This window comes from Arachis hypogaea, chromosome 20, assembly GCF_003086295.3.
Source record: "Arachis hypogaea cultivar Tifrunner chromosome 20, arahy.Tifrunner.gnm2.J5K5, whole genome shotgun sequence".
NCBI lineage: Eukaryota > Viridiplantae > Streptophyta > Magnoliopsida > Fabales > Fabaceae > Arachis > Arachis hypogaea.
In genome coordinates this window covers 115182575-115254663 of record NC_092055.1, presented here as the reverse complement: position 1 = coordinate 115254663, position 72089 = coordinate 115182575, and the positions used below count along the sequence as shown (strand labels likewise).

The following is a 72089-nucleotide window of genomic DNA, read 5'->3' as shown; positions in this document are numbered from 1 at the left end:
TTTTTTATCATGAGGTTGTCTAAGAAGGAGATATTATAACATGTGGAGTTTTCTTCAATCTACATATTCATGTCTTCTAAGATTTGATTTCCAACATCCAATGCAATTTCTCCAACACATACACTAAAACAAGAAAGAAGTTTCTGAAATTTATAGTAAAGTAGTTTTTAGAACAAGATAGGTTGGGTAGATTCATGTTTTATACAAAATTAGATGGAATAATATTGGTAAATTCCAAAATAATAGATAAGGATTGTTTTCACAAAATATCTCAAAAAAAAAAAAGAGTAGATATACTAACGATCTGTTTAGAAATTTTTAATAATATAAAATTAAATTGAATTTTAGTATTTAGAATGAATTAATTCTAAAATTATAGAATTGAATTCTAATATTTAGATTGAATTTCAGTAGTGTTTAGAATGTTTATCAAATGAATTAAATTTTTATAATAGATAATTTTATCCTTTATTAATATAATAGCATATTGAAATAATAAATATATTTATTTATTAAATTATATAAAATAATCAAAAAATTATATTTTAAACTAATTTTTTTAACTAAAATTTGTTCACCTCTTTATTTAAAAAAAATTAGATTAATCTAAAAATATTAAATTTTAAACATTATTATTAATTAAAAAACAAATAGTTTTTCATGGTTGATTTCAATGACAAATCAACAATAAAAAATAAATATGAACTATCAAGAACCAATTTATTGAGTAGTCTAATGAGTAGTGACATAAAAAGTTTTAAAAAAGCTGGTTATTAATGGTAAAATGATAAATTAAAACAACTAATTCATGTTATTAAATAGAACAAAATTATGCCATTTTTTGTTTGTGTCATAATTGATACAACTTCACTTGAAATGTTCAAACATTGACAAACGCTTGATGTTATTAATCTAAGTTAAATACATAAAATCTATACGTGTGGATATTTTTTTAGATATACATAGTAGGTCTTTTAAAAAAATATATATATTATATTAAGTGAGTTGAAAAAAGGAAAAGAGAAGAAAATGAAGATGGTGAAAAAAGAGAGAGTGTGTGTTGAAATATAGGAGACATTAAGAGAAAATGAGTGAAAAAAGTTTTAAAAAAAATTAGTTAGACTATAAAAATATTTTATACATTTTAAATTTTAAGTGAAATTCAATAAAATAGAATTTTAAATTAATCTATCGAAATTGATTTTGAGAGAAAATAATAAAATTTAATTAAATATATTTAAATTAATTTAAATATTTTTGTTTCAAATACAGTAAAGAATGAGATTTTTTTGTTATTGAAAAAAAAAACGATACGATGTAACAGATTCACAATATATATATATATATATATATATATATATATATATATATATATATATATATATATAAAAGATGATATAATATAATATATTAATGCTTGATGAATGAAAAAATCGTCATCACTACTTCACTATCTTTTGAAAATGACAAATATGAATGATTAAACACACTCGTTAAAATGTCAAATAGCTAGCAAAATGAATAGAATTTGACAAGGAAAAGAAATATCAATGGTCGAAATATGTGTGGATTATGTGAGCCTATGAATGAAACATTTTTATAGAGTTAAATCCAAAGTAGTTTCTGAGATTTACAAAATATATTGATTTAGTCTCTAATTTTTCAATTGTATTATTTATGTCCTCGAGATTGAAAAAAATGCATCTAGTTGATCCCTTCTCCTTTTTCCGTCCAAAATCCTTTCCGGCGGCAGTGATGTGGCCATTTTTTGCCATGCTGGATATCCCAATGGTTACATGACGTGGCTATCGAAAGTTTGTAACTCAATATGGTCCCTGAGCCCCGTTTTAACCCTAACTGCTGATGGAGTAGCGTATCACTTTTTCTTCTTGGTTGGACGTGCAAATGAGGGAGACGAGAGTTCTATTCTATTCGATCAATACTTTTACCACTTGAAGAATATACCTCAGCTGGGAATTTGAAATTGATGTCATCCAACATACTCTCCGCAGCCTCATTAGTTTTCTGGTAACCATAATATCCATCTTCCCAAGTCAACAAGTAGCAAACCAAACAAAATTTTGTTAATAATCCAAGGTTTAACCCCTTTTAAAGTAACGTTAGTCCACATAAGCAAATAACATAAGGAAATGGTGAGCCATCAACAACATGATCAATTCTTCTAGAAGCACACCACTAACTCATAATAAGTTGAAAACTGTGAACTTAACTTATTGAGAAACTACCACATAAAAAGACAACTCTACTCATTTCAGCACAAACAAACACAAAAGATAGCACAACAAATAGCCACAGAACTTACATGGTGAAACAGTGGTTAAGCTTCCAAAAAACAGCATACTTCCACTGTGTACCATCACAAAAGCCCTTCAACAACTGATGAGTCATAGAAATGGCTTCCATCTGTTCTATATTCTCTTTTTGCTAACACTTTTGAGGAAAAATGTACAAAAATCGCAGTCCAAATAACAAGTTCAATGTTCAAAGCACACAGATAAACATAAACACAAAACACCTAGCTTCCTCTGTATGAACCTCTCCCGGCTTGTTTAATCCTCAAACCAGCTCTTTTCTAGATTGGTGACCCTATTGTACCAATTAGCAAGAAAACAACCATAGCTTGTTTCCTCCAACACAAAACTATGAGAAAGTAAACGTATAGTGCCGTAATGTCACAATCAACAATCACTATAAGGGGATCAAGAGTGCACTCTTCTGTGTCATTTTCACAAACAAGTTATGTACATCCAATTTTTCTTTAGAAGAAGAATGAGCCAAAACTGGGATTCAAGCAAGAAGAACCTGCACCTGCATAACCAAAGACCAAGAAAAAGTTGGTGAAGTCAACTCATGACCTATAAGGCTATAACTAGTCAACTACAGAAACAATCACCCCCCAAAAGAATCAAAACTCATTTTTCTTTTTTTTTTCCTGCTTCAATTTTCTCAGCAGCCAAACAAACACATTTAACAACAACCAAACAAACAAGATTCTTAACACTTACCTCTACTATGACTACGAAACCAAATCATTTTCACCATGCACAAATTCATTACACTCCATGGCTATCGAAAGCTCTGGCACTCGTGAGGCTCTGCTGTGACTTGGTGTCCTTGTCGTCGATCGAATAGAACTTTCGTCTCCCTCATTTGCACGTCCAACCATCGTTCCACCCAGCACAGCAACGACGAAGAAAACGAACAGGGAAGAAGTACCCTACTCCATCAGCAGTTAACATTAAAAAGGGGCTCAGGGACTACATTGGGTTACAAACTTTCGATAGCCACGTCATGTAACCGTTGGGATATCCAGCATGGCAAAAAATTGCCATATCACTGCCGCCGGGAAGGAGTTTGGACGGAAAAGGGGGAAGGGACCAAATAGGTGCATTTTTTCCAATCTCAAGGATATAAATAGTACAATTGGAAAGTCAGGGACCAAATCGGTACATTTTGTGAATCTCAGGGATTACTTTGGGGTTTAACTCCATTTTTATACGTAAATATGAGTTTGGTGCACCGATAATAATGTCTACCATTTATTTGTTTTAAAGAAGAATTTATAATTGTTAATTGAAAATATTTTTATAATTTTATTAAATGAATTTAATATTAAACTTAAATTTAAATAATAAGAAAATTAAAATATAATTTAAAAAAGAAAATCATTGAGTTCGTGTGCTTACCTGCAGAATGAAACTAATTTAGTAGATTTTGTAGAGTTAAGCTTCATTTTGGTCTCTGAGATTGGCGAGTTGTACTGATTTGATTTTTGACTTTTCAATTCTACAATTTGATCCTCCAGATTCAAAAAAGTACACCAATATAGTCCCTCCTCAACGTCGTTAGTGAGATAGCTTAAGTCTTACCATGTTGGACATATTAAAACGAGATTTTACACGTTTTGACGCTAAAAGAGCACTAAATGATGTCATTTTAGGGTTTGAACAATATTAAAAGGGAAGGGTACAACATTTTAATATTGTTCAAACCCTCAAATGACGTCATTTAGTGCCTTCTTTAGCGCCAAAATATATACTACGTCGTTTTAATATATCTAGCGTGACAAGGCTTGAGCTACGCCAATAACGGTGTTGAGTTCCAGCGACATAAGATACACAAGGGACTACATTGGTGTACTTTTTCGAATTTGGAGGACCAAATTATCGCAATTGAAAAGTCAAAGACCAAATTAGTGTAACTCGCCAATCTTAAGGACCAAAATGGGGTTTAACTCGATTTTATAGCATATTTAATAAAAATAATGCTACACATCCAAATCTTTTTGCTAACTAAGTCTAACTAAGTTGGTTTAACGTAACAAAAATTAGTTATAGTTAGCATTATTTTAAATTTTATTATTTAATTTAGTTGGACTTGATTCATAAAAAGACTTAAATGTGTAGCATTACTCGTTTAAATAATGAGACAGTCTTCATTTTTTTTATTTTTTTTACGGGTATTAGTCTCCATTTGATTTAAAAGTTCAAGTTGTAACTGTAACAATTTAATTATTAGTACTTTAGATACTTGAAAAATTTTCAATGTAATGTTACATACTTATTAACAACTGGATTAGGAAATGATTTGTTAAAATAGTTTCACCTAGGGTCGAGTTGTTCACTTAGTTTGTGTTAGTAGGGAGGGTCAATATAAAGGATTGGCTAAGCAGATTGAGAATCTTACAACAGAATGATAATTTGTGTATTGTGTAAGAAAGATGTTGAGAATGTATAACATTTATTTGTTAGTTGTGAGTTCTCTTGGCAGGTGTGGTGTGCATAGATCTCAGCCTTTGGACAGAAGTGGACTGCATCAGGTAACTTGAAAGAGCACTTTGAGAGTTGGAGATCCATGCCAATGAGAAAGGAGCAACATAAGCGTTGGCTAGTTGGATTTTTTTCAGTGGTATGGATTATTTGACTACGACAGAATGATGTCATTTTTTAGAGCAAGACAATAGGAGTTATATACTGTGTGAATCAATCGTTTTCATGTGCTACAGAGTGGTGTGGTTAATAACTCATGTTGTTGATGGCTATGTCAGAGATGACATAAGAGTTAATTGTTTTATGTTTCTAGACTGGTTACTTTACTCCACTTGAGTGTTGAACTCTTTCTTTTCAAAAAAAAAATTATGCAAAGAAAACTTAATAAAAAAAACTTGTGACTCATGTTAAAAAAATATCATAAAATAATGGAAGTTTTTTTATACATAGTTGGAGAAATGGAGAGTAACGCAGAAGAGTTAAAATATTTTTTTTTAAAAATATTTGATAATAAAAAAAATAGCCAAAAACTACTCAAACTTTTTATTTTTTGCTTTATTAGTTTTGATTGAGTCTTTTATTTTGCTTCTCTCGTACGCATAGTTACAGTTTATTTTGATACTTTCTCTTACATTTAATGTGAACAATATTCATAAACTTTTAATGTGGTGATTTATTTATAGAATATATTATAATTATAATAAAAACATATCCCATGATTCTTACAATTTAACTGATGTCCTACAAATATAAAAGCTTATTAGTAACACATTCAGGATCTCAATTGACGTCCTACAAATATAAGTTCTAGCAACCAAGAAGAAAAAACATACCCCATTAAATTGAAAGAAAAATTTATCATCTATCTCAATTTTTGTAAGTGTTTAATTTTTATCCATGATACAATAATTTTTTTATAAGCATTGCTTTTTTTTTTTTTTATTGGTTGTTTTTTAAATCTTTGTCCTTTTATTTTTAAAAACAGTCCCTTTCAAATATCAATTATTATATTATTTTTTTACATTTTATTTTTTATTTTTTATTTATAACGATCGATAAGTAAAAATATGAGTTGTATAGTAAAATTTGTGAAAATATTTTTAACTTAATATCTATAATTTGATACATATAACATCCACAATTTTATACTTATAACATTTATAATTTTATATTTTTAAAAAATTTATATTTATTGATTTTAATTTGATCAGTTAATACTTACATTAAAAAATTTATTTCATAATTTTCTTCTTTATTTCTATTTTTTATTTTATAATATATAGTCTGTATGTAAAAATATGAGTTGTCTAGTAAAAGTTGTTAAAATATATCTAATTTAATATCAATAATTTTATATATATAATATCTATAATTTTAAACATATAACATTCATAATCAATGAATTGAAATTGGTTTGTTATTATTTAATATTTATTTTTTTATTTTGCACATCATAAACCAATAGTTTTTTATGTATCTAATTTTCATAAATGGAGACTAATCGAATTTGAAATTTTAGATTTTTTTTATAAAATATATTGTGGTAATTTAAAAATATTTTTTAGGATTAATGATATAAGAATTTAAAATTTTCATTTAGAATAAAGATTGTATAATTATGTATGTAATAAACTAATAATGAAGGAGAAATTTTTGAAATTTGATTCACATAAAATTTGAATTAATTTTTGGTATAATTAAATAAAAAATAATTATAAAAATAAATTAATTATATCATTTAATTAAAGAAAATAATTTATACTTTTTTATAAGTGAAAATATTATTAAATATATTTTTATTTATTATTTTTCATTTTTTGGTTATGTAGCAATATTTATTTTTAAAAGTGGATCGTATGTGAGAAGTTTAATTATAAAATAGATTATCTTGTGCATGATTGATTGTTTAATGAGTAAAAAATTGTAAAGTGGAGTATCTTGTGATGAAACAGCTAAACTAAATCTAATTCCTATAAATATCTTATATGAAAGAATTGTAGATAGCCAAAACCCATAATGACTCTTGTATTTGATTGGTCAGAAATGTTTCTTTAATTAGGCAACAATTTTGGAGCAACCATTTTCTTCCACAATATGACACCTATCATATATTTGTATTTTCTTATAAGGGGTTCTTCTTTTTGGGACATTTGACAAATTGGTTCTTTTATTTCTAGTTAAAAATTTTAAAATTTTTGTCAAGTTAGATTGGTTTAGTGGTTAATTTGCTAATTTGCTTAAGTAAATATTGAGAGTTTAAATTTTGTTTTGTGCATGTAATAATCCATCGATTAATGGCAAACTCTTCAATAAAATTATGATTCGTAAAAGATTAGTCTTTGACATGTCAAACTGAGAGAAAATTTAGCGACTAGAGCGGATAATTCATGCAAATGTGATTAACGTATAATTCACTTATATTGAAACATGAAACTTAGATGTGGAATTTGTAACATCCTAACTTTTTGAATCAAATCATTATTTAATAACTAATTAATTAATTAAAATGGTAGTAATTTAATATTTGAATTTAAAATTTAAATATATGAAAATACTAGTGGTAGTAAATCTCTAACCGACAATAAACAACTTTTTAAAATATAGTCATAATTAATTCTACATTTATTAGATTTGAATGATATTTAGTTATATGAAAAGATAATAATACTAGCTCTATTCCTTAAGTTCGGTATAAAATCAAATTCAAATTAAATTAGATAGATAAATCGGTTACGAGTTCAGAGTAGAAAATCGCGCTCTTATCAGCCAGCCTGATATATTAACAGTATTTCGAGAATATCTCAAGCGGTGGTTATCCAATTTACTTCATTTAAGAATCGTTTTAAAGATAATTCAATTCTCTATAAATTTGACTCTAATAACTAATTCCAAATTCCAAACGTAAAAAAGCTTATAGGGCTCACAAAGTGACGATCCAGATTGAAGATTTCACCTAAATGCCTCCTAACATAATCTGCACATACCTGAGAGCTATTTGATCCTTCCTTTCTCATTCTATTCCCTTTTTCTATACAAAATATTCTAGTATACACAAAGTCTAGTCATGAAACAAGTCTCTCTTCACTAACAAACCGCATCTATTTGTATCGGAATACCTAGCGGAACTTCACTCGAGGTAGGGATTTTGTGCTAATTTTTATATGTCATATCTTAAATATTTTTGAACATATATGTTAGTATTGCACGTCATGATATAATGTTTCTTTTCTCCATACCCATGATGCATTATAATAACAATCTTATGTGCATTAAAGAACTGAGGGAATGATCCTTCGGTAAAGGAAGGTGACCCCCAAAGACAAGATAATCGAGATGATCTTTCGGTAAGGGAAGGTGATCGAATCGAGATGATCCTTTGGTAAGGGAAGGTGATCGGTAAACTTTTGGGAACCTTCGGTAAGGGAAGGAGACTCCCATCAATTTTATAATAATATATATCTTGGTTGCAATAACTTCCTTCTTTTGTATGTCTAAATAACCTTGATTGTAAATTGAACTGAGGGAATGATCCTTCGGTAAGGGAAGGTGACCCCCAAAGACAAGATATCGAGATGATCCCTCGGTAAGGGAGGGTGATCGATCGAGATGATCCTTCGGTAAGGGAAGGTGATCGCTAAAACGTTCGGGATAAGAACCTTCAGTAAGGGAAGGGGACTCCCATTTTTATACCAGTTTGAGCTCAATACCTTCCATAAAAGCTACGAGAAAAAGTAATGAAAAGTACAATGAAAAGTATGATCATGATTGTTCTTCTTTTATCCTTTTTAATTTATGATTATGGTTGCATTTAAAGATCCTTCATTTATCCAAAGTTCCTTTTTGTATGATGTATGATATTGTTTAAGATCTCTATTTTATTTAGATCTATTCTGTTTGACTTATCTATGGCAATGTTACTATTCTTCTCTTATTTATTATTTATTTGTTCTTGCTTTATGTCCTATGAGAACATCATACCAAAATTTATGAGTTTACCTTTATATGTTTTAACGCTATAGGCATTTTGTATGCATTACACATGTCATAACATAAGTAAATGAGAAGCATCTAAAAGTGACACCACTCCGACTAATCAAGACTTTTGAAAATAATAATTGAACAACATTGCATCATCACTGTTTTTATTTTTAAAACTCGAAGTGGCTGAGGATGGATACGATGACACCATATAGATAAACTACTGAGAAACTTTTGTTTCTCACCCCTCTCTCCGTACCATCTTCAGGAACGATGCAGTACGAAGCAATACAGTTGAGGTGAAAAGACAGGTGCACTAGTGGGAGCAAGCTATCAAGGACGTAGATACAAAACATTAAACGTTTACCTTAAGAAGAAAGAATATGCGATTGTTTTAGCCATAGTTAAACAAATTAAGAGAATTAGGATTTTCTATGTGTCTTGTTTTATCCTTATTGACTGATTGCAATTGTAACTATTATGTTTCCTTTTTTTATTTGGTATGAGTAAAGCTTGTCATTGTTGTACCTTCATAGTTTAGCACACCGGTTTTTCATGTTAGTATTTTCAAATCCATTTATATTTTTCAACTAGTAACTATTCTAATAAAAACTAATTATTCAATATTTTTATCTATAAATTATTTTATATAAATATTTCACATTTATTTTAAAAGAAAAATTTCGCAAAAAGTTTTGAATATCAGCTACTAAATATAATCCAAATAAAGCTTAACTCAGTTTAAAAGTATTAGGGTGTTACATTTTGGTATCAGAGCAATTTGATCCCATAGGACACTTGCAAGATTAATTTGTTATCATTTAGTTATAAATAGTATTATATCGTAAAATCTTTTCTATGTGATGAATTTAGATTAGACATATTTGATCATCTAATAGTAAAAGTTATTGTGCTCTTGAATGTTTTGTTTGAGGCTTATTGCCGTAATTTTATGATCAAAATGTGCATGTGTTAATGTTAAAACATAGATCATCTAGGAACACCCCACTCATAGTTAAAGATATATCCAAATACACATGAGACGTTAAAAAAAAAGGGGTTAAGAAATTATGTTTTTGTCACTTTATATGCTTAGCATGTGTTTTAATTATCCTCTCATTTTCATGTTGTTGTATGATGCCTTTGTTATCATGATTATTGTTTTATATTTTATTCTTTCTTTTCTTATTTTATACTCATACATTTTAATCATTCAAATTCTTTCATGTGCAAAATCTATTATCTTTAAGTCTTTGTAATCAAGAGTACATGCATATCCTTATGTTTTTTTTTATAAATTCTATTTTTATAATTATTACTACTATCTCGCAAGCCATTTAAGCTAAGAGTACATGCATTTTTATGAACTCTATGTGATTATTTAGTATGTCCGATTATTATGAAATTCTCTTATACATGTGACCCTACACGATTTTTTTTATGTGTATGCTCTTTATGTTACTATTATTACCTCTTTGATCAGAGGAAGGAAGAGAATGTGAAGCAATTGACTTGCATGAGACTAATTATCTTTACTTTTTCGAACCCTGTTTATCATGTTTTTGCTTAGCTTGAATTGACATTAACTTCTTTGATTAGTTTTTTCTTTTCTTCCTCCTTGGTGTTTGAATTAAAAAAAATGAATGAAATTATCTATCATGTGAATCTATTTTATATAATCATATTGAACTTAAACGTTTAATTCACATTTAGTGCACTTAGTTAGTTCATGATGAGAATAGAGAATAGAACTGTTTTGTAACTTTACTTGATTTGATTGAATGTATGGATTCATTGAACTTATGTATGTTAGGAACTATCATATATTCCTATAAAAAGAAAAAAGGTAGATAAAATGTAGATAAAACCTACTAGGATAAGATGAGGTTGATTAGTATGTTCTTAGAAGACGCGAATTTTGAGGACAAAATTCTTTTTTAAGGGGGTGAGAATGTAACATCCCAACTTTTTTGAATCAAATCATTATTTAATAACTAATTAATTAATTAAAATGGTAATGATTTAATATTTGAATTTAAAATTTAAATATATGAAAACACTAGTGGTAGTAAATCTCTAACCGACAATAAACAACCTTTTAAAATATAGTCATAATTAATTCTACATTTATTAGATTTGAATGATATTTAGTTATATGAAAAGATAAGAATACTAGCTCTATTCCTTAAGTTCGGTATAAAATCAAATTCAAATTAAATTAGATAGATAAATCGGTTACGAGTTCAGAGTAGAAAATCGAGCTCTTATCAGCCAGCCGGATATATTAACAGTATTTCGAAAATATCTTAAGCGGTGGTTATCCAATTTACTTCGTTTGATATTCATTTTAAAGATAATTCAATTCTCTATAAATTTGTATCTAATAGCTAATTCCAAATTCCAAACGTAAAAAAGGTTATAGGGCTCACAAAGTGACGATCTAGATTGAAGATTTCACCAAAATGCCTCCGAACATAATCTGCACATACCTGAGAGCTATTTGATCCTTCCTTTCTCATTCTATTCCCTTTTTCTATACAAAATATTCTAGTATACACAAAGTCTAGTCATGAAACAAGTCTCTCTTCACTAACAAACCGCATCTATTTGCATCGGAATACCTAGCGGAACTTCACTCGAGGTAGGGGTTTTGTGCTAATTTTTATATGTCATGTCTTAAATATTTTTGAACATATATGTTAGCATTGCACGTCATGATATAATGTTTCTTTTCTCCATACCCATGATGCATTATAATAACAATCTTATGTGCATTAAAGAACTGAGGGAATGATCATTCGGTAAGGGAAGGTGATCGGTAAACTTTTGGGAACCTTCGGTAAGGGAAGGAGACTCCCATCAATTTTATAATAATATATATCTTGGTTGCAATAACTTCCTTCTTGTGTATGTCTAAATAACCTTGATTGTAAATTGAACTGAGGGAATGATCCTTCGGTAAGGGAAGGTGACCCCCAAAGACAAGATATCGAGATGATCCCTCGGTAAGGGAGGGTGATCGATCGAGATGATCCTTCGGTAAGGGAAGGTGATCGCCAAAACGTTCGGGATAAGAACCTTCGGTAAGGGAAGGGGACTCCCATTTTTATACCGGTTTGAGCTCAATACCTTCCATAAAAGCTACGAGAAAAAGTAATGAAAAGTACAATGGAAAGTATGATCATGATTGTTCTTCTTTTATCCTTTTTAATTTATGATTATGGTTGCATTTAAAGATCCTTCATTTATCCAAAGTTCCTTTTTGTATGATGTATGATTGTTTAAGATTTCTATTTTATTTAGATCTATTCTGTTTGACTTATCTATGGCAATGTTACTATTCTTCTCTTATTTATTATTTATTTGTTCTTGCTTTATGGCCTATGAGAACATCATACCAAAATTTATGAGTTTACCTTTATATGTTTTAACGCTATAGGCATTTTGTATGCATTACACATGTCATAACATAAGTAAATGAGAAGCATCTAAAAGTGACACCACTCCGACTAATCAAGACTTTTGAAAATAATAATTGAACAACATTGCATCATCACTGTTTTTATTTTTAAAACTCGAAGTGGCTGGGGATGGATACGATGACACCATATAGATAAACTACTGAGAAACTTTTGTTTCTCACCCCTCTCTCCGTACCATCTTCAGGAACGATGCAATACGAAGCAATACAGTTGAGGTGAAAAGACAGGTGCACTAGTGGGAGCAAGCTATCAAGGACGTAGATACAAAACATTAAACGTTTACCTTAAGAAGAAAGAATATGCGATTGTTTTAGCCATAGTTAAACAAATTAAGAGAATTAGGATTTTCTATGTGTCTTGTTTTATCCTTATTGACTGATTGCAATTGTAACTATTATGTTTCCTTTTTTTATTTGGTATGAGTAAAGCTTGTCATTGTTGTACCTTCATAGTTTAGCACACCGGTTTTTCATGTTAGTATTTTCAAATCCATTTATATTTTTCAACTAGTAACTATTCTAATAAAAACTAATTATTCAATATTTTTATCTATAAATTATTTTATATAAATATTTCACATTTATTTTAAAAGAAAAATTTCGCAAAAAGTTTTGAATATCAGCTACTAAATATAATGCAAATAAAGCTTAACTCAGTTTAAAAGTATTAGGGTGTTACATTTTGGTATCAGAGCAATTTGATCCCATAGGACACTTGCAAGATTAATTTATCATTTAGTTATAAATAGTATTATATCGTAAAATCTTTTCTATGTGATGAATTTAGATTAGAAATATTTGATCATCTAATAGTAAAAGTTATTGTGCTCTTGAATGTTTTGTTTGAGGCTTATTGTCGTAATTTTATGATCAAAATGTGCATGTGTTAATGTTAAAACATAGATCATCTAGAAACACCCCACTCATAGTTAAAGATATATCCAAATACACATGAGACGTTAAAAAAAAAGGGGTTAAGAAATTATGTTTTTGTCACTTTATATGCTTAGCATGTGTTTTATTTATCCTCTCATTTTCATGTTGTTGTATGATGCCTTTGTTATCATGATTATTTTTTTATATTTTATTCTTTCTTTTCTTATTTTATACTCATACATTTTAATCATTCAAATTCTTCCATGTGCAAAATCTATTATCTTTAAGTCTTTGTAATCGAGAGTACATGCATATCCTTATGTTTTTTTTATAAATTCTATTTTTATAATTATTACTACTATCTCGCAAGCTATTTAAGCTAAGAGTACATGCATTTTTATGAACTTTATGTGATTATTTAGTATGTCCTATTATTATGAAATTCTCTTATACATGTGACCCTACACGATTTTTTTTATGTGTATGCTCTTTATGTTACTATTATTACCTCTTTGATCAGAGGAAGGAAGAGAATGTGAAGTAATTGACTTGCATGAGACTAATTATCTTTACTTTTTCGAACCCTGTTTATCATGTTTTTGCTTAGCTTGAATTGACATTAACTTCTTTGATTAGTTTTTTCTTTTCTTCCTCTTTGGTGTTTGAATTAAAAAAAATGAATGAAATTATCTATCATGTGAATCTATTTTATATAATCATATTGAACTTAAACGTTTAATTCACATTTAGTGCACTTAGTTAGTTCATGATGAGAATAGAGAATAGAACTGTTTTGTAACTTTACTTGATTTGATTGAATGTATGGATTCATTGAACTTATGTATGTTAGGAACTATCATATATTCCTATAAAAAGAAAAAAGGTAGATAAAATGTAGATAAAACCTACTAGGATAAGACGAGGTTGATTAGTATGTTCTTAAAAGACGCGAATTTTGAGGACAAAAATCTTTTTTAAGGGGTGAGAATGTAACATCCCAACTTTTTGAATCAAATCATTATTTAATAACTAATTAATTAATTAAAATGGTAATGATTTAATATTTGAATTTAAAATTTAAATATATGAAAACACTAGTGGTAGTAAATCTCTAACCGACAATAAACAACCTTTTAAAATATAGTCATAATTAATTCTACATTTATTAGATTTGAATGATATTTAGTTATATGAAAAGATAAGAATACTAGCTCTATTCCTTAAGTTCGGTATAAAATCAAATTCAAATTAAATTAGATAGATAAATCGGTTACGAGTTCAGAGTAGAAAATCGCGCTCTTATTAGCCAGCCTGATATATTAACAGTATTTCAAAAATATCTCAAGCGGTGGTTATCCAATTTACTTCATTTAAAATTCGTTTTAAAGATAATTTAATTTTCTATAAATCTGTCTCTAATAGCTAATTCCAAATTCCAAACGTAAAAAAGGTTATAGAGCTCACAAAGTGACGATCCAGATTGAAGATTTCACCTAAATGCCTCCTAACATAATCTGCACATACCTAAGAGCTATTTGATCCTTTCTTTCTCATTCTATTCCCTTTTTCTATACAAAATATTCTAGTATACCCAAATTCTAGTCATGAAACAAGTTTCTCTTCACTAACAAACCACATCTATTTGCATCGGAATACCTAGCGGAACTTCACTCGAGGTAGGGGGTTTTGTGCTAATTTTTATATGTCATATCTTAAATGTTTTTGAACGTATATGTTAGCCTTGCACGTCATGATATAATGTTTCTTTTCTCCATACCCATGATGCATTATAATAACAATCTTATGTGCATTAAAGAACTGAGGGAATGATCCTTCGGTAAGGGAAGGTGACCCCCAAAGACAAGATAATCGAGATGATCTTTCGGTAAGGGAAGGTGATCGAATCGAGATGATCCTTCGGTAAGGGAAGGTGATCGGTAAACTTTTGAGAACCTTCGGTAAGGGAAGGAGACTCCCTTCAATTTTATAATAATATATATCTTGGTTGCAATAACTTCCTTCTTGTGTATGTCTAAATAACATTGATTGTAAATTGAACTGAGGGAATGATCCTTCGGTAAGGGAAGGTGACCCCCAAAGACAAGATATCGAGATGATCCCTCGGTAAGGGAGGGTGATCGATCGAGATGATCCTTCGGTAAGGGAAGGTGATCGCCAAAACGTTCGGGATAAGAACCTTCGGTAAGGGAAGTGGACTCCCATTTTTATACCGGTTTGAGCTCAATACCTTCCATAAAAGCTACGAGAAAAAGTAATGAAAAGTACAATGAAAAGTATGATCATGATTGTTCTTCTTTTATCCTTTTTAATTTATGATTATGGTTGCATTTAAAGATCCTTCATTTATCCAAAGTTCCTTTTTGTATGATGTATGATATTGTTTAAGATCTCTATTTTATTTAGATCTATTCTGTTTGACTTATCTATGGCAATGTTACTATTCTTCTCTTATTTATTATTTATGTGTTCTTACTTTATGGCCTATGAGAACATCATACCAAGATTTATGAGTTTACCTTTATATGTTTTAATGCTATAGGCATTTTGTATGCATTACACATGTCATAACATAAGTAAATGAGAAGCATCTAAAAGTCACACCACTCCGACTAATCAAGACTTTTGAAAATAATAATTGAACAACATTGCATCATCACTGTTTTTATTTTTAAAACTCGGAGTGGCTGGGGATGGATACGATGACACCATATAGATAAACTACTGAGAAACTTTTGTTTCTCACCCCTCTCTCCGTACCATCTTCAGGAACGATGCAGTACGAAGCAATACAGTTGAAGTGAAAAGACAGGTGCACTAGTGGGAGCAAGCTATCGAGGATGTAGATATAAAACATTAAACGTTTACCTTAAGAAGAAAGAATATGCGATTGTTTTAGCCATAGTTAAACAAATTAAGAGAATTAGGATTTTCTATGTGTCTTGTTTTATCCTTATTGACTGATTGCAATTGTAACTATTATGTTTCCTTTTTTTATTTGGTATGAGTAAAGCTTGTCATTGTTGTACCTTCATAGTTTAGCACACCGGTTTTTCTTGTTAGTATTTTCAAATCCATTTATATTTTTCAACTAGTAACTATTCTAATAAAAACTAATTATTCAATATTTTTATCTATAAATTATTTTATATAAATATTTTACATTTGTTTTAAAAGAAAAATTTCGCAAAAAGTTTTGAATATCAGCTACTAAATATAATCCAAATAAAGCTTAACTCAGTTTAAAAGTATTAGGGTGTTACAGAATTCATCATCATGTGACATGCCATTTCAAATTTCAGATGCTTGGGATGCAGGTGATCCAGTGCACCGTTGTTTGTACTACAATGCATCAATGTGGGAAGGCGAGAGACTATCAAAAAGTAGGAGAAATATTATACCAAAATTTGGATTATGTTGCATGGAAGGTAAAGTAGAACTACCAATACTAAAAATGGTACTACAAACCCTGCAGGACCTACATAGTATGAATAACGACAAAGCAAGGTACTTCCAAAAAAATATAAGAAAAATTAACTCCATGTTTTTATTTACATCAATGGCTGGAAAAGTTAATCATGCTATCAATAACGGGTCAGCACTGTCAACTTTTTCTTTGAGTGGTCAAACCTATCATTCCATTAGAAACTTAATTCTTTCTGACAATAATAGACCAATGTTTGCTCAACTGTATATATATGTCGCTGAGAATGAATTGCAAAACAGGGTAACTACCGTGAGGTAATTTCTGTTTATTGTTATAAATCTGCATCTAAAATAATTTATTATCCACACAACTTAAAATGCACTATAATTGTTCATCTCTACATGTAACACATTGTACAACATGTTTGTTCTAATTTCAGCTCTATAGAAGCATCAAATATTGTTGACTATCAAATTGTGACTGATCTTAAAGAGATGTTAGATGTGCACAATCCTCTTAAAAAGACCTTTCGGTTTGCTAGAGATAGATTTGCAGATGGTTCAAACCCAAAAATTAAATTGAAGCTAATCAAAAAGCGGGATAAAGATGGAAGAGTATATAACTTACCAACTGTGTCTGAGATTACAATTTTAGTTGTAGGGGATATTGATGACTCAATTCTTGAGAGGAATATTATAGTACAATTCATGTCAAACAAGTTGCAAAGGATTGATATTCTACATTTGTTGTACTTGGCTCTTCAATATCCGTTATTATTCCCTTACGGAGAAGATGGTTTTAGGGTTGGCATCCAGACATACGTTCGTTATGGATTTGATGCTAATAAGAAAAGGAAGACTATCAGCATAAAGGAGTTTTTTGCATACCGAATACAAATGCGATACAATGAATCACCAATACTTTTACAATCAAGGAGATTATTTCAGCAATTCTCAGTTGATGCATATACTATGATCGAGGCAGAACGACTTAGCTTCATTAGACACAATCAACCAAAACTAAGAGTTGACAAGTATAATGCACTACACTGTGTCAACTGGGCAGAGGATAATCCTTCCTAGTAGCTTCACTGAAGGACCTAGATACATGTTTAATAACTGTAAAGATGCCTTTGTAATTTGCAAGTATGCACGTAGCCCAAGTTACTTTATCACCATAACATGCAACCCTGAGTGGGATGAGATTAAGCGTCTTTTGAAAGATATCGGATTCAAAGCAGAAGATCGGCCTAACATAGTTTCAAGGATTTTTAATATCAAGCTGAGTCAATTGATTGCAGACTTCAAGCAAGGAAAGTTCTTTGGCAAAATATCTGGCTGTAAGTATAGATAATGTTATGTTTAATTACATGTTACCTCATTTTTTTTAATTGGTCACCTTATTTGCAGATGTGTGCATAGTTGAATTCCAGAAGCGTGGTTTACTGCACGCTCATATACTGTTGTTCATGCATCCTCTATTTAAACCAAAAACACCTGAGGATATAGACAAACATATATCATCAGAGATCCCTGACAAGCATAGCAGGCATAAGCTATATGCAGCAGTTGAGAAGTTCATGGCCCATGGTCTATATGGCAGGCATAACAATGCCAGCCCATGCATGTCCAATGGTCGTTGCTCTAAGTTTTTTCCAAAACAATTTAGATTAAGGACTATAATTGATGAGGCAGGCTTCCCCAAGTATAGAAGAAGAGACAATGGTAGAACAATCATGAAGAAAAACATAGTTCTCGATAACTCATACATTGTCCCGTAAAACCAATCGTTGTTGCTAAAGTACTGTTGCCACATCAACATTGAGCATACATGTCAAACATCGGCACTAAAATATCTTTTTAAATATGTTCACAAAGGAAATGATCGTGTCACTACTTCTTTCTATTAGAGCAACGAAGAAGGGCAACTTGAAAAGGTTATTGATGAGATCAGGAATTATTATGATTGTAGGTACATATCAGCCTGCGAAGCTGTTTAGAGAATATTTGGATACGACATACAACAAAAAGAACCTTTAATCATTAGATTACCTTTTCACTTGCCAAATGAACATCCGGTGGTTTTTAGAGACTATGAAAACATAGTTGACGTCATTGACAGGGTGGATGGCAAGCCTACAAAGATGCTAGCCTGGATGCTTGCAAATAGGTTGTTTCCATTTGGTCCTACTCTTACATATAGCCAGTTTCCAAATAAGTTCGTGTGGAAGGAAGACATTTCTTTGTGGATGCCAAGGAAACAAGACTTCTCAATCGGAATACTTACTCATGTTCCACGAGGAAGTGGTGAAGATTATTACTTAAGACTTCTGCTCAACATTCAAAAGGCGTGTGTAAGTTTTGTTGACATACGTACAGTTGCAGGCATTGTGTACAGCACGTTCAAGGAAGCATGTTATGCATTGGGCCTTCTGCAAGATGACAAAGAATTTGTTGATGCCATCTTAGAAGCAGGTAATTGGGCTTCTGCAAACTACATCCATGACCTTTTCGTGATGCTCTTATTGTCAAACAATATGGGTAGACTTGAAAATGTGTGGCAACAATGTTATGATGTTTTGTCTGAAGACATTCTTTACTTTCAGAGAAAATCTATGCAGTCTGTAGGTAAGTTGAATTATTACATCTTTGTTCCTGGTGCTAATTTATATTAAATTCAAGTAATTTATGTCTAATTAATATGTGCGTCGTTGTGTATCCTTGATAGACCTGCAACAATCCGAAGATCAGATAATGAATCTGACTCTTTCAAAGATAGAGGAAAAACTACAGGCTAACGGCAGATCACTCAGAGAGCTTGATGGGATGCCTTTTCCAAGCTTTGACACTATTGAAGGGTTAGATGATCGGTTAATCATGGATGAACTGAACTTTGACATTGATGTTCTACGCAATCAGTTGGATACAAACTTAACAAACATGAATGTAGATCAAAGGAAAGCATTCGATGTGGTTATCAATGCAGTAAATGGAAACTAAGGCGGCTTTTTTTTTCGTCTATGGGTATGGTGGAACCGGTAAGACATTTCTCTACAACACTCTCTCAGTGGCTAAAAGGAGCAAAGGGAAAATTGTTCTGAATGTTGCATCTAGCGGTATTGCTTCTTTGTTGCTTCCAAATGGACGCACTGCACATTCAAGGTTTAAGATACCCTTGGACTTGAATGAAGACTCGATTTGTTGCATTAAGCAAGGCACCTCATTGTCTAAACTGGTTTGCAGAGCAAAACTTATTATATGGGATGAGGCACCAATGTTAAATAAGCTGTGCTATGAAGCTCTTGACAGATGCCTAAGGGACATTGTTAGGTTTGAGCCTTACTATAATCCAGAACTACCATTTGGAGAAAAGGTTATGGTCTTAGGTGGTGACTTCAGGCAAATTCTACCTGTAATTCCAATGGGATCTCGCCAAGATATTGTCCAAGCAGCCATAAACTCAGCTTACCTATGGCAACATTGTAATGTATTAAAGCTAACAATTAACATGCGTTTAATTGTTAGAGCAACTTATACGTCACTTAGTGATGTTTCTCAATTTGCTTCATGGTTGCTAAACATAGGTGATGGTATCATTGGAGATTCCACTGATGGTGAGTCTATTGTGGTAATCCCCGATGTAATTATAATTCAAGATTTTGACCAATTGGTTGACTTTGTTTATCCCAACCTGTTGATTAATATCAACAACACATCATTCTTCAAAGATCGTTCAATCTTGTCAACGATGTTAACTCATTTATAATGCAACGTGTGGATGCCGATGTGAAAACTTATTTAAACTCAGATACTTTGTGTCTCGAAGAAGGAAACATGGAATCTGAATTGGATACACTTACAACAAATATCCTTAATGCAATTAATTACTCTGGTTTGTCGCCTCATGAATTGACTCTAAAAGTGGGTCTTCCGGTCATGCTACTGCGTAACATTGATCAGTCAAACGGGTTATGTAATGGAACAAGCTTATAGGTAAGGATATTAGGTAACCATGTAACTGAATGCATCACGCTAACAGGAGGCAAAATAGGCCAAGTCGTTCTGATAACGCAGATGAATATGATTCCTAATAACCAAGCTTTGCCATTTAGATTCCAACGCAGACAGTTTCCGATCATTGTTTCATTCGCTATGACCGTTAACAAATATCAAGGACAGACCTTAAGCACAGTTGGATTGTATTTACTTAGACCAGTATTTATACACGGTCAATTATACGTTGCATTATCAAGAGTAACGTCAAAGAGTGGCTTGCGTGTGCTAATTCAGAATACTAGATCATTGTCGTCAAACTCGACAATAAATTTGTGTATAGAGAAGTATTTCAACATATTTCATGACGATATCAGTGCAATATATAGTCTCTTTAGCATTTTTCCAAATGTATCAATCAGTGATGTATTCTAAGTATTTTGAACTCAAATTAACAACGTTGTGTTTATATTTCTATATCATATGTAACATAATTTCATTCTTTGGTGGCATACCCATGCATGGCACGGGGGAATGCACTAGTAAACATGAAAGAGAAGAGTGAGAAGACGATACTACAAAGAAATGGAGAAGAAAAAAAAAGAGAGAATTGTTTTGGATATTTTTTATTGAATCTGACGGCTAATATGATGCCACGTCATCAAAAGTGTACATATGTCATAAGGCGACGATTTTGATTAGTTTTTCTTTTCTTTTCCGCAAAAAATGTACTTTTCTTCATTTTATAAAGTTTCAAATAAATTTAAGTTTTTCTTGGGTTTACTATGTTGACTTGGGGTTTTGTTTTTTGGGTAACGTTTGGAGAAGAGATAAAGACCAAGAGACTAAGGTTGAAAGATGGAGACGGAGAGAGAGACTGAAATAAGTCTCAGTATTATATTTGGTATACAGTGAGAGATAGAGATTGAAATAAGAATAAAGTCCTAATTTAATTTACACAAAGAATAAAGTTAGAATTAATTAATTAAAATAAGAGTATTTCATTTGTGGGCACAGGTGCTGATCTAGGGCTTCCACCTCTGCCAAAAATACAAAAAATGGTGGATGGCAAAGGGAAGTTGGTTGTAAATGGTGTGCTACTCCCTGCCATCGAGGAGTCCAATGTGTACTCCAAACACTTTCAAGCCTAAGGTGTGTGCCCCAACTTAGAGCCACCCATCACCTCCAACTCTCAGATGGTGTTAGAAGGCTGTTAAGGAATTGAAGATCCGCCTTGAGTAAAAAGAAAATGAGAGAGCTGCCTTGGAGGAATTGAAGGTTACTTTAACCGCCAAGATTAGTAATATAGAAAACAAGCTGAAGGAGGCTGATAAGGAGAAGTCACAGTTAAGGGAGAAGAAAACGGCATCAAAAGGGAGAATTGAGCAGTTGGAGGCAGAGGTCAAACATTTGAAATGTTGCGTCCCTGAAGCAAAGGAGAGAGCACACAGGAACATCATGGAGCAAGTGCATCATCTGGCTCCGGGTATCGACTTTTCGCATGTTCACCATGATTATCGAGTTGTCAATGGGGAGATTGTAAATCCTAACAAGAAGGATAGTGTAAATAATCCTCCTTTATCACAGGATGTTGCTTCTCATAATGTAAATAATCCTCCTTTGCCACAACATGTTGCTTCTCAAAATGTAAATAATCCTCCTTTATGGCTTTATCACAAAAGCAGTCTCAAGATGAAGGTCACCTACCACACCCTATACAAGCTTCTCTTCAAAATTCTCAGACAATTGGAATTCAAAATTTGGGAAAAGATCCCGTTCCTAATAATGAGGAAGCCAAAACACTTAATCTGAGAAGCGAATCTCAGTATGCAAAGTTTCAGCAAATGAGTAATCAACATGTTATAGTCATGAGCAGCCAGGAGACCAAGTTAATCGTAAAAAACTAGTACCATTTGTCATGTTCCTACCTATCTTGATACCACAACTTCCCAAAGACCGAGCCATGCAGCTTGAAACTCTATTTAGTAAATTGAAGGTGGGTTTCTCCAACTAATCTCACTACTAGTCCTTTGGTAGTGGGAACCACGTGTCTTTTCTTTGCTAAAGTCAATTTTTTGTGTTGATAGGATATGATCAACTTAGGAACAGATTTCCCATGCTACTAACTTTCTGTTTTATGGGTTTATTGTTTGTGTTATAGAAAAACGAAATAGTAAAAGACAGTTTTGTGCGGCTTGTGAAAGGTATTGTAGGGACCAGATATGTAATACCCGGTCTAACTAAAATTAATTAAATAATAAGTTAAATAGGAGCGAATATGATTGGAAGATTTGGCAATTGGAATTTGATAATTTAAATATGATATTTAGATTCAGTGAATTTTTCCAAGTCGAAAAAACATAGTTTTCTGCGTAAAAGCACGCAGTAGAATTTTGACTGGCAGTACCGGCTGAGATCTATCTGGTACTACAGATGAGGAAATTGATTATGAGTAAATAAGATTAAGAAACGAGGAATTATAATTAGGGAAGGTAGAAATATCTAAAGTGCGATTTAGAGCGCTAATCTTAAAGGTTTTGGCCCAAAATTGGGCCAACAGACAAAAATAAGTGAACTGGGCCTAAGTGAGCCCAAGACCCAACATATATAAACATTAGTTATGAGCATTTCAGCTCATTTTACCCTAAAAAGAAGGGTTGGGGCGCTGAAATTGAGAAGAGAGAAGAGAAGAGAGAAAACCTAACTCTCTTTGATCTTCAAACCACCATAACTTGAGCTACAGAGCTCCGATTGACGAGCCGTTTGTGGCCACGCGTCGCTCTTCTTATCCTCTACAATTATATCTAAGTTTTGTGGTGAGTATTCTATTCATCTCTGCCCAGTTTTTGAAATTCCCCACTATTACACGTTTTTGGATAGTTAGTGTTGAAATCTTGTGATTTTGAGTGTTTAGGGATACTCTAACATGGATTCTAAGTGGGTTCTATCCCTACTTCATATGGGCTGAGGTAAGAAGTGCTCAAACCCTTGTGATTTGTCATTTTTATGAGCCCTAGGTTGATGTATGTATGTGATATTGGTTATATTAGTGTATTTGGTGATGTTGGTGCACAATTGGGAGATTGGTATTGCTTGAGGAGCTTTGGTGAGGCTTGGAGCTAAGGTTGGTGAAGACTTCCAAAGAAGAGGCTCAATTGGTTTAGCTACAAGAGGTACGGTTAAGTTTCATTTAAGTACTGTGTGTTGTAATGAGAATTCCTAGGCTAGACGCCCCTAGGATTAAGTTTGGATTGTGTAAATGGTTGGTGCTAATGTGCATAGTTGATATATACTATGAATTAATGATTGGGTTGAGAATTGTGTGGCCTTGTATGCTTGGTGTATTGAGAATTTGATGTACTGGGTAATGAGTATTGATTTGTGGTTTATGCATTTAAATTGTGAAAATTGGGTCGGAGGCCGTGAATTTTGGGTCGGAGGCCGAAAAGAGGTAAGGAAGGTAAGTCGATGTGTGCATTGTATGATGGCACAAGTGACTGGATGAATTTCAGATAATGGATATATGAATGATTAGGTTGGTTATTGAATAATAAGGTTTGAGAAGTTGAAGTGTGGGATTTGGTAATTTTGGATGAAATTATGTAGATGAGGTATGTTTGGTTCGGTTGAGATATATTATGTGATCATATATGTGATTATGATTATTCATGCCTTGATGGTATGATGATGCATTAGAGATATGTATGTTGTGATATATGCTTGGGGAATGATTAAGGTTGATTTGTGGGTGAAACCACGTGATAGTGAGTATGATATTGATTGTGTATAATGATGGTTGATTGGACATGGTATTATTGGAAATTGGGATGAGGAAGGATGTATGATATGATAATGTGTTTGTCCTTTAGCCATTTGATTGAGAAGTGTTAAAATGGTTGAATGTGGTTTTGGGAATTTTGGTAAAGTGTCAATGTGTGAGTTGAGGATGGCTTGATGTTGATTTTGGTACATTTTGATTGATTTCAAAAAGGGTTGAAATTGGCATGTTTTGGTTGATTTTGAAAATAGTCGAAAATGGCTTGTTTTGAAAATGGCACCTTATGGTTTTGTATGAAAATATGGTTTTTGGGCATATTTTGACGGGACATAACTTGGACTACGGATCTCTGTTTTGTGCCAAATTTGTTTAGAAATGAAATTGGATCCGGGATGTCCATGCCATTCGAAGAACAGGAGAAAACGATTTAAAATGAGAGAGTTATGTCCGTCGGAAGATTGGGGGTTGAATCTGTAGATTCTGCAGCTTTTAACTTAGAAAATTTTTAGCAGAACGACCCTCCGCGCGTAGGCGCACTTGGCGCGTACGCGCCGTTCTTCAAGAAAGCACCATCCACGCGTGCGCATGGTGTGCGCGGGCGCGTCGATGCGCTGCATCAAATGCCCAGCCATTTTCCCGAGAGTTGTGCCAGTTTTGTGCCTGGGGCACAAATGTATCCGCGCATACGCGTGGCTGACGCGTGCGCGTCGATTGGCTATTTTTCAACCCGCGCGTCCGCGTGCATGACGCATACGCGTCGATGAATTTTGTGGCCATCCACGCGTCGATGAATGAATGTGTTAAATGGATAATAATGAAAAATGCTTAAATGCGATGTGTGACCCCGGGTAGTAGGCAGTGGCGTTGTCCACTTGCTCCAGGTATGAGACGGGAAAGGATGTTTATGATAAATGAGTTTAATTATGGAGTTTTGAATAAATGTGTATTTGTGATACCTGGGTAGTAGTAAGGGTGGTGGTTCATCCCGCTTGCTCCAGGTTAATGTTTGAGATTTGATAACAGTGATGATTGCTTCTAAAATGAACGAATGTATGTTTTGAGATCCTGGGTAGTAGCAAGGGTTGTGGTTCGTCCCACTTGCTCCAGGTCAGAGATTGTGACGCCTGGGTAGTAGCGGCAGTAGTGGTGGATCCACTCGCTCCAGGTTGAGCTTTTAAACACCCGCCTGGGTAGTAGCCGCAGTAGTGGTTATTCCACTGGCTCTGGGTTGAGCAGGTAGTAGCAAGGGGGTTGTAGCTCAATCCTACTTGCTCCGCAATGGGTGTTTCTGTCCAATGGTTAGCTACCAGGACATGTCGGGTTGGCTATATAACCGACAGATGATATCATCAGCCATAGGGCAGGCATTCATCATTTGCATATGTTTGAATTGTTTGGGTTTGCCATTTGTTTTGGATTTCTACATCATATATGCCATGTTATCTGACTATATGCTACTTGTTCTACTTGTACCATATTTGTGTATTACTTGCCTGTATTGCTTGTGTTTGTACAATTGAGAGGCCCCTCATGCTGGTGTCGGTGGGTGTTGAGGGCTGTTCTTGATGGGATGAATTGATGATGCGATTGCATGATGATGGTGATTATTGAATGAGATAATTGGAGCTCCATGGGCAGACGCAGTGATGTGGTTTCACTAGCTCCAGGCAAGGGTATGATGTATTGATATAGAATTGCTGAGGCAGAACAACTGGTGATAGTTTTGCTTATGAATCTGAGTCTGATTCGTGGAAAAGTCAGCGAGTTGGGAAACATGTGAAATATGAATTAAATTTAGCACTCCTTTATGACAGTTACCTATTCATGGATTAGCGAGAACCTAGGATGAATAATTGGTGAAGAAGCTTAGGATGCTTAGTGAGTTTTTATTGCTGTGCATTGTATTTATTTGGCACTTTTACCGTACTGGGAACCCATGGGCCCGGGGTTCTCATTCTGTATATATCTCTTGTTTTTCAGATACAAGTCCAAGTGCTCAGAAGTGAGTTGTGGGTCGTCTGAGAGACGGCGAAGATCTTTATTTTTCCTACTTTGTGTTTTGCTTAGAATCTCTCCACCTCTATTTTAGAAAGATTATATTATGTATTAAACTCTTTAAATTTGCCTATAGAGGCTTTCATGTTTCCTTCGGGAGAGATTAGGATATACTGTTATCAACTACTTTCATACTGTACCCTAGCCGGCCTAAACTTCGCGGGTCGCGACTAGTGGCTATTTACTTATGTTATAAATATCTATCTGTTATCTATCTCTTAATCTCCTCTACGCCTTGTCCGTATATCGTTTTCGGCTTTACGGTTTATCTTTTGTTGTCGAAACGTGAGTGATACGTCTTCGCGATTTTATTTCTACTCTTTTCAAGCTTCTCGGTTAATACTCCTTTCGAAATTACCTATATTTATTTATTAAAAATCCACCTGAGAGTCGTACCACCATAATATCATTAACTTATGACTCGAGCATAAGGATTTGAATATTAGGGTGTTACAAGATCCTTAGATTAACAATGTCAAAAATACAAGCACAGGTAGGTTGAGAACAAGTTTAATTCTTGTTATGGATGAGTTTTACAGGTCCCATGAAATATATATGTCGATATCATGCTAAGATTCATTTTTCTGTTCAGCTGTTACAGATGAGGCCCAACCAAGGACCTGTGGGGAAGCAGCACCCTATTTGGATACCCACTGTTGGCTTAGGTGCAAGACATTTAAATGATACACATGTTTTAGCTCTGCTTCATCAGAAAGTATGAATGCTGCTGCAGACCAATCTCATATAACTTAATAAGCCGTCCAAACTATGGAGAACAATGCTAGAAAATCTCAAGAATTGGATGTTAGAATGGAAACTCAAGGTTTGCAACTGAGCCAGTTGGCATATTCCAATTCCAACAATGTTAATCAGGAAGCAGAAAGATGATCTCTTCACATACAGGGGCAATAAGCAGCAGCAGCATCTACATTCCATCAGCATATGGTAGTAGTGGTGGTAATTATAAGCCTTTTTCAGGGCCAACTAGTAGTATTGCTTCATCTATCAGACCACCACCATATGAGTCACATATGAATCAATTTCTGCCAAAAGCACTTATCCAGATCACTTAGGTGGGACAACACAAGGCTTCATTGGTATGCCAAAACTTGAATGGTAGAACACTTCCAATGATCCCAAGAGTCTGCCAGGGGAATCTGTTGCTCTGTTAAACAATCTATCATCCCAACAAACTCCAAATGCATGGCAACCACCATCAAACAAAGATCAAAATTTAGGGCTATTGTCATCTAGTTATGTAAAAAAGGAACTTAGTGAATTTTTCACTGAGCAACAACATAGGCAAAATATTTCTAAAATGCATGGATTGCATTCTGGTAATTCTGCATAAATTGAACCAGGAGGTGCCAATCAAGGAACTATAAAGGATGAGTTATCAAGGGGCGTTCCAGCATCCAGAAGTATGGCACCTACAACATCTACTGGCTTTAACGTCACTCTGCTTCCCTTTCTCGAATGGGTCAACTAGTTTCTACTATCTCGGTAAGTTTGAGAGTGATATACTTGATCTTGACTAATGCAGTGGCTTAAATTTTGTGGATTAAATACTGTCCAAATGTGATTTTTAATATGCGGTATGCACCTGTAGTACCAATGCTATACTAAATGTATATGTACATACTATTTGTTCTCTTAGTGATGATATTCAATAATTAAATTATTGATAGCTATGGGTTTTTTTTTTTTTGCTGTCCTTATTCATATTTCAATCTTGTAATTCAGTTCTAAGAAAACAGGCATTTCTGCTTCCTCTTTTATTTTATTTTATTTTATTTTTGGTTGTTTATTAAATTCTTTTTTATATGAAATTAAGTATCCAAGAGAAGATTAAAACAATTGTGATTTTTCTCCCCATGGGGTAGGTACGATACAACATTGAAGAACAGGATGTGTTAAGGACAAGAAGTCTAGAATTAAAGATAACTAATTGTTTTCCCTACTAAAATCCTTTTGATCTTTGGTTGACCATGATATTTTAGTTGTTTGTTTGGTTTAGTAAGCTGTGACTTGGGGGAGACGACATTCTCTTGAAGTGGCAAATTATGGTTGAGCAAGCCAGGCAGAGACACGAAAGAGGGACAGACATGTCATCTGGTTTTCAACCAGCTAAAGATGTAAATCACAAATCTTGAGCATCTGGAAAAGGTACAAAGGATAATCACAAAGGGGATAAAAAAGGTTCTACTACTTCTACAACTTCAGGTGAGTTTTCTTTTAAACTCTTTATTTGTTATTTCGGTTGTCAAATAATTTAACCACAAGATGCAAGTCAATGTCACGTATAGTATTTGCAAAACTGACATCCCTAAAACTGTTAAGTTGTAGATGAAAATGTGGCGTTGTCGTTGAATTATATTGTCTTGCATGGAAGGTGATAATTTAACCAGGTCATTGCTGTTTGATTGTTTGTCCAGATATTGTTTGATAATCCATTAATTCCTACATTTTAAATAATTCTGTTTTTGTGCTTTTGACTCTTCCAGACAGGGGCTGGCAGAAAATATGGGAGAAATAATTCCCTTCTAACTCAAACTAAGATGGCCAGAAGCATCTCTGTCAAGGATGTAATTGCTGTGAGAACCACGGATGTCAAAATTGTCGCTCATTCATCGCTTGTACGCGAAAATTCATTCCAATGCTCAACCTGAATAAAGTAGAATTGCAGAGGCAGATGATCTTGGATTTTCACCACTGATTTTATTATCATCTTATGCTTACCAGCGGAAATCAAAAGGTTTCCTAAATCCTGTGTATAGTTGACTGACTTTCAATCCATATAGCCATGATAGTTTACCAATTAGTTTTGATTTTCTCTTCTCTTTTATTTTGCATATTTAGCATTACCTTTTTGTTTCTAAACCAAAAGCAGCCTAATAAACAAATATTAAACTAACAAAAAAGGAAAAAACCGAAAAAGCCACTGTTAATAAACCATCTTGGTCATGACTCATGACTCATGACTCATAAGGGTAATATTTATTTTACTCTCTGAAACTTAAAGAGTTGATTTGAATTTTGATTTATTTAAAAAGTAAACTACCATTTGTACCCACGAACGTTGAAAACGCTGACATATCTACCCATAAAAAAAAAGAAATTACCATTTGTACCCATAAAAAATGGTTTTTACAAACAAAATTATCCAAACCCTAAAAAATTACCTAAAATCCCTAAATTACCCTTATCTTCACTACCACACCACCTCCTTCACCCAATCACCTTTCTAACCCTAACCCTTTTCACCCAGCCACCACCCCCTTTTTCCTTTCTAATCTCAAATTCCACCACCATCTTATTTCCTTTATCACTACTATCACCACCACTACCACTATACCTCCATCATCATCTTCTTCACATGCAGTAGCAGCAACAACAACAACAACACCAATAATAGAAAAAGCAGAGAAAAAATGGTTCTTTCTCACTGAATAGCGTCGACGACAATGGTGGCAGTGACACCCACCGACACTGTTGCCCTCTCCTTCTTCTCTGATCTCTTGCGCCCTCTCTTCCTTTCAGACCAGCGACAACGACAGCGACGGACTCAATCAATGGCGGCGACAGATGTGACGGAGCCGGCAGTAGTAGGGCGCGACGGTGGCGACAACTCCCCATTCTTTGGTTCTGGCTCGCATCTCCTCTTTGGGCTCCATCAACAACGGCGACGATGATGCGATAACGGCAGCGAGTCCCCACGTTGCCAGTGTGGTCTCGCTCCCCCTCCTCTTCTCTTCTTCTTCCTCGGGTAGGGGTGTGTGTGTAATGTCTCCGTGTGTGAGTTTTGGAGGAAAAGGGGGGTGGTGGCTGGGTGAAGAGGGTTAGGGTTAGAAAGATGATTGGGTGAAGGAGGTGGTGTGGTGGTGAAGATAAGGAATTTTGCAGGTAAGAGAGAGTGTGTGGGCAAAGAATCTGAAGATGGTTCTGTTGTTGTTGATGATGGTGAAGCCCTTTTTCTGGGTTGAGAATTCGAAGAAGCAGAAGAGAAAGAGAAAAGCAAAACACAGAAGGAAAGCGAGAGAAAGAGAAAGAGGAAGGAGTTGGCAGAGTTGACGGATTATGGCGGCGGCGACGAGCTCAGAAAATAGAAGGAGAGAGAGGATGGGTTAATGGTGGTGGTGGCAGTGGCGGGAAAAAGATGAAAACATTGAGAGAGAGAAAGAGAGAGAGAGAGAGAAGGGTAATTTAGGAATTTTATTTAATTTTTTAAGGTTTGGATAATTTTGCTTGTAAAAACTATTTTTTATGGGTACAAATGGTAATTTTCTTTTTTTATGGATAAATATGTCAGCGTTTTCAACTTTCGTGGGTACAAATGGTAGTTTACTCTTATTTAAATAAAAAAAATAATCCACTAAATCTTATAATAATGTCACTCTTTTTGTTTTTTGGCAGGATTTTTGTTTCATATTAATGTAATATTGATATAGATAATTAAATACCATTTTAACAGCTACATCTTTTAATTTGTGATTAATATGATGTCTGAAATTGGATCATAAATTAAAGTTAAATTAAATTAATAAACATCAATTAATTCATATAAATTAACTTTTACAACATGTGTATAAAAAATTATTTATTAAATTAATTATTTATATTATATAAATTAAAATATAAAATACATATCGTTAAAATTTAAAGAATAAATTAAGATTCTCAAACATTATTTAGTTATACTTTTCAAAAATTAAGAATTATATTTTTTTTTGTGACCGAACATAACACAAAGAAAAAAGACTTAAGAAAAAGAGTAGTACTCCTCTCTAATAATAATGTCTAAATTATTAGGAGGCAGTAACCACTCTAGATACACCTGCTTGTTTAAAACAGCAGTCTTAGCCATTAAATCAGCCGCTTTGTTTGCTGTTCGCTGGATGAGCACTAAAGTAGCTGTCCAATTGCGCTGGAGCATCTCTTTGATTTTGTCAAGCAGACCAGAGTCATTCCTAATCATGCTGGTTGTGCCTCGCGAAACAAGAAGAAACGCATCAAGATTATCAGTTTCGCATATGACCTCTTTGCACTCGCAATCCCAAGCCATAACAAGCCCTCTCCAAATAGCATGAAGCTCACAATAGAGAACACTAGAAAGAGGTATACTGGCAGAACAACCTTTTATCCAAATTCCCATGCTGTCTCTAATAATACATCCAAAGCCAGCTAATTGCTCATTTTCAAAAATGCTTGCATCGCAGTTCACTTTACAGACATTCATTGGAGGTGGTTCCCAGTTATATTTCAAAGAAGAAGGAATAATATGTTTTTGGTTGATAACAACATTAGAGAAATCTCGAGAAGCATGTTTAACTAAGTGAACAATTTTCTCCTTACTCCATGGATCATCTTGGTGGAAGATGTCATTGTTCCTATCCCTCCAAATCCACCAAAAGGCCGCTGCAAAGAGAAACTCATTTTTGTTGAGGTTAGAACGAATCCAAGACACAAATTCCAAACTAGAGTCCTCAGCGGTCATTCCCAAATTTAAGCTAATCCAAATTTGACGAGCTTTTTGGCAAGTCCTAAAGCAGTGGTTAATATCCTCTATAGCAAGATAACATCTCTGACAAAAATCAGAAGTAGAAATACCTCTTTAAAACCGGTAACTAGCTGTGGGAACTCCGTTGTTGAGGCAAAGCCAGAGCAGACACTTTATCTTCTCCGGTATTCTCAAGTGCCAAAGTCAAAGCCAATTTTCATTATCATTCCAGCCAAATTTCTTCTTCAATAGCCATTCATACCCGCTTTTAGTCGAGTAGGTGAGAGTATTTGAGTTTGTCCAAAACCAACCTATTTTATCTCCTGCCTGCTTGATAGGATCAAAGAGAATCAAATCAAGTTTAACTTCTTCCAGAATCATTGTGCAAAGAATATCCCACCGCCAATGCCCATGGTGCCAGACATCTTCTAACTTCAAGTGAGAATCGGAAATGTGCACAAAAGGAACCAAAGGAGCTAGCGTTCCACATGGTCACCAAGCATGATACCAAAAGGATTGAGACATCCTGCCTGTACACCAATCAAAACCATCACGAAGCTTTTCTATTGTCTTATAAATCGCTCGCCAAGTGCTTGAAACATTATTAGAGAATTTGGGTGAAAAGCAAGAACTCCCAGATAAGTATTTTGCCAATATAATTCTTACCCAAAGCTTATCTTTATTATGCAATAATTGCCAAACAAGCTTTCCGAGTAAAGCAAAATTATCACATTAAGTATCTCTAATTCCCAATCCTCCATATTTTCTTGGAGTGACAACTTTGCTCCACTTGACCAAATTTAAGCAACGCTCCCCCATCTTTCCCTTCCACAAGAATTGTCTAAGCACAGAATCAATCTTTTGACAAACCGAAGTAGGAAAAAGAGTCACTTGCATCTGATAAATAGGAAGAGAAGAAGCAACAGATTTAATTAAGCAAAGCCTGCCTGCTCTGTTAAGGAGTCGACCTTTCCAACTAGCCAACCTATTCTTGATCTTCTCTAAAGAGTCCGAAAAAATAGATCTAGCAGCTCGAGGATGATTAAGGTTCACCCCCAAGTATTTGCCTAGGTCACTAGTAAAAGGAATATGAGAAACACCAGAAAACATTTCCTTCCTTCTATTAGAGATATTTCTAGAACAAATAGCTTTAGATTTTTCAATGTTAACCTTCATACCTGAAGCTTTACAGAACAACTCCAAGGTGTGCACAACATTCTAAACTTGACTTTTCTTCGCTTTACAAAAAAGGAGGAGGTCATCTGCAAACATCAAGTGAGAAACTCTAGGTCCCCCTCTAGAAACAGCCACACCATCCCAAATACCCTCGTCAACTTGTTTGAAAATGAAGCACGCCAATCTCTCCATGCACAAAACAAATAAATACGGAGAAATTGGATCTCCTTGCCTGAGCCCTCTGCGAGGTTGGAAGCTGTCCAATCTATTCCCATTCCAAAGGATGGAAAGATTTGAGGCCTGAACACAATTCATTACAAGCCTAATAATTAGAGAAGGAAAGCCAAAAGATTGAAGAGTGTGCTCAAGAAAATTCCAATCAACTCTATCATAAGCCTTTTCTAAATCAATCTTAAAAGCCATAACTCCTTTTCTAGACTTTGTCCGCTTAAGAAAGTGAAGAACTTCTTGGGCGACAATAATATTATCAGGTTCTCCTCTACCATGAATAAACCCTCCCTGAGTTGCGCTAACAATCTCATCCAAAAATGGTCGTAATCTATTAACCAGCACTTTAGTCACTAGCTTATAAATTACATTACAAAGGCTTATTAGCCGAAAATCCTTCAATCTAGTTGGAGGGTCACACTTAGGGATAAGAACAATCAAAGTTTCCAACAAAGAATGGCTTAACGTCTCCCCTAAGAATGCTTTCTGAACAGTACGCCATACCTCATGACCCACCACATCCCAATATTCCTTGAAGAAAAAAACTTGAAAACCATCCGGCCCAGGAGTTTAGAACGAGCTCATATTATCCAGAGCTTCTTTAACCTCCAACATTGTTACTGGTTTAGACAAATTATCACAAGCATCCTGGCTAAGAGATGTCATAGGAATTTCTCCCATGCAATTAACCTCAACAGGCTCAGTAGAACAAAAAATATTTTTGAAGAAATAAACAACCTCCCTTTGCAAAACTTCCGGATCATCAGACCAAGACCCATCACTGACTAGCAACCCATGAACCTTGTTAGATTTTCTTCTAAGGATGGTTTGCATATGGAAAAAGCTAGTATTTCTATCATCATACCGAACTCATTGATCTCTTGACTTCTGGTACCAAAGTAATTCTTCCTGGGCCAAAACTATATTATACTCAGCTCTCAATTCTTCCTCTTTGTGCTTCAGAATCGGATCATCGTCAGCTTCCATTTTTCGTTGAATACGATTCAAATAACCCTCCAATTCCCTCTTTTTAATAAAAATATTGCCGAAGACCGTAGAGTTAAATTCCAACGAAGCTTCTTGGACCCCCAGGAACTTCCTATGGATGCCAAAGCCTGTACTATCCCAAGATTTCTGAACAATGGCCTTGTAATCAGGATGCGTTGCCCATGCCGCTTGGAATCTAAAAGGCCGGTTTCCTTTCTTGATAGGAACTCCTTGACATCGGATAAGTAGGGGACAATGATCAGAGTGGGAACAACTGAGAACTTCAACAAAAGCTTCTGGGAAAAGAAGGCGCCATTATGTAGTACAGCAAGCTCTATCCAATCTCTTTGCAATTTCTTTGTTTCCTTGAATTTTACGGAACTAAGTAAACCGTCTTCTAGAGGTTGTTAGATCAAAAAGACCACAAGAATCTAGAGTACTTGCAAAGATACTACTGCGATTTGAATAGAAATTACCCCCCTTCACCTCATGAACACTCAAAATATCATTAAAATCCCCAACCACCACCCACGGGTCCTGAATGCACAAACCAATATCAAGCAGATGACTCCATAATTCTACTCTATTAGTGGCTTGAGGGCTGCCATAAACCGCACTGCAGATCCATCTTCGCCCACCACCATCAATTTCCAAAGTTACACATTGATTCATAGCCCAAAGAATTTTACAAGAAAATTTTAAATTAGCAGAGAGGAACCAAATTCCTCCCTTGTGTCCAACAGCATCTACAATCCCTACAAGATAATAGCCTAATCTCTCCCAAAATTCTTTCATAGTTTCAAACCCAATATGAGTTTCCACCAAAATAAAAAAAGTTGGTTGAAATTTTCGTACCAATTCCTTACAGTGCACCCGAGACATCTTATTTGACGCCCCCTAACATTCCAACTAATAATATTTAAATGGTCACAATCCATAAAAAATAAATTAAATAATTGGAATGTTTAATCATTCTACCTCACGTTGATGGACCCCTGTCTCCAAGTGTCTCCTTGTGGACTTGCACCGCAGAACCATCATTCTTCTGTTGAGGTTGGGTCTTCAAGTTTGTTGTTGCACTAACTTTATCAAGCTCTTTTTGTACTCGAGAATCCATTGACAATGCTTCAGTAGGTGAGTTTTGAAGCGAAATAGGACGCTACCTTTTGTGCCCTGCTTTAAAAAAGGGAGTACTCTGATCCTTGAAAGCCACCTGAGGTGTTCCCAAAGAGTCAAGCGTGGATGGAGGATCTTTCTTTTCATTAGGCCCCACTTTTGTATTTGATAAGGACTTCACCTTTGCATTTGATGAGGATCCAGCATGCATGTTATTAGACCCAAAAGAAAATTTCTTACTCACCAAATTGGAGCATATTGCTACATTGGCTTTTTTTGGCACCACATTGTGGCCTTTACCCACTTTTTCCTTGCCTTTTCTACTAACTGTAACCCATTCACCCTCTTTTGCACGAGTATCCCTTTCCATACGTGAGTCTTGTAAATTATCATGCACAAGATCTGCTGCACCATGCTTCTCCATAATTGGAATTGATTTGGCATTAATTCCAAATTCAAAAGTTAAATTTTGATTTTTTACTGGGATTTGACTACCTTCCACCATTTTTTCGTTGTTATCTACAGGAAAAAGTGATGGCAAATTTTTCTCCTTCAGCGTGCTTTCCTTCCCAATGCCATTGTTGTTCTCTTTCGCACATTCTCTTGTGACATGCCCAAAGCAGCTACATTTTTCACAAATTAAATTCAAGTGCTCATATTCTATGTCATACATATGACTATCAACTTGAATTTTTTTAATAATAACTGGAAGTCCCAAGTTAATTTGCACACATGCTCTTGCATACTTTTCCCTCTCTGCAGACTTGGTGGCTAAGTCGATGCGGATCGGTTTGCCAACAGCTGACGCAATCATTTTCATGGCTCTCTCTTGATAATAGTTAATGTTTAAACCTGTGATTCTTATCCAAACCATGGTAGACCCAAAAGTGTTTTCACAAGGTCTGAATGAAGAACTCCAAGGTTTAACCGCAACATAGCTTCCAGTAATCATCCACGATCCTCCAAGGAGAACTTTCTCTCTATCCTCCAAGAGATCAAATTTGACTAAGAAATAGCCAAAACCGACATCTAGTACCTCATATCCTCCTTTGGTTCTCCAGACGCCTTTAAGCCTGTGCGTGATCGCTGTATAGCTAAATTTTTTCCAAGAACTTTGATCACGATGGCATCTTTGTAGGGCTCTGCCAATATCTCTTTTGCTTCCTCAGTAAACGTCACAGTTGGTATCTCCGAATCGCCTTGCTTACTAACTACTGTAGCCATCTTATCCCCATCAAGAGAATCAGCAACTTCCAAAGCTCTCCTTGCTGAGGCACCAACAACTTTATCTCTGAACAAGTGAACAATATCCGTTGACTTTGAGTCTTGTTACCATCTCCTTTAATCCCCTCCTTTTCACTTGATACATGCCCCCTTCTGCTCTCCCCCTTATTGCTTCCGCCGACATGGCCGGCTGCCTCGCTATGTGCCACCCTCGAAGACTCTCCCCCGCTCTCTCCACTCTCCATTTCACGTACTCTCATATACTCTCTCGTACTAGGATTTGTTTTTTTTTTAATTAAGAATTATATTGATTTATCAACACAAATTTACTATTTTAGGGTCAAACAGAAAATAAATACTTTTTTTTCTCAAATTGTTAAGTTGTTTTTTATTATACATTTCTTTTAGTACGAAAAAAAGAACATATAAAAAAGATGACGTAAGTTGAAAAATCGTACTCGTTAACGCAAGAAAGAACCGAAAGAATCCGTTAAACACGAAAAATATTATAAACCGATTAAACTCAACAGAAGAAGAAGGTCGACGCCATGCTTTTGCATCTTCTCTGTGTGAACGCACTGTTCAATACTTCGCACGTTTTGGTGTTGGTTCTTGTTGAACGGGATTCTTCACTTCTCTCCTTTGATCCTTTTTCCCTTTTTTTCTGTTCTATTTTCCTCCTTTTTTTCTTTTCCCTATTTTGGTCGGTTGTTATCTTACTCGCTGTAGCTAATACCTTATTTTACCATTCATTTTCCCCTTTGTTGCGTTTTTCAACTGGGTACCTGCCCTACAGGTGTTTGATGAATTTACTCAGTGAAACATAAAAAGAGAGAGAGATTATATTGTATGTTCGAATAACTCTTAAACTTCTGTTGGGTAATCAGAGTTGGGATTGGAATTGCCATTGCCATGGATCCTTCTATTATGAAGCTCCTCGAAGATGACGAGGTTTTCCCCCATTTTTCCTATGGTTTTCTTTTGTTATTTATTTGTTTGGGGTGTTACTAAACCACTATGTTTGAATGTGTACTTCACAGGATGAAACAATGCAGTCAGGGGTGGATGTTGAAGCCTTCCAAGCTGCACTAAACAGAGACATAGGAGGATTTCCTTCCACTTCTGGTTCAGACCCAGGTACCCCAACTATGCTTTTTAATTCCTAATGTTTTTCTGAGTTGAAATAGTTAAATTCTCTCTGGTTTGTTTGTTTTTAGTCGCTTGTTATGCCATTTGAATACACGGCTGCATAAACAGTGTTTAGACTTTAGACTATTGTTTATGAGCTTGTTTGGTCGAGATTTTGGTCAGATTGCTATCAAAATAATTGATTTTGAAAGAGTTGTTTTATGGTTGGGGATGTTGTTAGAAAAGTGAGTTTGGATTAATTATTCTGAGCGATAAAAGGAAAATCTATTATAAGGATATAAATGTTTGACTATACTCTAGTGTTCATAAATGGGAAGGAACTACACAAATCCTTCAAAATCTGGCTATTCTATCAGGTACTTTTTCCCAAGGTGTTATTTCTGATTTTTGGTATCTAAAAACAATAGTAGAAATACCACATTTAAAAGATCTCTTGAAACAGAGACCAAGGAATGTAGTTAAACAAACTAAAAAGTTTCATCAACACAGTGGTAGAGGACAACATCTTTGAGAACTTAGATGATCTTAATTATTTAGCAGAATACAATCAAATAAATGTAGCACAATGACCTCTAATCAAATAAATGTAGCACAATGACCTCAAACTTTAAGTATCAAATTTGACCAGTAGAGGTTACAAAGCTTTTGTTGATATTTTTGCAAATGAAATATATTTTTCTAAATGAATTTCTGTACTAATATCAAATTATCCTGATGTATTTTCTACAGCATAATATCTGTGTTTTCAGATGTTAGTTTTCTTGTTTGTTTTTATTTTTCTTCTAATTGATTCTTGAGTCGTGTGATTTTTTATATTTGCTTGGTAATTTATGAATTGCACATGCTTTGTGCTTCTATACTCTCTGCAGTTTTGTCTCAAGGAAGCAACAATACATTGACTCAGTCAATGCCACAGTGGCCAACTCCTAGCCATGAAAACCAAACCCAAGTTCAAAATCAAGAGCCTGAAACTGCACAACAACGAGAGCAACCCTCATCTGAGGTGGAGCAAAAGCAACATGGATCTCTTGCTGAACAAGTACAGCATGTTGCTTCCCAAGACGTAAATAATCCTCCTTTACCACAGCATGTTGCTTCCTCGGACGTAAATAATCCTCCACTACCACAGCATGTTGGTTCTCAGAGTGTAAACAATCCTCCTCTACCACATCATGTTGGTTCCCAGAATGTAAATAATCCTCCTTTGCCGCAGCATGTTGCTTCTCAAAATGTAAGTAATCCTGCTTTATCACAAAAGCAGACTCAAGATGAAGGTCACCAACTACAACCTGTACAAGCTTCTCTTCAAAATTCTCAGAAAGTTGGAATTCAAAATTTGGGAAAAGATCCTGTTCCTAATAATGAGGTAGCCAAAACACTTAATCCCAGCAGCGAATCTCAGCAGTATGCAAAGTTGCAGCAAATAAGTAATCAACAAGCTACAGTCAATGAGCAGCCAGGAGGCCAAATTAATCGTAAAAAACAGGTACCATTTGGCATGTTGCTACCTATCTTGATACCTCAACTTCCCAAAGACCGAGCCATGCAACTTCAAACTCTATTTAGTAAATTGAAGGTGGGTTTCTCAAAATAATCTCACTACCTGGTCCTTTGGTAGTGAGAACCTTGTCTCTTTTCTATGCTAAACTCAGTTTTGTATTGATAGGATATGATCAACTTAGGAACAGATATCCCATACTACTCACTTTCTGTTTTGTGAATTTATTGTTTGTGTTATAGAAAGACGAAATAGCAAAAGACAGTTTTGTGCGACTTATGAAAGGTATTGTAGGGGACCAGATGCTTAGATTAGCATTGTCAAAAGTACAAGCTCAGCTACAAGCACAAGTAGGTTGAGAACAAGTTTTATATATATATATATATATCAACATCATGCTAAGATTCATTGTTCTTTTCTACTGTTATAGACGAGACCCAATCAAGGACCTGTGAGGCAGCAGTAACCTGTTCGGATGCCCGTTGTTGGCTTAGGTGCAAGACAATTAAATGATCCCCATGCTTTAGCTCAGCTTCATCAGAGTATGAATGCAGCTGCAGACCAATCTCATATGACTTCTTCAGCTGTCCAAACTATGGAGAACAATGCTAGAAAATCTCAGGAATTGGATGCTACAATGGAAACTCAGGGTTTGCAACCGAGCCAGTTGTCATCTTCCAATTCCATCACTGTTAGTCAGGAAGCAGAAAGATCATCTATTCACATACACGGGCTTAATAAGCAGCCGCAGCCACAACCTCAGCATCTACATTTCCCATCAGCATATGGCAGTTGTGGTGGTAATTATAGGCCTTTTTCAGGGCAAGCTAGTAGTCTGCTTCATCTATCAGACCACCACCACGAGTCACATATGAGTCAAATTCCACATCAAAGCACTGGTCCCAATCACTTAGGTTGGGCAACACAAGGCTTCATTGGTATGCCAAAACTTGAACAGCAGAACTCTTTGAATGATCCCAAGAGGCTGTCGGGTGGCTCTGTTGCTCTATTAAACAATCCGGCATTCCAACAAACTCCAAATGCATGGCAACCACCATCAAACAAAGATCAAAATCCAGGCTTCTTGTCATCTGGTTCTTATGTCAAAAAGGAACCTAGCGACATTCCCACTGAGCAGCAACATAGGCAGAATATTTCTAAAATCCATGGACTGCCTTCAGCTAATTCTGCACAAATCGAACAGGCAAGTGGCAATTGAGGAATTGTAAAGGATGAGTTCTCAAGGGGCCTTCCAGTATCCACAAGTATGGCACCTACAACATCTACTGGCTTGACATCACTCAATTCTGCTTCCCCTTCTGGAATGACCCAATTAGATCCTAGTGTCTCAGTAAGTTTGCAAGTGATGTACTTGATCTTGTCTAATATAGTGGCTAAAGTATTGTGGATCAAATATTTTTCAAATGTGATTGTTTTGATACATGGTATGCACCTGTCGTACAGTACCGATGTTTACATTAGATGTATATATACAAAATATTTGTTCTTTTATAGATGCATATTCAAGAGTTAACTTGTCTATAACTTATAATTTATTTTCTGTCCTTATAACTTTATAAATCTTGTTGTAATTCAGTTTTAAGAAACAAGCATTTTTTTTATTTCTCCTTCCTCTTTTATTTTTTTTTATTCTTGATAGTTTATTGAGGGTTTTTTGTTTTTTGTTTTTAGTGGCGTAGACCACAATGCTTTTAGTTTGGATTAGTCCGCTACAAACTTGGTTTTTTTCATTAGTTCCATGCTAGGAGTAGTGCTTTGAAACATTTTTATTATTTTACCCTATGCATTTATTGAGATGCCTCTCATGCTATTTATGTATTTAAGTTGCAGTGAAGAATAACAAGCATATAATGAAAAGCATGCTTATTTTACCTTTCATGTCCTGCACTTTTTACCTTTAATTTTTTGAAACAATCTGCTATTGGGGCATAATATGAACTTCAAATTTGCTTTTCCAATTTCACTTTTTTGGGTAAATGCAAATTATCATTTTATACGCACCCACTATTTAATGATATATTCAAACTTCATGCATAACTCTGACTCTTTGCCCCCACTCTATTCTATGTTTGATCAGTTAAGCACCCAGGTGCCATCAAACACTTCTGGAATTACTGTGAGGGCACCTGTGAAAAAGCCTTCTGTTGGCCAGAAGAAACCACTTGAAGCACTTGGTTCCTCACCTCCTCCTCCTCCAAGGTGATCTGTCTTATTTGGCTGCAACATGCTTCACTCTTGGAATTGTTCTTTCTTTTCTAAGTTCTAACTCATTTTGATGCATGCATCTTGTGCTCATATCCTCCAATAAGAAGCAAAAGGGATCTCTAGGAGATCCGTTGAACAGAGCATTGACCAGCTTAATGATGTCACTGCTGTTAGTGGAGTCGATTTGAGGGTAAATTTCTCTATTATGTTGAACTAAGCTTGATAGCTCAATAATAAGGGATGTCTACTCTCATTTCAAAATCTAAGGCCATTTTTTGCATCTTTTACAGGAAGAGGAAGAGCAGTTACTTTCAGGCCCCAAGGAGGACAGTTGGGTTTCAGAAGCAACTCGAAGAGCTGTGCAAGAAGAGGAAAGGCTTATTTTGCAGAAAATTCCACTCCAGAACAAATTGTTTGAGATTAGTAAGTGTCCTTTTCATATGTTGTCTCCATATATTTTAATTTTTCCTTTTGAGCTTATCTGAATACAAACTAGTCATACCAGGCCTTATAGACAGTTGTTTTGTGTTATTACTGTCAGTGTTTAAGTATGGCTTGAAGGGTGTGAGCAATGATGTGGAGAGATGCTTGTCACTAGTGAGATTCAACCAATATTTCAATTTTCATAATAGTAAGTTTGCATGTAAACTTATTCAAACTGAGTTTTCAGTGTGTGGAGGAAAGAATGCGTGGATTGATAAGTAACCTGATTAGAATGTCAAAACAGGTTAGTTGTTCTTTACCTTCTTGCTGGAATATTCTCTCATAATTCAATAAAACTTCTTACTTTCAAGAATTTTCCCACTCGCGGGTTGATTTTGAGAAGACAAGACATCGGATTGTTGTCACCTCAGATGTTCAGCAGCAAATCATGACAATAAATAGGAAAGTAAGAGAAGAGTGGGAGAAAAGACAGGCAGAAGCAGAGAAGCTTCGGAAACAAAATGACGTGAGTATTTTGCACTTATCAGCATTTGGAACCTGTGCCTATTTCATAATTTCAGTCCATTTTAAAATATAGGTTGATGGTAATGCTGGCAGTTACCATTGATCCCGCTGAACTTAAGATATCGCTCCGGAGTCCTCCTTCATACTTAATGCACTTCCACTCCTCGAAGTCTCCCGGAGCTCCCTGACACATGCAGAAAAATCTGAATAGCACCTCAAATTTGTCTGTATACTCAGATACGGACATAGCACCTTGCTTCAGTTGCAGTAACTCCAGTTCCTTGGCCGTCCTGGCAGAATTCGGAAAGTACTTTTTATAAAATTCTACCTGGAAGGCATCCCAAGTGATAGGGTCATCACCTTGTTGCAGGAGACATCGGGCTCCTTGCCATCAATGCGATGCTTCCCCAGTGAGCAGATAGGTGGCAAATTCAACACACTGCTCTTCAGGTACTAACTGCGCTTGCAGTGCTCGCTCCATAGCCTGAAACCAAGTATCAGCTTCAGTCGGATTGATGGTTCCCTTGAACATAGGTAGATTAACTTTTAAGAAGGTTGCCAGTGTCATCGAGCCCTGAGCTTCGCTTCCGCCATTGCCATTATTGTTTATCTGTTGCCCAAGAGCTTCCGCAATAGCCTGCATAGCAGCAGCCATGTTCTCCAATGCCGCCATAAAGTTTACCGGGTCATTTGGATTGATTTTCGGTCCCTGAGCACTAGTACGACCTCCCTTACAATCTCGACTGCGTCCACGAGGCGCCATCTAGTTCCTATACACACCAAACAATCGATATCAATGTGATCAGTCTCAATATCTCAAGTCAAGTGCTTCAAAGTACCAAAGGTACACTCATGGACTTCATGCTTGATGTATCAGTTAGATATCCTAACTAACACAGGCACAAACTCAGAGTATGCATTGAAGCATAAGCAGTTCCATCCCTTAGGCTCACGAGGATGAACTGCTCTGATACCATAATGTAACACCCTAATATTCAAATCCTTATGCTCGAGTCATAAGTCAATGATATTACGGTGGTACGACTCTCAGGTGGATTTTTAATATATAAATATAAGAAAAATTAAAAGGAGTATTAATCGAGGAGCCTGAAACGTGTAAAATAAAATCGCGAAGACGTATCACTCACGTTTCGACAACAGAAGATAAACTGTGAAGTCGAAAGCGATATACGGATAAAGGCATAAAAGAGATTAAGAGATAGACAACAGATAGATATATATAACATAAGTAAATAGACACTAGTCGCGACCTGCGAAGTTTAGGTTGGCTAGGGTACAGTATGAAAGTAGATGATAACAATATATCATAATCTCTCCCAAAAGAAACATAACAACCTCTATAGGCAAGTTCAAAAGAGTTCAATACATAATATAAGTTTTTCAAAATAAAGGTGGAGAGATTCTAAGCAAAATATAAAGTAGAGGACATAAAGATCTTTTCTATCTCTCAGATGTACCACAGCTCACTGCTGAGCACCTGGACCTGTATCTGAAAAACAAGAGATATATACGGAATGAGAACTCCCGACCCATGGGTTCCCAGTACGGTAAAAGTGCCAAATAAATACAATGCATTGTAATAAAAAAACTCACTAAGCATCCTAAACTTCCTTTCACCAAACATTCACCCTATGTTCTCGCTAATCCATAAATAGGCAACTGTCATAAGGGGATGCTAAGTCTAAATCTTGTTCTTCATGCTTCTCAACTCTCTCTAACTCTCCAACGAATCAGAATCAGAGTCATAACAAAACCATCACCAGTTATTCTGTCTCAACAATTCTATATCAATACATCATATCCTCACCTGGAATAAATGAAATCACTTCACTACGTCTATTCAAGGAGTCCAAATTACCTCATTTAATAATCATCATCATTATTCAATTACATCATTAACTCATCTCATCCAGGACAGCCCTCAGCGTCCACCGACACTAGCATGAGGGACCTCTCAGTTGTACAAACACAAGCAATACAGACAAGTAATACACATTTAAAGTGCAAGTAGAACAAGTAGTACATAATCAGGTAACATAGCATATATGATATGACAATCCAAAACAAATAGGCAAACCCAAACAAATTAAACATATGCAAATGATGTATGCCTGCCATATGGCTGATGATATCATCTGTCGGTTATATTGCCAATCCGACATGTCTTGGTAGTTAACCATGGACAGAAACACCCATCGCGAAGTAGGTAGGTTTGAGCTACAACCCCCTTGCTACTACCCGCTCAACCCAGAGCCAGTGGAATAACCACTACTGCGGCTACTACCCAGGCGGGTGTTTAAAAGCTCTACTTGGAGCGAGTGGAATCACCACTACTGCCGTTACTACCTAGGCGACACAATCTCTGACCTGGAGCAAGTGGGATGAACCACAATCCTTGCTACTACCCAAATATCTCAAGCATTGGCCCGGAGTAAGTGGGACGAACCACAACCTTTACTACTGCCCAGGTATCACAAACATATATTCATTCAATCTCAATTCATATTATCAATCTTTATTGTTACCCAATCTCAAACATTAACCTGGAGCAAGCGGAACGAACCACAACCCTTGCTACTACCCAGGTATTACAGACATACATTCATTTTAAATTTCATAATTAAGCTCATTTATCATAATCTTTCATACCATCTCATACCCAGAGCAACTGGACAACACCACTGCCTACTACCTGGGGTCACACATCACATTCAATATGTTCCATCATTATTCCCTTACCACATTTAGTCATCACAGCCCTTCGGCTCATACTGTACATGATACTTTCACCTTTTTCCTTAGCAACTCATACCATTATCATTACTCATCATTCATCATTGGTTCTCACTTTACTTCATCCACAAGTTACCACATGTCCTAGTTTTTTCCTATTACTAGGTATGCTATAAAAATTTAGGGTTTAAAGGATGAAAGTAGAGGCTTAGAAGTATGAAATTCAACTTTAGAAACTCAAAAATCAACTTTTGATGAAAATAGGGTCACGCGTGCGCGTCGCCCACGCGCACGCGTGAAACGCAGTAAAACATAGTGACGCGTACGCATTCCTTCACGCACGCGTGGGTGGGAGAAAAGCCCAGTGACGCCTACGCATCAGCCATGCGTACGCGTGGGTACGTTTTGTGCCCCAGACACAAAAGTGGCACAAATCAGGCACAAAATTTGGGCTGGGCAACTGTTTTAGTTCATCGACGCATACGCGTGGGCCACGCGCACGCGTGGGTAGTGAAACTTTGAAAACGATGCGTGCGCATCGGCCACGCATACACGTGGGAGTGCGTTCTGCCAAAAATTTTACAAGTTAAAAAGTTGCAAAATTTCATTTTTTAAACCCCAAACTTTCACCACACATAACTTTTTCTATAAAAGTCATTTTTCAACCATTTCTGAACTGTTGAAAAGATCTTTGAATAAACTTTCATAAAAAATCCATTTTTGAAGAATTCCGAACTCCGTGGACCGAGTTACGGACCGCCAAAGTTGGTCAAAAATCAGTTTTTACCCAATCATAAAAATCACCAATTTTCCAATGTTCACAAGCCAAATTCATTTCCACTCATCCAAATAACCACAACCCAACCACATCCACATAATTACACTCAACCAAAACCAAACCTACCTCATATACACAACTTCACCCAAAACCATCGAATTCCACTCTTAAATTCCTCAAACCATATTATTCAATAACCAAACCAATTATTCACATATTCGATGTCTAAAATCCATCTAATTACTCATGTCATCACACCATTCACACGTCAACTTACCTTACCTCTTTCCGGCCTCCGACCCAAATTCACAATTTAAATGCATAGTCCACACAATAATATTCATTATTCAATTCATCAAATCCTCAACACACTATACGTACAAATTCACACAATTCTCAACCCAATCATTAATTTACATTACATATCAACTATGCATATTAGCACCAACCAATCACACAATCTAAATTTAATCCTAGGGGCATCTTGCCTATGAATTTCCATCACACCACACGGTACTTAAATAAAACTTAAACCGTACCTCTTGTAGCCAAACTAATTAAGCTTCTTCTTTGGAAGTCTCCACCAACCCGTAGCTCCAAGTCTCACCAAAGCTCCACAAGCAACACCAACCTCCCAATTGTGCACCAAAATCACCAAATACACTAACATAACCAATTTCACATATATACATCAACCTAGGGCTCATGAAAATGATAAATCACAAGGGTTTGAGTACTTCTTACCTTAACCCACTGAAGTTTGTGCTAAACATCACCCATGGCTCATACTAGAGCACTCCTAAATAACCAAAATCACAAGTTTCCTCAAAACCCAAACCAATTTCGAATTTAAAGAGGAAAACGAAAACTAGGCAGAGGACAGCAGATTACTCACCACAAAACTTAGATAGAATTGTAGAGGATGAGAAGAGCGACGCGTAGCCGCAAACGGCTCGTCAATCGGAGTTTCGTAGCTCAAGTGATGGTGATTTGAAGATCAAGGAGAGTTAGGGTTTCTTTCTTCTCTTCTCTCTTCTCCAAGCTGCGCCCAAAACCCTTCCCTTAAGGTAAAATGAGCTGAAATGCTCATAACTAATGTTTATATATGTTGGGTCTTGGGCCCACTTAGACCCGGTTCACTTATTTTGTCCGTTAGCCTAATTTTGGGCCAAAACATTTAAGATTAGCGCTCTAAATCGAACTTTAAATATTTCTACATTCCCTAATTATAATTCCTCATTTCTTAACCTTATTTACTTATGAATAAATGACCATTTGTACCCATGAGAAATGAAAATGCTGACATTTGTACCCATGATAGATGTCCTCCATGTGACAAAAGTGCCCTGACTTGGAACTGAGCTTGGTTCGTAGGAATCCGATCCTACGTGGCACTCCAAACCCCCAAATCCTTTAAATATAATCTAATTTTAATTTATAATTTTATTCCCTATCGTCTCTTCCCCAATTCCAAACTCTGAAACCCTACCACCGCTCTCATTCCTTGCTACCACCATAGCCATCAACATCATCGACCCACCGTTCTCCCTTCTCGACGTTTCTGCCTCTTCCTCAACAGTCTCTTTCTCCTCTCATCATCAACATCAACAACCTCATCCTTATTAAGGTTTTTTGAATCTTCCAAATTCCCAAAATTTTTCATCATTTCTCACTTCTCATTGGCGCCACTCATGAAGGGCGTAACCTTCCTCTGGTCCCATCTCTGTAGGCGCTGGAAGCACTGGTTCGTCAGAGACAAAAACACTGTCGTCGTGGTAGCCGTTGTCGTTACCATTTTCTGCTACATGCACCAGTTCGAAGGGAGATTGGGAGTAGCTTGGATCCAGATCGCTGAACCCGAAGATGTCTGGTGAAGCAGACGGAGAAGTGTGGTCAACGACGGGGATATTGCTGCCGGAGAAGTTGGAGTAGCCGCCGTATTCGGAGAAGTTGTCTTTGTCGGCGTGGTTTTGGTGGTGATTGGAGTCGACGCTGTAGGTATCAAAAGCTGACATGTCTTCTGTCTCTATGTTGTTTTTGTTCTCTCTCTCTTCTGTACAAAGATGGGTGCTTCGTTTGCTTAGCTTAATTGAATAATTGTACTCAGAGAAAGAGAGAGATGCTGTTAAAAATTAGAACGTTTATTTGAGAAATAAATATTATTAACACGTTCATATATGCGTTCCTCAATCGCGGGTCCTTTTCTCCTTCACTTTGATTTTTTGTGTTACTGATTTGTGGAGTGCCTGATTTTTTTCAAAGTTTGAATTTTTTTTCCATAATTGATGAAGAAGAGAATGAGTCTGGGAAAGAGATAGATGAAGACGAGGGGGACGATGATGATGTTTTTCTTGAGAATTCTTACTACCTGCACAGTTACTGGGCTGGCTTGGTTGACCGGTATGAAGAGATGGTTGAGAAGTACCATCCCAGATTTGGAGTGCGGAAGAGGAAGGGGAGGTGGAGAAGGTGAGGATGAAGGAAGAGTGGTTGGAAAGCATGAGAGTAAGGAAGGTGTCCTTGATGGGGTCAGAGGTGGTGGGGAGGGAGAAGAGGATGGCTTTGTCGGCGTGAAGGGCGGAGTGGATGGTGAGGGAGCGAGTGTTAAGGAAGAAGGGGCCAGAGTGGGGTTTGAAGAGTGAAGAGTGGGGTTTGGAGAGAGAGAGAGTGCGTGTGAGTAAGAGAGAGAGGGGTTGAAGATAAGGGAGGGAGTGCCACGTAGGATCGGATTCCTACGAACCAAGCTCAGATCCAAGTCAGGGCATTTTTGTCACACGGAGGGCATCTATCATGGGTATAACTTTAGTTTCAGGCTATCATGGGTACAAATGTCAGCGTTTTCATCTCTTATGGGTACAAATGGTCATTTATTCTTTACTTATAATCAATTTTCTCAGCTGCAGTACCAGACAGATCTCAACCGGCCGAAATTTCACTGCGCGTTTTTTACGCGGAAAACATAGTTTTCCGACTCAGAAAAATTCACTGAATCCAAATATCATATTTAAATTATCAAATTTCGATTGCTCAATTTTCCGAACCATATTCGCTCATATCTAATTTATTATTTAATTAATTACGGTTTGACTGGATTTTATAAGTCCGATTAACCCGAAAAAAATGACGGGTTAAACGGGCTAGTCCGTTTATTTTTTTTACATTTTTTCAAAAACAAAGTAACACTTTTAGCCAATATTTCTCCCGATCCGATCCGAAAATTCGCTTCATCAACTAAAAAAAAAATTATTTTTTAAAGGTTTTTGACCTAAAAGTAATATTTTTTATTAATATTTTTCAAAAAATAAAATAAAAGAATAAACGGGCTGGCCCATTTAACCTACCGGACTGACTATAAACGGTCCAGACTAAAAAATTATAACCTGCAAATAAAACAGACTTAAACAGATCAACCCATTTAACCCACAAATTTAATAGGTCGGACCTAAATGGACCGAACTAGCTCGTTTAACAGCAGTAAACTTTAACTTTTAACGCGGATGTAATTATAAGTGCACTCAGCCTTATATTATAGGACCACTTCCAAAAGCAACTACTTCCTTCTCCAGCACTCAATTTTATTATGGTTCCTTCCCTGTTCTTCTAACTTCTAACTGTGACCCATTTATATATAAGTTTAGCATCCATAGGTATATAAAGTTAAAACAAAAAATGGTCCAAGATGATGAAATTTATATTATACCTTTTCGATAACACGTGTTTGCTAGAATATATATATAATCCTTAGGAAACTTTGTGGGAATTGTTAATTAAATAAAATGAAGTGATGATAAGGGTGGTATAGATGGTCATTCTTTCATTCGCTTTAAAAAGTCTATAGTTTGTCATTTTTTTAAAAAAATAAAAATATTTAATAACTAAAATAAATTAACCAAAAAATTATGAATGAAAAGTTCTTTATTTTTTAATAGATAATCTTGGATTTAGTTAAGTGTCATATTAATCTTAATGACTTAATGAGATAATAATCAGCACTAAATTTCTTTGAACTTTATTTTTTAATAGATAATCTTGGATTTAGTTAAGTGTCATATTAATCTTAATGACTTAATGAGATAATAATCAGCACTAAATTTCTTTGAACTTATCATTTTTTTTGTTTTTTAGTTATTTAATGTATTTTTTAGTTCCAGCGATTAAAGACTAATTCGCTGCGAATCTAAATTTTATTTCAGAATCTATCACTGATTAATAAATTGTTATATACATAAAAAAAAATTCAAATTCCAAACATTTATTTCAGCAAATAGACAAGTAAACTGTCATAATTCATCGAACCGCAATTAGACCAAAGTATATTTATAAGGAACATATAAAAAAGACGAGTATTAATGAAAGATCTTTAATTATATCTCTCTATAAACATTCTGAGGCAAACAATCATTTTGTCCTTAGAGAGGGTGAGGGATGTGTTCGTCTATTCATATATATATATACATTCAATGGATAAAGAAAAATAATAGCAAATTTGGACATCATGTGTGATGAGTATGCCAATTAATGATGATATATATTCATTATCACTGTTTCATTGTGTTGATCGAAAAAATATTTTTCGATGAAAACAAAATTTGGAATGAGTCAGGGACAATTTTTCGAAAAGATGTACGTGTAGGCGTGAGATTGAAAATGGCTGGCATAAAATTGGATCTCAAAAGATTCGTTAATTGGATAAGTGTAATCAAATAAGATATTCAATATGCATAATCGAGTAAGGCCTTCGACAGGTGGGTCGAATAGTCATGGAAGCAGAATGATTAAAGGCTTTTATCACATGAGGAAATTATGGGAAATGGCTATGATCAAGCGGCGGAAACGGTTACTAAGAGGAATTATATTTAAAGTTGTAATCAATTGTAATTAATTGGCAGTTATGTAAGATAGATTATAAATACTAGGAAGTGTTAGGAAATTGGGGTTGGAACTTTTATTCAGAAAACACTCAAGCACACTCACATCCCAGAAAATTTCTGAGTCTGCAATCGAGTAACTTTTTTGTAGGGTTCCTTCCATCTTTTCATTCTTTCAATTTATCTTTCTGTAAACTTTACATTTCAAGCAAATTTATTTTCCAAGTATTCTTTATTTTCATTTTTGTCCAATTTACATTCTTGCATTGTTCATTTCCAATTCAAAGTCCTTTGATCCAGTCAAAGGCATTTTATAGTTTTCTTTTAATTTCAACGCAAACCTTTCTGTTTTCAACATGTTTTCTTTTCAAAAACTTCCCTTTTTATTCTTCTCCTTGATTTATCAATTTTAATTTATTTTTATTCCCAATTCCGGTCTAATCGAAGACGCTTTGATGCACTTTTAGAAAACTGGTACCTGCAAAGAAGAGTAGGTTTCGCTCCCAGACAACTAGATATCGAACCATCATCGATTTGCTAAAAATCGACAAAACAAATTGGCACGTCCGGTGGGACAGTTTTTAAATTGAAGTGTGTCAAATAAATTTTTTCCAGTATTACTTAGTGTATGCGATTACGGAGTGGGAAAATCATTCACATGGATGATGAGATATCGATTGTGAATGGTGGTTCATTGATGGGCAAGGATTTATACCGGCGTTGTTAGTATAGTCCAAACCAATAGTCAATCCTCGAATCAAATTAAATTTGGTTTTATCACAAATAGCAAACCCCAATGAAAATTAATCGAAGTATTTAGACTCCGGGTCGTTGCAATGAAATGCTCAATTATTGGCTATGAAGATGCAAGGGGGTTTGATTTTTATATTTTTGCAAGAAATTAAATGACAAGAAATTAAATAACAAGAACTAATAAAATAAAGGAAAGGACTCTTGGCTAGACATAGGTAATTGAGATCACCATCCTTGTCTACATACCAAATATTGTTAATTATGAGGAACCAAGCTCATTAAGTTTACTTCTATACTTGAAGTATATCAAATGGCTTAATCAACATCAACCCATAAGTCCCAACCTATCTACTAATTGGATTAATAGTGGGTTAATGTAAATGAGTATCAAATAGATCACCAAAGGTTCTCAAATCACCAAATCATTGAGACCCAATGACTCAAGGTCACTCAATTCCCTTAGCCTAAGCCAAGAGTCAAGAAAACTACTCAAAAATTAGAGGAAATATTTTATCAAACACCTAATATGCAAGAAAAGTAAACATCATAAAATGCAAGAGTTAAAAGAAAATTCATAACCAACATAAACAAGAAATCAACACTAACAATCAAGATCAACATAAAAGAAACATGGAAACATAAAATTGCATTGAAAGAAAAATAGAAACCCAACAAGAGTGTATGAACATAAAAAGTGACATAAAAAGGAAATTAACAAGAACTAGAAGAACAAAGGTGTAATATCAAGGAATTAACAAGGAAAAACTAAATCAAAACAAGAATTGAAAGTGGATCTAAGAAAATTAAACCTAAACTACCCTAAATTCTAGAGAGAAGGGAGAGCTTCTCTCTCTAGAATTCTGCCTACAACATGATGAAAACTAAACTATGACTACTTGGTTCATTCTCCCCTCAATCCTTGGGTTCAATAGCATCAGAAATGAGTTAGATTGGGCCCAAAATGAGCTAGAAATCGCCCCCAACGAGTTGCCCAAAGTGAACCCACGCTGCTCCATCGGTGCGCACGCGTACAGTGCGTGTGCGCGTCCCTAGACGTCAGGCAACTATGGCAAATTTTATATCATTTTGAATCCCGGATGTTAGCTTTCCAACGCAACTGGAACCGTCTCATTTGGACCTCTGTAACTCAAGTTATGATCTATTGAGTGCGAAGAGGTCAGGCTTGACAGCTTTACGGTTCCTTCATTTCTTCATGAGTTCTCCCACTTTACATGCTTCTCTCCTCACTTCTTCCATCCAATACTTGCCTTATGAACCTGAAATCACTCAACAAACACATCAAGGTATCGAATGGAATTAAAGTGAATTGAATTTAGCTATTTTAAAGCCTAAAAAGCATGTTTTCACATTTAAGCACAAATTAAGGGAGAATTGAAAAATCATGCTATTTCATTGAATAAATGTAAAAAAATGTGATAAAATCTCCCAAATTAAGCACAAGATAAACCACAAAATTGGGGTTTATCAAATCTCCCAACACTTAAACCAAGCATGTCCTCATGCTAAGAATAAAGAAGGACAAGAAAAGGGGTATGAACATTTATTCAATGTAAAGAAACTATATGCACCTATCTATATGAATGCAACTAAATGCAAAATGATTCTACCTACTTGGTTAAAAGTAAGTCAATCCCCAAGAACACATGAGCACATGTAGGGCTAAGTAGTATGATGATTCATGAATCCTACCAATTTGAATATCAAAATAAAGCACAAATAGACTCGCAAGAAGAAAAGCTCATGAAAGCCGGGAACAAGGAATTGAGCATCGAACCCTCACCGGAAGTGTATCTGCTCTAGTCTCTCAAGTGTATAGGGTCAATCACTCAATTCTCTTCTACTCATGCTTTCCAAGATTTGTTTTTCATCTAACAATCAACAATTATTCAATGCATGCATACATTCATCATGAGGACTTATTCATAGGTTGTAATGGGTTTAGGGTCAAGGTAGGATGCATATGGTCAAGTGAGCTTGAAATTTGGATCTTTGATTAGCCTAAGCTCTCACCTAACACGTATAACAACCTATACAATTCTAATACAATGCTTAGCTACCCATGATTCTCACTTTTTCACATACTCATGCATTCTCTTTAATTCACATTTCATATGCATTGATTTTTATTGAACTTTACTTTGGGGCATTTTTGTCCTATTTTTATTTTTTTTCTCTTTTTTCTTTTTCTATATTATTTTTTTCTTTTATATATATATATATATATATATATATATATATATATATATATATATATATATATGTTCTTTTTTCTTTTTCTTTATCATTTTTTTCTAAAGTATCTACAAACGTATCAATGCATATGGTTTTACATATAGTGCATGAATATGTACCCAATTCCCAATATTTTTAACAAAAATAAAAATTACACTTTTACCTCAACCAATGTCCCAAGTTTCCCATACCCAAATGATATACACCCTCACTAGCCTAAACTAATCAAAGATCTAAATTAAGGACATTTATTGTTTTTTACTTAGGGGTAGTGATGTGCTAAATTAAGAACAAAAGGGATTAAATAGGCTCAAATTTGCTAACAATGGTTGATGAAAGGTAGGCTATTTGGGTAAGTGAGCTAAATGAAATGATGGCCTCAATCATATAAATGCATTTATACATAGAATAATGGACATAAAGAATCAAACAAATCAAAGATTACAATCATAGAAAGAGAATAATGCACACAAGAATGGAAATAAGTGACTATAAGGTGTAACCACACAATTGGGCTCAAAACTCACATGCTTGTGTTCTTAGCTCAAAAACCATGTTCCAAAACACATTCTTCAAGCAAGTTTGTCACAAAAAAATTTTTCAAATTGGTAGGGTGCCCTAAAAACAATTTTTCTTGAAAAAGAAATCATTACCCTAACCAAGTAGTCCTAACATAAAAAGAAGTGGTAAAATATGTACAAATTCTAACTAGCATGCAACGTATCATGCAATGCAACAACTAACTAACAAAGAAAATCAAGAATTGGTGTTGAAAAAAAAAGAAATTATTACCCATGGAGATCGGTCGGACGACCTCCCCACACTTAGAAATTCGCACCGTCCTCGGTGCATGCAAAGAAGAGCAAGGTGGACGGGTTGCTACAATTGATGAGCTTCTCGAAAAGGTTGTGCGGAAGGACTTGTTTGTTGCCCCATTTAGAAGCTTCCTCATTCCTTCCCTTCTTGGTGGCCAACCTAAAAGGAAAGAAAAAGAAAGAAAATTAAGCCTACAACAAAGATATCAAAGCAAATAGAACATAGGCAGGGGCTAATACCAAATAAGATTAGGGTTCCCACTACATGTTAGCTACGCATGTAAGTGAGAGAGCAATATAGGCAAAGGGAATAACAATTAATACTTGATGCAAGAGGAAAGTCAAAGCATAAGTGAATAACATGAAGAGCATGTCGAGCATCAAGTTCAAACAACAATTAACACAAACAAGTGATGAGCGGATAATTTATACGCTTTTTGGCATTGTTTTTAGTATGTTTTTAGTAGGATCTAGTTACATTTAGGGATGTTTTCATTAGTTTTTATGTTAAATTCACATTTCTGAACTTTACTATGAGTTTGTGTGTTTTTCTGTGATTTCAGGTATTTTCTGACTGAAATTGAGGGACTTGAGCAGAAATCAGATTCAGAGGTTGAAGAAGGACTGCTGATGCTGTTAGATTCTGACCTCCCTGCACTCAAAGTATATTTTCTGGAGCTACAGAACTCGAAATGGCGCGCTTCTAATTGCATTGGAAAGTAGACATCCAGGGCTTTCCAGCAATATATAATAGTTCATACTTTGGCCAAGAATAGATGACGTAAACTGGCGTTCAACGCCAGCTTTCTACCCAATTCTGGCGTCCAGCGCCAGAAAAGGAGCCAAAACCAGAGTTGAACGCCCAAACTAGCACAAAAGCTGGCGTTCAACTCTAAGAAGGACCTCTACACGTGCAACACTCAGGCTCAGCCCAAACACACACCAAGTGGGCCCAAAAAGTGAATTTATACATCAATTACTTACTCATGTAAACCCTAGTAGCTAGTTTATTATAAATAGGACCTTTTACTATTGTATTAGGCATCTTTTGATCATCTTAGGATCTTAGGATCATCTTTGAACGCATTGTTCTTATACTTTAGGGGCTGGCCATCTCGGCCATGCCTAGACTTTCACTTATGTATTTTCAACGGTAGAGTTTCTACACTCCATAGATTAAGGTGTGGAGCTCTGCTGTTCCTCAAAGATTAATGCAAAGTACTACTATTTTCTATTCAATTCATCTTATTTCGCTTCTAAGATATCCATTCGCACCCAAGAACGTGATGAAGGTGATGATTATGTGTGACGCTCATCACCATCTCCCCTATGAACACGTGCCTGACAAACACTTCCGTTCTACATGAAATAAGCTAGAATGAATATCTCTTAGATCTCCTAACCAGAATCTTCGTGGCGTAAGCTAGAATGATGGCAGCATTCAAGAGAATCCGGAAAGTCTAAACCTTGTCTGTGGTATTCCGAGTAGGATTCGATGAATGAATGACTGTGACGAGCTCCAAACTCGCGATTGCAGGGCGTTAGTGACAGACGCAAAAGGATAGTAAATCCTATTCCAGCATGATCGAGAACCGACAGATGAATAGCCGTGCCGTGACAGGGTGCGTGAGCATATTATTCACTGAGAGGATAAGATGAAACCATTGGCAAGGGTGATGCCTCCAGACGATTAGCCGTGCCGTGACAGGGCATTGGATCATTTTCCCGAGAGATGACCGAAAGTAGCCATTGACAGTGGTGATGTATCACATAAAGCTAGCCATGGAAAGGAGTGAGACTGATTGGATGAGGATAGTAGGAAAGCAGAGGTTCAGAGGAACGAAAAGCATCTCCATTCGCTTATCTGAAATTCCTACCAATGATTTACATAAGTATCTCTATCCCTATTCTATTAGTTATTTTCGAAAACTCCATGATTATTTTATATCCGCCTGACTGAGATTTGCAAGGTGACCATAGCTTGCTTCATACCAACAATCTCCGTGGGATTCGACCCTTACTCACGTAAGGTATTACTTGGACGACCCAGTGCACTTGCTGGTTAGTTGTATCGAAGTTGTGACAAATTATGAATGTGTAATCACGATTACGCGTACCAAGTTGCTCACGTGCCAGGAATAGTTTGAGCCTGGACATCACAATTTCGTGCACCAACAAGATTAGTGATAAGCATGAGAGCATTTAGTCACATCCTAACTCACTGATGATGAGGTATAAAAACAAGGGATCATGAGTCAGGAAGGACTAAAGCACTAATCTTGTGTGTAGAGCAAATATTACAATTAATGTCAAACAAGTCACGAAGCACCAAGATTAACCAAGAAATTCTCAACAATTGAGTAAGAGAATTCAACATCATATTAAAATAAGAAGCTTAAAAAAAGGTGAAAACAAGCTATAAAAACAAAATAAAAATGCAAAGAATAAAAGTATGCGAATGCAATGGACAAAAGAATAAAAGTATGCGAATGCAATTTTGTGCACCAAGTTTTTGGCGCCGTTGCCGGGGATTGTTCGAGTTTGGACAACTGACGGTTCATCTTGTTGCTCAGATTAGGTAATTTTCTTTTTGTTTTCTTTTCAAAAATTTTTCAAAAATATTTCAAAATTTTCTCACCTGTTTTCGAAAAAAAAAATGTTTTCAAAAAATAAATTATTCTATAGATTCAAAATTTTTAAGAATGAATTCTAGTGTTTCATAAAGCATGTTGAAGCCTGGCTGGCTGTAAAGCCATGTCTATTCCTTTGGGAATGAGTATGTCAGGCGTGTCATGTCAGAATTACATGCTGAAGCTTGGCTGGCCATTGGCTATGTCTAGTGTTTTGGACCGGAGCTTTCATTGAAAGCTTGGCTGGCTAGTGAGCCATGTCTAATTCCTGGACTGAAGCTTTAGACTAAGAATGCAAGATTCCTGGAATTCATATTAAAAATTTTGGAATCCTTATTTTCCTTTTTCATATAATTTTCGAAAAAAAAAATTACCAAAAAAATTAGAAAATCATAAAAATCAAAAATATTTTTCTGTTTCTTGTTTGAGTCTTGAGTCATATCATAAGTTTGGTGTCAATTGCATATGCATCTTGCATTTTTCGAAAATATCATGCATTCATAGTGTTCTTCATGATCTTCAAGTTGTTCTTGGTAAGTCTTCTTGTTTGATCTTGATGATTTTTTGTTTTGTGTCTTTTCTTGTTTTTCATATGCATTCTTGAATTCTTAGTGTCTAAGCATTAAAGAATTCTAAGTTTGGTGTCTTGCATGTTTTCTTTGCATTAAAAATTTTTCAAAAATGTGTTCTTGATGTTCATCATGATCTTCATAGTGTTCTTGGTGTTCATCTTGACATTCATAGCATTCTTGCATGCATTCATTGTTTTGATCTAAAAATTGCATGCATTGCATAATTTTCATGTTTTTCATAAAAATTTCAAAAATAAAAAAATATCTTTCCCTTTTTCTCTCATCAAATTCGAAAATTTGAGTTGACTTTTTCAAAATTTTTTAAAATCAAGTTGTTTCTTATGAGTCAAATCAAATTTTCAATTTGAAAATCTTATCTTTTTCAAAATCTTTTTCAAAAATCAAATCTTTTTCAAAATTCTTAGTTATTTTCGAAAATTCCAAAAATATTTTTCAAAAATCTTTTTCTTATTTTTATATCAAATTTTCGAAAATAACATAAACAATTAATGTTTTGATTCAAAAATTTCAAGTTTGTTACTTGCTTGTTAAGAAAGATTCAAACTTTAAGTTCTAGAATCATATCTTGTGATTTCTTATGAATCAAGTCATTAATTGAGATTTTAAAAATTAAATCTTTTTCAAAACTAATTTCTAAAATATCTTCTCATCTTATCTTTTTCAAAAATATCTTTTCAAAATATCTTTTCTAACTTCCTAACTTCTTATCTTTTCAAAATTTGTTTCAACTAACTAACTAACTTTTTGTTTGTTTCTTAACTTTTTCAAAACTACCTAACTAACTCTCTCTCTCTAATTTTCGAAAATATCTTCCCTCTTTTTCAAAAATTTCTTTTTAATTAACTAATTATTTTTATTTTTTATTTTTATTTTAAAAACAATTTTCGAAAAATACTAACTCTTTTTCAAAAACCATTTTCGAAAATCAATAACTCTTTTTCAAAAATATTTTTCGAAAATTCCCCTCTCCCATCTTATTCTATTTATTCATTCATTAACTAACAACTTTGAGCTGAAACCTCAATTAGTTTCTCTGATGCAGCAGAATTGCAAGTTTCATGGACTTCCATCTGAAAATCCTTTTCAGTTCTTAACTGAATTCTTGCAGATATGTGATACTGTTAAGACTAATGGAGTAGATCCTGAAGTCTACAGGCTCATGCTTTTCCCTTTTGCTGTAAGAGACAGAGCTAGATTATGGTTGGATTCTCAACCCAAAGACAGCCTGAACTCTTGGGATAAGCTGGTCACGGCTTTCTTAGCCAAGTACTTTCCTCCTCAAAAGCTGAGTAAGCTTAGAGCTGATGTTCAAACCTTCAGACAGAAAGAAGGTGAATCCCTCTATGAAGCTTGGGAAAGATACAAACAGTTGACCAAAAAGTGTCCTTCTGACATGCTTTCAGAATGGACTATCCTGGATATATTCTATGATGGTTTATCTGAGCTATCAAAAATGTCACTGGACACTTCTGCAGGTGGATCCATTCACCTAAAGAAAACGCCTGCAGAAGCTCAAGAACTCATTGACATGGTTGCAAATAACCAGTTCATGTACACTTCTGAAAGGAATCCTGTGAATAATGGGAAGCCTATGAAGAAGGGAGTTCTTGAAGTTGATACTATGAATGCCATATTGGCTCAGAATAAAATATTGACTCAGCAAGTCAATATGATTTCTCAGAGTCTGAATGGAATGCAAGCTGCATCCAACAGTACTCAAGAGGCTTCTCATGAAGAAGCAGCTTATGATCCTGAGAACCCTGCAATAGTAGAGGTGAATTACTTAGGTGAACCTTATGGAAACACCTACAACTCATCATGGAGAAATCATCCAAATTTCTCATGGAAGGATCAAAAGCCTCAACAAGGCTTTAATAATGGTGGAAGAAACAGGTTTAGCAATAGCAAGCCTTTTCCATCATCAACTCAGCAACAGACAGAGAACTCTGAACAAAATGCTTCTAATTTAGCAAATCTAGTCTCTGATCTATCTAAGGCCACTGTAAGTTTCATGAATGAAACAAGGTCTTCCATTAGAAATCTGGAAGCACAAGTGGGCCAGCTGAGTAAAAGGATCACTGAAATCCCTCCTAGTACTCTCCCAAGCAATACAGAAGAGAACCCAAAAGGAGAGTGCAAGGCCATTGACATAAGCACCATGGCCGAACCTGTAAGGGAAGGAGAGGACGTGAATCCCAAGGAGGAAGACCTCCTGGGACGTCCAGTGATCAATAAGGAGCTTCCCTCTGAGGAATCAAAGGACTCTAAGGCTCATCTAGAGACCATAGAGATTCATTGAACCTCCTTATGCCCTTCATGAGCTCTGATGAGTATTCCTCTTCTGAAGAGAATGAGGATGTTACTGAAGAGCAAACTGCCAAGTTTCTTGGTGCAATCATGAAGCTAAATGCCAAATTATTCGGCATTGATACTTGGGAAGTTGAACCTCCCTTGTTCATCAATAAACTAAGTGATCTGGATCAACTGACATTGCCTCAGAAGAGACAGGATCCTGGAAAGTTCATAATACCCTGCACAATAGGCACCATGATCTTTAAGGCTCTGTGTGACCTTGGTTCAGGAATAAACCTCATGTCCCTCTCTGTAATAGAGAAACTGGGAATCTATGGGGTGCAAGCTGCTAAAATCTCATTAGAGATGGCAGACAGTTCAAGAAAACAGGCTTATGGACAAGTAGAGGACGTGTTAGTAAAGGTTGAAGGCCTTTACATCCCTACTGATTTCATAGTCCTAGATACTGGAAAGGAAGAGGATGAATCCATCATCCTAGGAAGACCTTTCCTGGCCACAGCAAGAGCTGTGATTGACGTTGACAGAGGTGAAATAGTCCTTCAATGGAATGAGGACTCCCTTGTGTTTAAAACTCAAGAATCTCCCTCTGCAACCATGGAGAGTAAGCAGAAAAAGCTTCTCTCAAAGCAGAGTCAACCAGAGCCCCCACAGTCAAACTCTAAGTTTGGTGTTGGGAGGCCACAACCAAACTCTAAGTTTGGTGTTGAACTCCCATATCCAAACTCTAAGTTTGGTGTTGGAGAGTCTCAACAAAGCTCTGCACATCTGTGAGGCTCCATGAGAGCCCACTGTCAAGCTACTGACACTAAAGAAGCGCTTGTTGGGAGGCAACCCAATTTTTATTTATCTAACTATATTTTTCTTAGTTATATGTCTTTGTAGGTTCATGATCATGTGGAGTCACAAAATAAATATAAAAATTAAAAACGGAATCAAAAACAGCAGAAGAAAAATCACACCCTGGAAGAGCATCTGTCTGGCGTTCAGCGCCAGAACAGAGCATGGTTCTAGCGCTGAACGCCCAAAATGGGCAGCTTCTGGGCGCTGAACGCCAGAAATGGCACACAAATAGGCGTTGAACGCCTAAAATGGCCACCAACCTGGCGCTGAACGCCCAGAGTTGGGTACAAAGGCATTTTTACATGCCTAATGGGTGCAGGGATGTAAATCCTTGAACACCTCAGGATCTGTGGACCCCACAGGATCCCCACCTACCTCCACTCACTTCTTCTCACCACTCTCTTTCACACAACCCCATAAACACTCTTCCCCAAAAATCCTTCACCAATCACCTCAAACTCTCTTCCCCATCACCTCTTCACCACTCACATCCATCCACTCTTCCCCATAAACCTACCTCATAAACTCCACCTACCTTCAAAATTCAAAACCAATTTCCCACCCATATGGCCGAACCTTAACCCCCCCTCCCTTCCCTATATAAAGACCCCCATTCTTCATCAAATTCACACAACACACCCCTCTACACTCTTCTTGGCCGAAACCACATCTCCCTCTCCCTCTCCATATTTCTTCTTCTTCTTCTTCTATTATTTTGTTTATTGCTCGAGGGCGAGCAATATTCTAAGTTTGGTGTGGTAAAAGCATAGCTTTTTTGTTTTTCCATTACCATTGATGGCACCTAAGACCGGAGAATCCTCTAGAAAGGGGAAAGGGAAGACAAAAGCTTCCACATCCGAGTCATGGGAGATAGAAAGGTTCATCTCCAAAGCCCATCAAGACCACTTCTATGATGTTGTGGCCAAGAAGAAGGTGATCCCTGAGGTCCCTTTTAAACTCAAAAGAAATGAGTATCCGGAGATCCGACATGAAATTCAAAGAAGAGGTTGGGAAGTTCTAACAAATCCCACCCAACAAGTCGGCATCCTAATGGTTCAAGAGTTCTATGCCAATGCATGGATCACCAAGAACCATGATCAAAGTAAGAACCCGGATCCAAAGAACTATGTTACAATGGTTCGGGGGAAATACTTAGATTTTAGTCCGGAGAATGTGAGGTTGGCGTTTAACTTGCCCATGATGCAAGGAGATGAACGCCCCTACACTAGAAGGGTCAACTTTAATCAAAGGTTGGACCAAGTCCTTATGGACATATGTGTAGAAGGAGCTCAATGGAAGATTGACTCCAAAGGCAAGCCGGTTCAACTAAGAAGATTGGACCTCAAGTCTATAGCTAGAGGATGGTTGGAGTTTATTCAATGCTCAATCATTCCCACTAGCAACCGGTCTGAAGTTACTATAGACCGGGCCATCATGATCCATAGCATCATGATTGGAGAAGAGGTGGAAGTTCATGAGATCATACCTCAAGAACTCTACAAGGTGGCTGACAAGTCCTCCACTATGGCAAGGTTAGCCTTCCCTCACCTCATTTGCTATCTATGCAATTCAGCTGGGATTGACATAGAGGGAGATATCCTCATTAAAGAGGACAAGCCCATCACTAAGAAAAAGATGGAGCAAGCAAGAGAGCCCATTCATGGAGCTCAAGAGGCGCAAGAAGCTCATTTCCATGAGATCCCGGAGATGCCTCAAATGCACTTTCCTCCACAAAATTATTGGGAGCAAATCAACACCTCCCTAGGAGAATTGAGTTCCAATATGGGACAACTAAGGGTGGAACATCAAGAGCACTCCATCATGCTTCATGAAATAAGAGAAGACCAAAAATCAATGAGGGAGGAGCAACAAAGACAAGGAAGAGACATAGAAGAGCTTAAGGACATCATTAGTTCCTCAAGAAGGAAACGCCACCATCACTAAGGTGGATTCATTCCTTGTTCTTACTTTCTCTGTTTTTCGTTTTCTATGTTGTGTGCTTATCTATGTTGTGTCTTCATTACATGATCATTAGTAGTTAGTAACTGTGTCTTAAAGTTATGAATGTGCTATGAATCCATCACCTCTCTTAAAATAAAAACTGTTTTAATTCAAAAGAACAAGAAGTACATGAGTTTCGAATTTATCCTTGAACTTAGCTTAATTATATTGATGTGGTGACAATGCTTCTTGTTTTCTGAATGTATGCTTGAACAGTGCATATGTCTTTTGAAGTTGTTGTTTAAGAATGTTAAATATGTTGGCTCTTGAAAGAATGATGACTAGGAGACATGTTATTTGATAATCTGAAAAATCATAAAAATGATTCTTGAAGCAAGAAAAAGCAGCAAAGAACAAAGCTTGCAGAAAAAAAAAATATAGGCGAAAAAAAATAGAAAGAAAAAGAAAAAGCCAAAAGCTCTTAAAACCAAGAGGCAAGAGCAAAAAGCCAATAACCCTTAAAACCAAAAGGCAAGGGTAAATAAAAAGGATCCCAAGGCTTTGAGCATTAGTAGATAGGAGGGCCTAAAAGGAATAAAATCCTAGTCTAAGCGGCCAAACCAAGCTGTCCCTAACCATGTGCTTGTGGCGTGTAGGTGTCAAGTGAAAACTTGAGACTGAGCGGTTAAAGTCAAGGTCCAAAGCAAAAAAAAAGAAGAGTGTGCTTAAGAACCCTGGACACCTCTAATTGGGGACTTTAGCAAAGCTGAGTCACAATCTGAAAAGGTTCACCCAATTATGTGTCTGTGGCATTTATGTATCCGGTGGTAATACTGGAAAACAAAGTGCTTAGGGCCACGGCCAAGACTCATAAAGAAGCTGTGTTCAAGAATCATCATACTGAACTAGGAGAATCAATAACACTATCTGAACTCTGAGTTCCTATAGATGCCAATCATTCTGAACCTCAATGGATAGAGTGAGATGCCAAAACTATTCAAGAGGCAAAAAGCTATAAGTCCCGCTCATATGATTGAAGCTCTGTTTCATTGATAGTTTGGAATTTATAGTATATTCTCTTCTTTTTATCCTATTTGATTTTCAGTTGCTTGGGGACAAGCAACAATTTAAGTTTGGTGTTGTGATGAGCGGATAATTTATACGCTTTTTGGCATTGTTTTTAGTATGTTTTTAGTAGGATCTAGTTACATTTAGGGATGTTTTCATTAGTTTTTATGTTAAATTCATATTTCTGGACTTTACTATGAGTTTGTGTGTTTTTCTGTGATTTCAGGTATTTTCTGACTGAAATTGAGGGACTTGAGCAGAAATCAGATTCAGAGGTTGAAGAAGGACTGCTGATGCTGTTAGATTCTGACCTCCCTGCACTCAAAGTGGATTTTCTGGAGCTACAGAACTCGAAATGGCGCGCTTCTAATTGCGTTGGAAAGTAGACATCCAGGGCTTTCCAGCAATATATAATACTCTATACTTTGGCCAAGAATAGACGACGTAAACTGGCGTTCAACGCCAGCTTTCTACCCAATTCTGGCGTCCAGCGCCAGAAAAGGAGCCAAAACCAGAGTTGAACGCCCAAACTGGCACAAAAGCTGGCGTTCAACTCCAAGAAGGACCTCTACACGTGCAACACTCAGGCTCAGCCCAAACACACACCTAGTGGGCCCAGGAAGTGGATTTATACATCAATTACTTACTCATGTAAACCCTAGTAGCTAGTTTATTATAAATAGGACCTTTTACTATTGTATTAGGCATCTTTTGATCATCTTAGGATCTTAGGATCATCTTTGAACGCATTGTTCTTAGACTTTAGGGGCTGGCCATCTCGGCCATGCCTGGACTTTCACTTATGTATTTTCAACGGTAGAGTTTCTACACTCCATAGATTAAGGTGTGGAGCTCTGCTGTTCCTCAAAGATTAATGCAAAGTACTACTGTTTTCTATTCAATTCATCTTATTTCGCTTCTAAGATATCCATTCGCACCCAAGAACGTGATGAAGGTGATGATTATGTGTGACGCTCATCACCATCTCCCCTATGAACACGTGCCTGACAAACACTTCCGTTCTACATGAAATAAGCTAGAATGAATATCTCTTAGATCTCCTAACCAGAATCTTCGTGGCGTAAGCTAGAATGATGGCAGCATTCAAGAGAATCCGGAAAGTCTAAACCTTGTCTGTGGTATTCCGAGTAGGATTCGATGAATGAATGACTGTGACGAGCTCCAAACTCGCGATTGCAGGGCGTTAGTGACAGACGCAAAAGGATAGTAAATCCTATTCCAGCATGATCGAGAACCGACAGATGAATAGCCGTGCCATGACAGGGTGCGTGAGCATATTATTCACTGAGAGGATAAGATGAAGCCATTGGCAAGGGTGATGCCTCCAGACGATTAGCCGTGCCGTGACAGGGCATTGGATCATTTTCCCGAGAGATGACCGAAAGTAGCCATTGACAGTGGTGATGTATCACATAAAGCCAGCCATGGAAAGGAGTGAGACTGATTGGATGAGGATAGTAGGAAAGCAGAGGTTCAGAGGAACGAAAAACATCTCCATTCGCTTATCTGAAATTCCTACCAATGATTTACATAAGTATCTCTATCCCTATTCTATTAGTTATTTTCGAAAACTCCATGATTATTTTATATCCGCCTGACTGAGATTTGCAAGGTGACCATAGCTTGCTTCATACCAACAATCTCCGTGGGATTCGACCCTTACTCACGTAAGGTATTACTTGGACGACCCAGTGCACTTGCTGGTTAGTTGTATCGAAGTTGTGACAAATTATGAATGTGTAATCACGATTACGCGTACCAAGTTGCTCACGTGCCAGGAATAGTTTGAGCCTGGACATCACAATTTCGTGCACCAACAAGATTAGTGATAAGCATGAGAGCATTTAGTCACATCCTAACTCACTGATGATGAGGTATAAAAACAAGGGATCATGAGTCAGGAAGGACTAAAGCACTAATCTTGTGTGTAGAGCAAATATTACAATTAATGCCAAACAAGTCACGAAGCACCAAGATTAACCAAGAAATTCTCAACAATTGAGTAAGAGAATTCAACATCATATTAAAATAAGAAGCTTAAAAAAAGGTGAAAACAAGCTATAAAAACAAAATAAAAATGCAAAGAATAAAAGTATGCGAATGCAATGGACAAAAGAAAATGGAAGATGAGAAAAAAAACTTTTTTTATTTTTTTATTTATTTTTTTTTACCGGAGCGGACGCGTCATGTACGCTTACGCGCCGATGCGCAGTTTGGCCAAAGGACGCATATGCGCCAGATGCGCGCACGCGTGGGTGAGATTATGCGTGGGGCACAGTGTCAGCCCAAGGTTGGCCCAACTCTCTGGAACATGTACCAGGAGGGCAGGTGGTGCTATCGGCGCGTGCACGCACAGCGTGCTTGCGCGCGCATTGCGTAATCAGCATCAAGGACGCGTACGCGCGGGTTGGTTTGTGCCTCAGGTATGGTGCTGGCGCAGTGTAGGCGCAACTCTCGGGTCAATGTATAGAGGGGTGAAATTTTTCGATCCACGCGTACGCGCACATGGCGCGTGCACGTGGAGGGGTGAAAATGCTTAATACACGCGTACGCGTGCAATGCGCGTACGCGTGGATGGTGCTCTGTTTTTCAAAATTTTTCTTTGTTTTTGCACCACTCCAAGCATTCTAAACCTCCAAACAGCTACCAAAACACCATAAAACCTTATTTAACCTACTAAACTACCAATTATACTTAACAAACTCAACAAAACATGAAATTAAACTAATTACCAATATGTACAAAAGGAAAAAATAAAAAGAATTTACCATGGTTGGGTGTCTCCCACCTAGCACTTTTGTTTATTGTCCTTAAGTTGGACTTATGGGGAGCTCCTCTTAAGGTGGCTTATGCTTGAAGCTATCCTTGAACATCCACCAATGCTTGAATCTCCAATAAGCTTTAGTCTTCAAAGATGATAACTCCAAGCCTTGATGGAGTTCCACACAAGCCATGGGCTCCCAAATTTGATTCTCCTTGTGCGATCCAGGATCCCACACTTTGTTTTGACACCCATCTTCAAATTGATCATCATAATTCCAATTGGGTGGCATGACCTTAGAATTATCAATTAAGCATCCAAACATTCTCCTAGACCCATGCAATTTGGTTCTACACCAACCATTGCTATTCAACTTTGAGCATGCAACGATCATGAACTTAGAGTGATGTGTTCAACCACTACGTAACTCTCTCCTACTCTTAACTCCACAAAGAGCTCTAAGTTGACCATCATTTTCAATCAAACCATATTCAAGTGAGAAAGCAAAGCTTAGGAATAAGAATTTTACCCACTTGAATGTCGTGTTGGATGATGGTGACTTAGGAAGGGGGACCTCCCCACACTTAGCCAATGCGAGGTCTACGCCCTTGTGCTCCTTCTTGACTACCTCCACCTCTTCACAAGCTTCTTCAATTTCAACCTCTTCCTCCTGGTAGCTTCCTTCCAATTTAATATTTTCTTCATTGCTTACCAAGGGTATGGGAGGTGATGTGTCTTCTTCTTTAATCTCCATGTCAAGCCCAATGGGAGAGGATTCAATTGTACATAAGAATTCATCAATGATTGAATCCATCTCTTGATCAACCTCTTCAAAGTTTTCCACCACGATATGCCTTGGAGGTTGTACACCCTCCTCAACATCAATATCAAGCTTCTTGAAAGAGGGCTCTATAATGCTACATTCCCATGGACTTCCAACATCTCCTAGGTCTTCAATTACTCCTTCTGGCTCAATTGTCTTAACTTCCTCCCCTTGTGACAATTCTTGTTTCAACTCCTCTTCTCCACCTTAAAGCTCTAAACTCACTCCCTCACTATACTCCTTGATTGCTTCTCCACATTTAACAATGGGAGTTCCTTGATCGCATAGACTTAGGCGGGAGGAGACCATATTGTGAACAGCTTCCGCTATGGTAGCTATCTTAGCTTCTAACTCCTTGAACTCCTTTTGGTTCTCTTCTTGCCTTCGAATGTAAGAGCTAACACATTCTTGGAGGGAATCATCCATTGAAGGTGGTGTGGAAAAAGAAGGTTCATTGTTTGGGAGGAAAGTTTCATAATTGGAAGTTGGTTCATCTTGGTAAGGGTATGGAGGTGGTGTATATTGAGGTGGTTCTTGAGATTAATTATGTTGGAATGGTGGTGGTTCCATGTATGGTTCATATGGTTCATAAGGTGGTTGGTATGGTGGATAAGAATTAGGGTCATAATGAGATGTTTGGTGGTAGGGGCCTTGTGAGTAAGGTGGTTCAAAATCATGTTGAAGGGGTGGTTCATAGGCATATGGTGGTGGTTGTTGACAATTGCAATGAGGGTCACCACATCCATTAGATTGATATGCATTAAGATGGGAATTATACCTATAAGGAACCAGAGGAGGTGGTTGCCAAGAAGGGTGATCAATCCTTTGAGGCTCCCTCCACCTTTGATCGTGCCATCCTTGATGCATGTTATCATTGTAGCTTCCATTCCCTACAACATAATTTGAGACAAACTCATAGGCAAAGTGAGGATGAGAATTCATAGTAACTAGAGAAAATAAATGCTAACAAAAATAAGCAACAAAGTCCTAAAGCTAACAAAAACTAACAAATACGCAAAAAGCAAACATATTTACAATATTCACAATAGCCAATAATGTAACACCATTGTAACTCTCCGGCAACAGCGCCATTAATTTGATGGGCAAGGATTTATACCGGTTCGGAATTCCACAAAATAATTCCGTTATTAGTATAGTCTAAACCAATAGTCAATCCTTGAATCAAATTAAATTTGGTTTTGTCACAAATAACAAACCCCAATGAAAATTAACCAAAGTATTTAGACTCCGGGTCGTCTCACAAGGAATTGTAATAAAGTACTTAATTATTGGCTATGAAGATGCAAGGGGTTTGATTTTTATATTTTTGCAAGAAATTAAATGATAAGAAATTAAATAACAAGAACTAATAAAATAAAGGAAAGGACTCTTGGCTAGACATAGGTAATTGAGATCACCATCCTTGTCTACATACCAAATATTGATAATTATGAGGAACCAAGCTCATTAAGTTTACTTCTATACTTGAAGTATATCAAATGGCTTAATCAACATCAACCCATAAGTCCCAACCTATCTACTAATTGGATTAGTAGTGGGTTAGTGTCAATGAGTATCAAATTGATCACCAAGGATTCTCAAATCACCAAATCATTGAGACCCAATGACTCAAGATCACTCAATTTCCTTAGCCTAGGCCAAGAGTCAAGAAAACTAGTCAAAAACTAGATGAAACATTTTATCAAACACCTAGTATGCAAGAAAAGTAAACATCATAAAATGCAAGAGTTAAAGAAAATCCATAACCAACATAAACAAGAAATCAACACTAACAATCAAGATCAACATAAAAGAAATATGGAAACATAAAATTGCATTGAAAGAAAAATAGAAACCCAACAAGAGTGTATGAACATAAAAAGTGATATGAAAAGGAAATTAACAACAAGAACTAGAAGAACAAAGGTGTAATATCAAGGAACTAACAAGGGAAAACTAAATCAAAACAAGAATTGAAAGTGGATCTAAGAAAATTAAACCTAAACTACCCTAAATTCTAGAGAGAAGGGAGAGCTTCTCTCTCTAGAATTCTACCTACAACATGATGAAAACTAAACTATGACTACTTGGTTCATTCTCCCCTCAATCCTTGGGTTCAATAGCATCAGAAATGAGTTAGATTGGGCCCAAAATGAGCTAGAAATCGCCCCCAACGAGTTGCCCAAAGTGGACCCACGCTGCTCCATCGGTGCGCACGCATATAGTGCGCGTGCTCATCCTTAGACGTCAGGAAACTATGGCAAATTTTATATCATTTTGAAGCCCCGGATGTTAGCTTTCTAACTCAACTGGAATCGCCTCATTTGGACCTCTGTAGCTCAAGTTATGATCGATTGAGTGCGAAGAGGTCAGGCTTGACAACTTTATGGTTCCTTCATTTCTTCATGGGTTCTCCCACTTTGCATGCTTCTCTCCTCAGTTCTTCCATCCAATACTTGCCTTATAAACCTGAAATCACTCAACAAACACATCAAGGCATCGAATGGAATTAAAGTGAATTAAATTTAGCTATTTTAAGACCTAAAAAGTATGTTTTCACATTTAAGCACAAATCAAGGGAGAATTGCAAAACCATGCTATTTCATTGAATAAATGTGAGAAAAGGTGATAAAATTCCCCAAATTAAGCACAAGATAAACCACAAAATTGGGGTTTATCAATCATCCACTAATGATAGCATACCAGTATCTGTGCAACAGGCCGACGTGTCTTCACGTTCGGAGGCTGTAATTGGAACTGAAAGTTTAGCAGTTACAACTATTCATACTGGAAATATTTGACGTAATATTTGTCCACGTGGCCCGACGCCACCGTATCAGCCTCCATTAACCGCTGGTGGGCCTCCCTATGGTCTTCCTCCTGGTTATACCCCATTGGTGGGTGGTTTTATCCCACTTATCCGCTTTGAAAATGCAAATGGAGTTAATAATACTCAAAACCCACAGGAATATTCTCAGTATTCTCGTGATTATAATGTGGGCTCTACTTCGAATGCTGCTAATTCGATGGCAGTATATCGACAGCAAGTGGAGGAAAATCACCATGACTTAGTCAATTTATTGACCCAACAGATGACTACAATTCTGAATCCTATGATGGCTGATCATGAATAAAAATTTGAACGTCTTGCTAGACAAGTCGAGAGGATTGCTCGAATTGTTGATTATGATGATGGTGAAAGGCATAATGCCGGAGAAATAACGAAGGAGTAGAAAATGTTTTTCAAAATGAAAACAATGTTTTGAATCAAGAAAACCCTTATGTAATTCCCCGAGGTCAAAATGCTGATGATGTTTTAGCCAGATTACGTGCTAATCATGGTGGTGAACGTTATCAAGTCACTAGAATTGTGGAAGAAGTCTTAAATCGAGTTGGGCTCAATGTTGGTTTTATGAATCGACCACATTTTGTGTTTGCTTTTTCCCAAGTTGTTCAGATGGCTGAGGTACCAAGAGGGGTGAAAAATCTGAAAATAGTCACAAAATTTGCTGGTGAAGTCAGAGAATCAACTACTGAACATGTTGCTCGTTATTTGGTCGAAATTGGGAACTTAGCTAATGATGAAAATTTGAAAATGAAGTTTTTTCCTTCTTCGTTGACGAAGAATGTATTTACTTGGTTTTCAAATCTCAGACCGAATTCGATCACAACATGGAATCAGTTAGAAACTGCTTTTCACGCTCAATTTTATCGAGGGGAGATGAATGTAGCAGTTACTGATCTAGTGGCTTTGAAACGTGTAGATGGTGAAACCATTGATGATTATTTAATACGTTTCAAGAATGCTAGAAGTAGATGCTATGTGTCATTACCCGAAAGTGAGGTAGTGAAAATAGCAACTATGGGGTTAGGATTCTATATGCGCAGAAAACTGCTCAATGTGCATATTCCTGATTTAGCCCATTTAGCTGAGAAGGTTCGACAGACCGAACTCATGAAAAAAGAGAAAGAAAAGTATAGAAATGAACAAAGATCAAAGAGTAAACCCTTTACTCGAAAAGAAAAAGTTGCTTATGTGACTCTGGAGTCCTCAGAGGAGGAATTCGATTTCGAAACAGAAGTCGATTTGGCCGAACTTAAGAAAGGTCCTCCATATGTTTGTTCTTTGTTGAAGAAACTTCCAAGTAATGAAAAGTCGAATGATTCAAAACTGAAAAGTGGAAAGAAATATAGTTTTGATATTTTGAAATCTGATCAAATTTTCGATGTGTTGCTTAAGGATAAACAATTAATTTTGCCTGAGGGTAGAACTTTACTTTCTGTGAAAGATTTAAAAGGAAAGTCTTACTGTAAATTTCATCAAGCAACAAGTCATTCGACTAACAGTTGTATCCGTTTCAGGGACTTAATTCAAGAAGCGATAATGGAGGGACGGTTGAAATTCGATGATGGCAAGAAAGAGATGAAGGTTGA

The 72089-nt window shown here is 36.0% G+C and overlaps 2 protein-coding genes, 1 non-coding gene and 2 pseudogenes across 3 annotated transcripts; 3 read left to right on the top strand and 2 right to left on the bottom strand.

The window, feature by feature from the left end:
- Window positions 1-17677: 17677 nt before the first annotated feature.
- Window positions 17678-20335, top strand: LOC140183163 (uncharacterized). Its single transcript, XM_072231184.1, has 5 exons — window positions 17678-17909; window positions 17980-18172; window positions 18692-19197; window positions 19298-19515; window positions 19613-20335. Exons 1-5 carry the CDS (start codon window positions 17678-17680, stop codon window positions 20333-20335), a joined length of 1872 nt encoding a protein of 623 aa, XP_072087285.1.
- A 6532-nt stretch (window positions 20336-26867) lies between these two features.
- LOC112786185 (uncharacterized) lies at window positions 26868-27884 on the top strand (annotated as a pseudogene).
- Window positions 27885-34166: 6282 nt separating this feature from the next.
- Window positions 34167-35078, bottom strand: LOC140183162 (uncharacterized). The gene is made up of 2 exons (XM_072231183.1): window positions 34760-35078; window positions 34167-34579 (listed from the first exon to the last, which is right to left on the bottom strand). Exons 1-2 carry the CDS (start codon window positions 35076-35078, stop codon window positions 34167-34169), a joined length of 732 nt encoding a protein of 243 aa, XP_072087284.1.
- A 1964-nt stretch (window positions 35079-37042) lies between these two features.
- On the top strand, window positions 37043-43542 carry LOC112783262 (transcription initiation factor TFIID subunit 4b-like; annotated as a pseudogene).
- A 15637-nt stretch (window positions 43543-59179) lies between these two features.
- On the bottom strand, window positions 59180-59287 carry LOC112787433 (small nucleolar RNA R71). The gene has a single exon (XR_003194848.1). It is a non-coding gene; the product is annotated as a small nucleolar RNA R71 (small nucleolar RNA).
- Between the last annotated feature and the right edge of the window lie 12802 nt (window positions 59288-72089).

What these genes read in the sequence shown, in the direction of transcription:
- LOC140183163 (XM_072231184.1), top strand. Translation starts at nt 17,678, where the DNA reads ATGTTTAATAACTGTAAAGATGCCTTTGTAATTTGCAAGTATGCACGT. An exon ending in CTTTGGCAAAATATCTGGCT is followed by an intron (nt 17,910 to 17,979) that starts GTAAGTATAGAT and finishes CCTTATTTGCAG; the next exon opens with ATGTGTGCATAGTTGAATTC. An exon ending in CAAACTTAACAAACATGAAT is followed by an intron (nt 19,516 to 19,612) that starts GTAGATCAAAGG and finishes GGAACCGGTAAG; the next exon opens with ACATTTCTCTACAACACTCT.
- LOC140183162 (XM_072231183.1), bottom strand. Translation starts at nt 35,078, where the DNA reads ATGAAAGAATTTTGGGAGAGATTAGGCTATTATCTTGTAGGGATTGTA. An exon ending in TGTTCATGAGGTGAAGGGGG is followed by an intron (nt 34,580 to 34,759) that starts GTAATTTCTATT and finishes TTCTTTTCCCAG; the next exon opens with AAGCTTTTGTTGAAGTTCTC.